General features: G+C 46.1%; 2 protein-coding genes and 1 pseudogene across 2 annotated transcripts; 2 read left to right on the forward strand and 1 right to left on the reverse strand.

Moving 5' to 3' along the window:
* Positions 1 to 14,480: 14,480 nt before the first annotated feature.
* LOC123403214 (putative disease resistance protein RGA3) lies at positions 14,481 to 20,883 on the forward strand. Its single transcript, XM_045097167.1, has 4 exons — positions 14,481 to 15,015; positions 15,049 to 15,413; positions 18,259 to 20,672; positions 20,754 to 20,883. Exons 1-4 carry the CDS (start codon positions 14,481 to 14,483, stop codon positions 20,848 to 20,850), a joined length of 3,411 nt encoding a protein of 1,136 aa, XP_044953102.1. The 3' UTR covers positions 20,851 to 20,883.
* A 7,542-nt stretch (positions 20,884 to 28,425) lies between these two features.
* On the reverse strand, positions 28,426 to 31,658 carry LOC123403225 (receptor-like protein EIX2). The gene has a single exon (XM_045097178.1). The coding sequence runs from the start codon at positions 31,454 to 31,456 to the stop codon at positions 28,445 to 28,447; it is 3,012 nt and encodes a 1,003-aa protein (XP_044953113.1). The 5' UTR covers positions 31,457 to 31,658; the 3' UTR covers positions 28,426 to 28,444.
* A 5,850-nt stretch (positions 31,659 to 37,508) lies between these two features.
* On the forward strand, positions 37,509 to 42,131 carry LOC123403236 (annotated as a pseudogene).
* The last annotated feature ends 29,958 nt before the right edge of the window (positions 42,132 to 72,089 follow it).

The following is a 72,089-nucleotide window of genomic DNA, read 5'->3' on the forward strand; positions in this document are numbered from 1 at the left end:
GCGACGGGATGTGGAGGGGGCGAGATGGGGTGGATCGGGGCTCTCGTGGGGAGGGAGCCACGGGAGGTGGGGATCTGGCGTGGAGGGGGGCCGAGAGTCACGGGAGGGAGGGAGTCACGGGACGTGGGGGAGTGGGGCCCGGTTGGTGGGGGGCTGGCGGCGCCCAGGGGGGGGGAGGGAGTAGCGAGGGGGGAGGGAGATGGGGCGGCTCCCTCGCCAGGAGGGCGGCGCTAGGGTTTTGGAGGGTGGGGGTGGTGGCCGGCTGGGCCACTTGGCCCAGTTGGGCCGGTTGGGGTTGTTCTTTTTTTTTTGATTTGTTTTCTTTTTTTATTATTACTTATTCTAATCCCCTTTTCTTTATTCTATTCTTATTTACTTTCTTTCATCATTTATTATTTATACTTTTAGTCCTTTCTTTTGTTTATTTATCTTCATTTACTATATCTCTTTACTTACTTTGTTAAAGCCCCTTTCTTAATATATCGGGATCATCAATGATTCCAAAAGTACCCAACTTGATATTATAATTTGTTAGGGAATCTTTATAACTCCCCGACGTTGTTATCTCAACAACATAAAAATCTTTTCACGTTTGACTTAATCCCGAAGCTTCGAATTATGATTCGGTTTCAACCATCACGAGAACATTGATAAAGTTAACGGTGACGTGGCATCATTAGCGCAGGATCACTGTAGCTTAATTACAATCACTACTGTAGCAAAAGTCGAGGATGTCACAATGCAATACCGTACCAAATCCCTGTTTTTTACTAGTGGTTGGTAGGGATGCATGTACATAAATGTTCATTTTTGTACCATGTTTCTTAATAAAAAAAAAGAATACATCGATATTGTTTTGTTTTCAACAAATATATTTTTCTCTATATGACATCAGTGGATAACAACATTTTTTTATTCTAGACAAAGTAATCACTAGTGGGGACAGGGCCTATAGCCCCGGCCCGTAAGGGGCTTTAGTCCCGGTTCACCAACCGGGACTAAAGGGGCGGGACTAAAGGCCTAACCTTTTCGTCCCGGTCCTCTTACACACCGGGACTAAAGGTGCTCCACGTGGGCGCCTCGTAGCGCCCCAGGGGCAAACTCTTTAGTCCCGGTTCGTTACACGGTCCGGGACTAAAGATTTTCAGATTTTGCTGGTTTTGGGTTTTTTTTTTGAATGAAAATTATTTTTGGGTTTTAGGGTTTTAGGGTTTAGGTGTTCGGGAGATTAACGTGATGCCTCGTTTGGTGTTCGGGAATTAGTTTTCATATAATTTAAATAGAAATAATTATGCGTATATATATAATATTAACTTATCTTACAAGCGAGCATATATATACAATTATATGCAGATCTGAATTATCGGGACTAGAGCCCGTCTATTCGATTACATGGACGAACATCAGTAATGGCCCCTATTTACACTAAATCGTTCTTTGTCATCTATAGCTTCCTTTCTCAAAAATCCCGCAAGCTCCTCTGCAATAGCAATCGCGCGTTGCTCTCGTAGGACCTTCGTCCTCATGGCCGTGTGCTATATAAGAAGAGGAGATGAATATGAATATCAATCATGATAACAAAGAATGACGGGTAAAACTAGAGGTGTGAATGTTCATTGCTTACGTCGAATCTGTGCTCCTTGAGCTTAGAGGTAAGCGTGCGAATGGTCTCGCAAACATAGTATCCGCATAGATGCGTTCCCCGTGGCTGCTGGTCGCACTTTACGAGAATAGAATATATATAATCAAAATAATAATCTAGCATCATAAATGTATTGAAAATTAATAGAAGTATATCATACTACTACTTACCTGAGCCGCTCTAAAGGTCAGCTTCTCAGGAAATTTACCGGGAGTCACGTACTTGAACCGCTTCCAAACCCTGCCCGACAAGGATAATGATTTGCTAAGTTTTTCATTAATTGATATATCAGAAAATCATCGAAAGAGACCGATAGAGCGCAAGAATGATTAAAATTACCCTTGGAGCATGTCCTGCAGGCTTCGGAACTGTTCCTAGGGTCTCGATAATGGGTCGAAGGCATCAACTCTTCCCTTATCAATTTGAATGTCCAACAGAATCCAATGGAAGCTGCACATGTATATCTATATATATATATATATGTCAGTAACTTATCAATTACACTTATAAGTGAATGGACACAACAGAGTAAAGACCCTCACTTGAAGTTGTATGGAAACAGTATGTGGTCACAGAAATTTTGATCTGTTAGAAACCTTAGAAGGTTTTCCTCCGTCTCCTTGGGATAATTAGTTAGCGTCGCTATATGTATTTTATCTGGGTCAATAAACCCAATATTTATGATGCTCTTACTTTTATAATCCAGAATCTTCATTCTACATAATAGAGTACAAGTTATATATAGACAATGAATTGAAATAACTAAACAAGTTATATGTAGACAACGAATTGAAAAACTTACAGACAATAGCAACTCATAAGCGATTTGTCGAGGGCGTCGCCATTGTACATCTGGAAGAGTTCATCAAAGTCGATATGGATTTCTTCGGGGCGGCCGTAGTACTCCCGTGGCACACTCAGCACGATCATCGTTCTCCCCTTCTTTGATTCACTTAAGTACCATGTATGCAAGTAACGCAGATTTGTTGGGAGATCATCTTTGCTGACCAAAGGCTCACCCATGACAAACTTTGGCTTAGGGGCTACCACAGCCTTGGGTATCTTGTCGTCTTGGGAAGACAGCAATTCTTCAACCGAGATACCACATTGAGCCGCCAACTCCTTTGCTCTTTGTAAAGCTACCCCCTGCACCGGAGGGGGAACATTCTCGGTTAACACCTTGAGGGGTGGGATCGACTGTTTGGCCTGTTGTCCAAGCTGAGGAACGTCTGATTTTTTCTTGCTTGTAGTTGAACTGCTCTTTTTCACTTCCTTCTGCAATGTGCGTGTATAGTCATCAGGCTTATGGTGTAAGTCATAAGGTCTGATAGGAAGATTAGCAGACGTACCTTTGGGAGGGGCGACCGTTTGCGCTTTGGGGTGCTCTGTGGCTTAGGAATCGTTGGCGGAGCGTTCTTCGTGGCACGCTCCCGCTTAGTATCCGGAGCGGGCGACGGCGGAGACGGACGTCCCAAGTCCGGCGGCGGTGATCGAGATCTTCTCTTTTTCACTTCCTTCTGCAATGTGCGTGTATAGTCATCAGGCTTATGGTATAAGTCATACTGTGATGGAAGGGTCGTGAAGTATTTTGCAAATGCTATTTGCTTCTAGGTGTATTCCGGGCGGGGCTCGGGTTCCTTCTTTTTCATCTGCGCATCATGATGTTCCTTTGCTATCCTGGCGTTTTCCTCGGGGGTACGATCATAAGGTCCGATAGGAAGATTAGCATGACGTACCTTTGGGAGGGGCGACCGTTTGCGCTTTGGGGTGCTCTGTGGCTTAGGAATCGTCGGCGGAGCGTTCTTGGTGGCACGCTCCCGCTTTGTATCCGTGGCAGGCTCAGGCTTTGTATCCGGAGCGGGCGGCGGCGTTGCATTCTTGGTGGCACGCTCCCGCTTTGTATCCGTGGCAGGCTCAGGCTTTGTATCCGGAGCGGGCGGCGGCGGAGCGTTCTTGGTGGCACGCTCCCGCTTTGTATCCGTGGCAGGCTCAGGCTTTGTATCCAGAGCGGGCGGTGGCGTTGCGTTCTTGGTGGCACGCTCCCGCTTTGTATCCGTGGCAGGCTCAGGCTTTGTATCCGGAGCGGGCGGCGGCGGATCGTTCTTGGTGGCACGCTACCGCTTTGTATCCGTGGCAGGCTCAGGGTTTGTATCCGGAGCGGGCGGCGGCGGAGCGTTATTGGTGGCACGCTCCCGCTTTGTATCCGTGGCAGGCTCAGTGTTTGTATCCGGAGCGGGCAGGGGCGGAGCGTTCTTGGTGGCACGCTCCCGCTTTGTATCCGTGGCAGGCTCAGGGTTTGTATCCGGAGCGGGCAGCGGTGGAGACGGATGACCCAAATCCGGCGGCGGTGATCGAGATGGACTCGTGTTGTGCTGGCCGACGTCATGTGGAGGGCTTGGAGGTAATGGAGGTGTAGGTGACCTGCGACGACTCGGAGGCGGTGTTGTCCTTGGGGCCGAGCCTGGAAGCTTGATGTAGTTCTTGTCCCATAGGATGACTCCACCCAGTACTTCTCCGAGTGTCCTCTCATCTTCGGGTCCAGCTATGTCAAGCTCCATATCATTAAACCCCGTCATGATTTCATCCACCCCGACTTTAGCAAAGCCAGCTGGAATCTCACGGCCATGCCAGCGTGCATTAGGGCCAGAAGGTAAACCTTGTCCGACGGCCACCTTCATGGATATGTTCTTGAATTTCTGATGAAGTTCACATGATGTTGAATCCTTGATTCCATCCACGGGGTAGCCGGGACTGCCCTCTATCATTCTTCGTTCATCGGCGGGCGGGGCCTCAGATTCAGCCACGCTGCTTTTCCGCTTAGATGGGGCGCCGGTAATATCAAGTGCAGGATCTTCCTGGTGCGGTACTCCTCTAAGCTCATCAATCTGCTTCTGTTGCTCGTTAATCCTGGCAAGCAACTGGTTGAACTTGTCATTCTCCTCATCCTGCTGCCGCTTCTTTGCTCTCTCTCTCGGCTTCTGTAAGTGTCTTGGTCTCTGGCAAACCCAAGCCACCACGGGTAAGATGGACCGAAGCCTCGCGTTCGTCCTCCATGTTCGTCATTGCCGAGGACCAGTGTGAGCAAATCTTTATCTCTATCTGCAGTGAACTTTCTTTGTCCCTCCTTAATTTCTTTCACTACCCTTTTCCAATTCTCCCTGGGTATCCTAAGATTGTCATTGCAGATGAGGTCCCCTGTTTTTTCGTCGTACGACCCACCATGCGCAAGGAACCAATTTCTTGCTCTCAATTCCCACTCATCACGGAGTGGTTCAGGTACGATGCCTTTATCTATCAGATCTTGCTCTTTCTTTTCCCACTTTGGGATGGCAGTCTCATAGCCCCCTGGCCCCAGCTTGTGGTGATATTTCTTCTTGTCGGCATTTATCTTGTTCTTTTCTGATAATACCTGGGCATCTTCTGACTCCTTGTACTCTTGAAATTCCTTCCAGTGATTCGCCTGCTTGGCTAGATACCCCTCGAATACTGACACTTTCTTTGTCTTCAGATAGTTTTTCCATAGCTTCTTCTTCCAGCTACGGAACAGTTCGGCCATCTTCTTTAGAGTCCACTGCTTGACTTTGGCCCTCAGTTTGTCTGCGGCGTCTTCATTCTCACATTCTGGCAGGTTGAAATGTGACATGAGATCATTCCAAAGATTATCTTTGTACCTTTCCGCGATATAATCACTATCGGCTGCCCCTTTGCGCTTGTTCCGGAAGCTTGGGTTCGCCCGTAGGCATTATCACCTCAAAGGTGTAATGCGTCCGTGCATCCAACTTTCTAGTCGGGCTCGTTTCGTAGATTTGCTCGATGTGGAGGCCTAAGAGGGAGAAACATTCGTCAAATGAATGTATATGTATACAATATAGAGCTATCTCCAATATTTTTCACATATTACAAGTGATTGTCGAACTTCATATGTATACCTCGCCGGACTTTATTATTTCTTCACCGGCTTCTCCACCGGCTTCTCCATCAGTGGAGCTATCACCTTCTCTGTCATTGGACCTATCTCCTACCCCATCGGCGGCTTCATCTTCGTGTCGCTCGACCTCCATTCCATATCCGGAGGGGTTTAGATATGACGACGGAGATTCGGCTGGTTCAACGTCGGGGCCGTCTTTGATTATATCTTCGAGAAGTTCTTCCTCTTCGAGGTTCCTGATATGTGGATCCATAGTCCTGCAAAAAACGGACATTTGATTAACTAATAAACTAACAAACTATATATGAGGGGTTGGAAACTTCGAAGGCACGTTTTATATAGGAGGACCTTTAGTTCCGGGTCTTGGCTAGAACCTAAACTCTAAAATACCAGGCAGGCGGAGCCCAGTCCCGGACACTTAAGCATATACAATAGCAAAATTAAACTAGTTATATTAATTTTCTTGCTAAAAATAAACTATTAACACTTAAGCATATACAATATAAAAATTAAACTATTAATACTTAAGCATATACAATAGCAAAACTAAGCAATAATCTAAGAAACACTATTAACACTTAAGCATATACACTATACAATAGCAAAATTAAATGACAAAAAAAATAGTTCTTCTTCTACTTCTTCTTCTACTTCTTCTTCTCCTCTTCTTCTATTTTTCCTCTTCTTCTAGTTCTCCTCTTCTTCTACTTCTTCTTCTACTTCTACTTCTCCTCTTCTTCTATTTTTCCTCTTCTTCTCCTCTCCTCCTCTTCTTATTCTCCTTTTTCTTCTTTTCTTCTCCTCCTCTTCTTCTTCTCCTTTTTCTTCCTTTCTTCTCCTTTTTCTTCCTTTCTTCTCCTTTTTCTTCCTTTCTTCTGTTTTTCTTCCTTTCTTCTCCTTTTTCTTCCTTTCTTCTCCTTTTTCTTCTTTTCTTCTCCTTTTTCTTACTTTCTTCTCCTTTTTCTTCCTTTCTTCTCCTTTTTCTTCTTTTCTTCTCTTTTTTCTTCCTTTCTTCTCCTTTTTCTACCTTTCTTCTCCTTTTTCTTCTTTGCTTGTGCTGGCCGGAGTGTTGGGGAGGAGGGGGCGTGGGGCTTACCGGCCGAAGGTGTCGACGGCGCGCGGCGAGGAGGACGGAGGCGCGTGGCGAGGAGGGCGGCGCGCGGCGAGGAGGACGGCGGCGCGCAGCGAGGAGGGAGGCGCGGCGAGGAGGACGGCGGCGGCGAGCAGGACGACAGCGACGGCGAGGAGGACGGCAGGCGGCGGTGAGCAGGACGGCGGGCAGCCTGACGGCGTCGTCGAGTTCGTCGCTTGCCGCGCCGGGCAGGAGAACGAGAGGAAGAAGAAGAGAAAATGGACGATTTGGGTTCGAAATTTTCTAACTCCCGCTTATACAGGTGAATCTTTAGTCCCGGGTCGTGGCTCGTTCCGGGACTAAAGCCCCTTTAGTCCCGGGTGGAGCCACGACCCCGGACTAAAGACCCTTTTTCGGCTGACCAGAAGGCGGGAAGCAGGGACCTTTAGTCCCGGGGCGTGGCTCGATCCGGGACTAAAGACCCCCTTTAGTCCCGGGTGGAGCCACGACCCGGGACTAAAGGCCCTTTTTCGGCTGACCAGAAGGCGGGAAGCAGGGGCCTTTAGTCCCGGGGCGTGGAAAGAACCGGGACTAAAGTTTTGCCTATATAAACCCTCGCCCCTGCCCACCATATCCCCTGTTTTTTGGTTGTTGAAGTGTGACCATGCCATGCTCTTGCCACTCTAGTTCATGCACATGACGTGTTCGATGAAATGCCCGAGCCACTCTACTTAAGCTTTCTCCTCTCCAATCTCGACCTCCAAGCTCCATTTTCCTTAATATTTGTCTAGGTTTAGCCGTGCACCAACTGCGAGCACCACCGTGGTGAGCCTCTTGTTCTTATCTTCTTTTTAAAATCAAAAAATCTTACTTGTATGATTTAGATACATACTTGTATAAATTACTCGCTTTCATTATTTTTTGTTATTATATAGTGCGATGGTTTTGGTATCCGCCTCCGTGGGCCCTCGTCGTGTCTATGATTCGGATGTGGTATATATTATCTTTTATAACTATTTATTTTATTTAGTGTTTATGACAATTATGACGACCAATGTGACATATATTTTTTTTAATCTAGGAGGTATGTGAACCAGAAATTCCAACCAACATAAAAATTCTTGTCGAGAAGTTAAATTTGGTTGAAAAAGAAAACAAATACTTGAAAAAAATTTGAAAATAATTGAGGATAAGAATATGGAACTGGAGTTGCATGTCGCCGATGTCATCGATGATCGCAAGATGAAGATCGATGCAATGCGGTTGAAGATGGATGCAATGCGCTTGAAGATGGATGAAATGCGCTTGAAGATTAGGAATATTAGAAAATATGCCATTGATAAAGAGGCTTGGTATCATCATGCTGTTGGGTCAATTGTTACCTTAGTTGCGATTTTGATCGCGTTTGTTATTGCATTTAAATGTTTTACATAGTTGCAAGTTGTTTTATGAGAGAACTTTATGTATTTATTTTTTGCAATAATAACATTTGATCACTACTGTTCTTTGGCTTTAATGTGATGATGAACTTGTATTAATTTGGTCATATGTTCTCCAATGGTTTTTTGATATATTTGATTTCATAATAGAGATGAATCGCCAATGATAATATTTAATTTCATAATATGGTTTTTTGAACTCCATACTTTTTGACTTCATTTGGTATATTTCATGGATTTACTTTTTTTTTGAGCTAGTTGACCCTGAAATCAAAAAGCACTACAAATGAACTCTGAAAATGTTGAAAGTTGGCATGCTATCATCATTTCACCCACATAGGATGTGTTAAAAAGTTGAGAGGGCTACGACAAAAACTGGATGCACTTCGTGTACAAAACGGACAATCTCTCTCGAAGTATCAGGGTTTCGAACGAGAACTCATCTCTTACAAAGGGATTTCATTTTTCTGAACTTATTTGAACTCCATACTTTTTGTGTGTTCAAAATGCACCATTCAAAGGCACATCACAAAATTTCAACAATTTCTGACTTCATTTGGTATATTTCGTGGATTTACTTATTTTTTTGAGCTAGTTAACCCTGAAATCGAAAAGCACTACAAATGAACTCTGAAAATGTTGAAAGTTGGCATGCTATCATCATTTCACCCACATAGTATGTGTTAAAAAGTTGAGAGGGCTACGACGAAAACTGGATGCACTTCGTGTACAAAACGGACAATCTCTCTCGAAGTATCAGGGTTTCGAACAGAACTCATCTCTTACAAAGGGATTTCATTTTTGTGAACTTATTTGAACTCCATACTTTTTGTGTGTTCAAAATGCACCATTCAAAGGCATATCACAAAATTTCAACAATTTCTGACTTCATTTGGTATATTTCGTGGATTTACTTATTTTTTTTGAGCTAGTTGACACTGAAATTGAAAAGCACTACAAATGAACTCTGAAAATGTTGAAAGTTGGCATGCTATCATCATTTCACCCACATAGCATGTGTTAAAAAGTTGAGAGGGCTACGACAAAAACTGGATGCACTTCGTGTATAAAACGGACAATCTCTCTCGAAGTATAAGGGTTTCGAACGAGAACTCATCTCTTACAAAGGGATTTCATTTTTGTGAACTTATTTGAACTCCATACTTTTTGTGTGTTCAAAATGCACCATTCAAAGGCACATCACAAAATTTCAACAATTTCTGACTTCATTTGGCATATTTCGTGGATTTACTTATTTTTTTGAGCTAGTTGACCCTGAAATTGAAAAGCACTACAAATGAACTCTGAAAATGTTGAAAGTTGGCATGCTATCATCATTGCACCCACATAGCATGTGTTAAAAAGTTGAGAGGGCTACGACAAAAACTGGATGCACTTCGTGTACAAAACGGACAATCTCTCTCGAAGTATGAGGGTTTCGAACGATAACTCATCTCTTACATGGATAATATGAAAATGAAAAGTGTTTGAAATTTAGTACGTTCCATACGTGCATTACATAAAAGGTTTAATACATTATTACATTATTGCACCAATATTCCTATCTATTATTTTTGTTTTCTTCTCGGTCGTACCCATGGAGAATCTTCATCATTCAGTAGGATGCTTGGGTCAGTTTTCACTTTGAAGGGCGGAATTTCATGAAACTTATTATAATCTTCTGACATGTCTGTCTTGTCATCTACTCCCACGATGTTTCTTTTCCCTGAAAGAACTATGTGGCATTTTGGCTCATCGGATGCTATTTTCTTTTGCTGATTTCTTTTTCTCGTTGATGTAGACATGTCCTTCACATAGAAAACCTGAGCAACATCATTGGCTAGGACAAATGGTTCGTCCATGTACGCAAGATTGTTAAGATCCACTGTTGTCATGCCGTACTTTCGGTCTACAACTACCCCGCCTCCTGTCAGCTTCACCCATTTGCACCGAAATAAAGGGATCATAAAAGTAGGTCCATAGTCAAGTTCCCATATCTTCTCTATGTATCTGTAATATGTTTCCAGACAGTGCCCATTCTCGTCTGTTGCATCAAAGCGGACACCACTATTTTGGTTGGTGCTCTTTTTATCTTGGGCAACCGTGTAAAATGTGTTCCCATTTATCTCATACCCTTGGAAAGTACATATAGTCGAAGATGGTGGCCTGGCCAAACAGTACAACTCATCTCCAACGGTGTCGTCATTCCTGAGATGTGTCTGCAACCAACTGCCGAAAGTCTTCTCGTGTTCCCCTTTAATCCAAGAGTCAGCCTTCCCCGGGTTTTCGGAGCGTAGAATATTCTTGTGTCTCACGATATACGGAGCCACCACGGTGGAATTGTGTAGAACTGTGTAGTGTGCTTGAGAGAAAGAATGCCCGTCCATACATACTTTTGCTTTCCTTCCTAGTGTGCCTTTTCCTGTCAGCCTACCCTCATACCGAGATTCAGGAACACCAATCGGCTTAAGGTCAGGAAGAAAGTCCACACAAAACTCAATGACCTCCTCTGTTCCATAGCCCTTGGAGATGCTTCCTTCTGGCCTAGCACGGTTACGAACATATTTCTTTAAGACTCCCATGAACCTCTCGAAGGGGAACATATTGTGTAGAAACACAGGACCGAGAATTCTAATCTCTTCGACTAGGTGAACTAGGAGGTGTGTCATTATATTGAAGAAGGATGGCGGGAACAACAACTCAAAGCTAACCAGACATTGGACCACATCAATCTGTAACCCTGATAGACTTTCTCGATCGATTACCTTTACCTTCACAATTGCCAGGCGAACATTTTCTGGTAGAATTCCCCTCAATGGAACCGGAAGCAATTGCGTCATAAGCACGTGGCAGTTATGAGACTTTAGGTTTTGGAATTTTTTGTCTTTCATATTTACGATTCCCTTTATATTCGACGAGAAGCCAGTCAGGACCTTGATACTGAAAAGGACTTCAAAGAAGATTTCCTTCTCTTCCTTAGTAAGAGCGTAGCTGACACGCCCTCGAAACTGCCCTGGATGCATGCCATCTCTTCCTTTATGATGTTCCTGGTCCTCCCGTGCTTCTGGTGTATCTTTTGACTTCCCATACAAGCCCAGGAAGCCTAGAATATTCACGCAGAGATTCTTCGTCAGGTGCATCACGTCGATTGCCGAGCAGACCTCATGGACTTCCCAGTAGGGTAGCTCCCAAAATATAGATTTCTTCTTCCACATGGGTACGCGCTTATCAGGGCCGTTAGGAACAGGTTGGCTGCCAGGACCCTTTCCAAAGATTACTTTTAAATCTTTGACCATATCAAATACTTCAGGACCAGTACGGATGACAGGCTTCCCCCGGGGTTTTGCCTTGCCATTGAAATGCTTGCCATTTTTCTTTAAGGGATGCTTGGGCGGAAGAAAACAACGATTGTACGGATACACATTCTTCCTACAGTTGTCGAGATATATACTTTCTGTCTGATCCAAACAGTGCGTGCATGCATTGTATCCCTTGTTTGATTGTCGTGAAATGTTACTAAGAGCAGGCCAATCATTGATGGTTACGAAAAGCAACGCTCGAAGGTCAAATTCCTCTTGTTTGTGCTCGTCCCACACACGTACACCTGGTTCGGCCCACAGCTGTAAAAGTTCATCAACTAATGGCCTTAGGTACACATCAATATCGTTGCCGGGTTGCTTTGGACCTTGGATAAGCACTGGCATCATAATGAACTTCCGCTTCATGCACAACCAAGGAGGAAGGTTGTAGATACATAGAGTAACGGGCCAGGTGCTGTGACTGCAACTCTGCTCCCCAAAAGGATTCATGCCATCTGTACTCAGACCTAACCATAAGTTCCTTGCGTCAGCTGCAAATCTCAGGAACCCTCTCTCGATTTTTCTCCACTGCCGACCATCAGCGGTGTGCCTCAACTTATCGTCTTTCATACGATCTTCCATGTGCCATCGCAACAACTTCGCATGATCTTTATTTCTGAACAGACGTTTCAACCGTGGTATTATAGGAGCATACCACATCACCTTGGCAGGAACCCTCTTCCTGGGTGGCTCGCCCTTAATATCACCAGGGTCATCTTTTCTGATCTTATACCGCAATGCAGTGCATACCGGGCATTTATCCATATTCTCGTACTTCTCACCGCGGTAGAGGATGCAGTCATTAGGGCATGCATGTATCTTCTGCACGTCTAATCCTAGAGGGCAGACAAGCTTTTTGCTTCGTACGTGCTGGCGGGCAATTCGTTCTTTCTTGGAAGCATCTTCTTCATCAGTACCAGCAACTTTTCAAATGACGAGTCAGTCACACCGGTCTCTGCCTTCCACTTCAGCAATTCCAGTGTGCTACCCAGCTTCTTCTGGCCATCTTCACAAGTTGGATACAACAATTTGTTGTGGTCCTGTAACATCTGCTCGAACTGCAACCTCTCCTTTTCTATGTCGCAACCTCGCCGTGCATCAGAAATGACCCGGCCAAGATCATCAGCGGGCTCATCTGGTTCCCGTTCTTCATCCTGATCTTCTTCTTCATTGTCTTCCATTGCGGTATCAGCATACTCAGGGAACATAGATCGGTAGTTGTCATCATCGTTCTCTTCTTCTTCATCGTCGTCTTCCATCATAACCCCTCTTTCTCCGTGCTTGGTCCAAACATTATAGCCCGACATAAAACCGGACCGAAGCAGGTGGCTCTGAATGACTCTTGAGGAAGTGTAATCCTTCTCATTCCGACATTCAACACATGGACAAAACATATAGCCACCACCATGCTTGTTTGCATCGGCTGCATCTCGAAAAGAATGCACGCCTTCTCTGTAAGCGGCTGTGCATCGATCACCGTACATCCATGGATGGCTCATCTGTGTTATACGACAGTATATATCAAATACAATCACGATCCTAAAAATTAGTACCGCACGGTCTAAACGAGGAAATATACTTGCTAACCTTTTAGAATAAGTAGAAATAAAGAGGAAGAGGTTTAAGCGTGGCTCAGACATCTCATATCGTAGTTGTGTTCGGTGAACTGAAGCGGCATCGCTCTAACACACATTTCAACAAACACCTCTAGTGCATAAAAAAAAGTGGAGAGCAAGCACCCAGCCACAATCCTCCATCCAAGAAAAATGCAAGAAAGAGGGGAGAGGGGGGCTGTGCTATATATAGGCAGAGGACTTTAGTCCCGGTTTGAGACGGAAACCGGGACTAAAGGTGGCGCACATGCGGGCTGCCAACCGCGTAGCCCTTTAGTCCCGGTTTGGGACACGAACCGGGACTAAAGGTTCCTTACGGGCCGGGACTAAAGCCTCGAGGGAGGCATTGGGAATTGGGGCGGCGTGGCCGGGCCTTTAGTCCCGGCCCAGAGGCAGGCCGGGACTAAAGGGTCCAGGCCAAAGGCCCGTTTTCCACTAGTGAATGGTACGAAAGAGTGTGGATGTACAGCTGTGTCATAGAAATCGCAGCAGCAATCATGCATTAGAGGTCCCTCTAGATCACTTTTCATGACCGATGAGTGACCGGACGGCCAGCCTGGGCGTTTGAGGAGAATATATTAGGGATCCGAATGTAGATGTTTTTAGTCTAACGGAGCTGCATGTAGGGGTAAAGATATGTCGATGCAGTCTATCGAAGTCGTTGGTAGGGATGCATGTACGTGAACGTTCATATATGTACCATGTTTCTTAATAAAATTTTAAAAGAAGACATCGATGTTGTTATGTTTTCAACAAATATTTTTTTCTACATGGCGTAGGTGGATAACAACTTTCTATTATTATAGACAAAGTAATGATAAATGTAAAGCTAATGCATGTGTGCAAAGCTGCCGGTCCTGTTGCTAGGCAGTAACGCATGTGAGCCGTGTCGTTGGTGGATGCTTGCTAGATCTATAATAATCAATCCAGAACCAAAAGCACCCTCTACTCCCTCCCGAGGACCTAACTAAACCCCCAGCCGCCGGCGAGCCTCACACTTCCACGGCGACGGCCGGCAACACGGGTGCCATCTTCCTCGTCGGCGATGTAGGTAAGCACCACTTCCCCTCCGCAGCTTCATTGATGCGGCAAAGAAGAAGAAAAACCCACGTTTTTTCACTTTGCTTCGATCTCGTTTGATTCCCCAGCAGCAAGATCCATCCCCAAGCATTTCCTAATGGCACACGAGTAATCGCAGCAGGCTCCGGTTCGGATCCCAGCTGCTAGCCCCCACACGCGCCACCAAGAGAACCCCCCGTCGCCGACCCATCACCGCGGCAGGCCGGACGGTGATATCGCATCTGCATCGGCTTTCTTCCTGCGTCGACGACAAGGTAACCTCCTCGCTTCCCGCCGGTATAAAAGAATTCCCCATTTCACACTGTTCATGCTCTTTGGCAGAATAAGGTTAAGGTCTTGCAAATTCAATGTATCCGATAATGATAACGACTGTGGTGGGCTGGTTCTTGTCGCCCATCATCACCTTGCTCCTGCCCAAGATCCTTGTCTTCCTGGGCTTCGACGCGTCCAACAAACTGCAAGATCTGGACATCCACATCATCCCGGAGCTGAAGAAGACGATGCAGACCGTCGATCAAGAGAGGATGATGCAGAGAGGAAAGAGAGTGAAAACCGATTTGGATGCGCTGGACAAGATGGCCGCCATGCTGAGGCACGCTCTGGAGGATGCCGAAGACAGCTTCGACGATGCTCAGCAGAAGATCGTCCTCAGATGTTGCCACCGAGTCTATGGTGCTTTCACCGCTTACACTGCCCTCTGCAAATGCTGCTACGTCTGGATTGCACGCGTCGTCCGGACAAAATCAGCTCGGCTACTGCAGTGGGTGCGAGACAGCTCCTTGTTTTTGTGTAGGTCAGAGGAATCTGTTGGGGCGAATGTCAGTGCCGCGGTGGTCTCACATAAACCCGTTCAACTGATTATAGATATTCAGGCCTCTGGCGGCGAGCCGGATCCTATAATCACCAATGCTGAAGCTTCTAGTAATGAGATCGTTCCGGTAACTACCCGTGTTGCGGCCTTCCACGAGCCTGATCTGGTGACTGCCAGTACAAGTGTTGTGGCCTCCAGCGATGAGACCGTTCCGGTGACACCCGGGGCTGCGGCCTCCGACGAGCCTGTTCCGGTGACAACCAATGCTGAGGCCTCCGACGACAAGCCCGATCCGGTGACTAGAGCCTCAAATTCCTTGCCGGGGCGGTGGCTCTCTTGCTTGTGCAGCTCGTTGGACATCTTCAAGAACTGTTGTACATCATTATACAGCAGGTTAGGTCATGTGTTTGAGGCTGCCTGCTTTTACAGAGATTGGTCATATCAAGTGGTTGGCATCAAAAAATGCCAGGTACACCCAATTTCATCACGCACACCATATGCTCTTCATTTCAGCTGAATTTTATGTCAGTCCTTGTTCAAATTATATCATACTAGTCGTCCACCATGCACGGGCTAGTTATTACATACAACTTCAGCACTATGCGTGAGATATCATTAAATGAATTATTTCATTTTCCACTCCTACTGATAAAACATAAGAAATTGTAGTATTGGTAAACCATGTACACATAAGTTATTTTATGTAATAAAAATATATGAAAATGACTACTCTATGTTAACTATTTTCGTAATTGTTACCAAATATATATCATGGAGATAATAATTTAATGAATCAATGAAATCTATATCACATACATAATTATTTGCTATTTCAAGAATAATTTGGTAAGTTTGCACATCTTTGCATTTAATTAAAGTGGAACTTCAACAATTGACCAAATTAAAGACCTTCATTACGAAGTTAGAAATAATATACAATGCTAATACTAAGTTAGTTAATGATCCATTAATTAAAAAGACAACACATCCAAATTTATGCATCTAAAGTGCACTTATAAGCCTTTCATGTATAACTTTTGATTTGATTGTGTCAACAGTAACACCCCATTGATAGATGGATCATTGTTATTCAAAACTAACGACGAAGGCTGACACCAAGTTATCAAAGCATTATGTATGTCAAATAAACAAACAATATAACTGTCCGTCTGTTCCATTCGATTTTGTTTAGAAACAAAACCATTTTGTTTAGTAATAATTTATCATATCAGTTGAAGTGATGCAAAGTCTAACATGTCTATCTCCAACAGTGTATTAGCATTTGGTACAAACAAACAAACAGTAGCACCATGTATATAGAAAATATAGCACCATTAGTTCTTGTAAGATGCAGATATGCAATTCTGGGTGATCATAAAACTAATCGATCAACGTGATGAAAATCACACAGTTTCGGCGTGTTACAAAACAGAGAGTAGTCTTAACAAAACGTACTGTGCTCAAAACTGACTAATCCAGATTCAAACGAAATTAGAAGAGCTGTTCCAGTTCACACTGTCCAAGTATATATGTCACACCTTTGTGAATTGGATAACCCAATTGGATTGTAGAGCACTTTCAAATTCTACCGGCCCATCTAACTAATGCATATTTTTTCTTTCCCGGAAATACATATATAGATATATAAGGTCAGGAACTAAGGAACGATCATAATAAAAATCCCACTAAACGATACCCTAGTCTATACTTGCTCATTAGAGACCAAATATCAAATTGCAGGACCCAAACATAAAAACTCCCAAAGCGAAAAACATAATCTGTTTATGTTCCTTGTAGACCGGGAGGCACGACATGGGATGTTAACAGTCGCAACGTTACAACGGGTGGGGATGTGGGGTTGTGTTTGATGCCGGATAGATCTACCGTGAACATATCGTGGAGAGGAGATTATATCTTTATAGCAATGTAGTTTATGAACCTCCTCGCTACTGTTAAAGTCGCCGACGAAGATACAGAAATCCGACCACCTGCCAGACATGTGTATCATTGATGTAGTAAGCCATATTCCTAATGCTATGCATATCCATCTTCTCTACTGCCTCCATGCCTCGCGATGGATGAGGGCATCAGGATTGGACGTGCGTGGAGGAGCATGTGTGCTGATGCTTTGGTTCGAGAGCCCCACATGATTCCAAAATCTGTTTATGATTTTCGATATTGTCCTACCTCTTTTTCTATTGTTAGACAATGTTTTTGACCCATGACAAGTTTGATTAGTGATTTCTATGACTACGTATGAAAATATGACTGTAATTAGGCAACGCATGGAACTAATAACATGTACGACCTGAAAAAAAATGTATGACCTGAGCTATCTTCTAGGTCTCCATAGAATACAAGACTCTTTTTTTTACGTGAGAAAATGGGACTCCTTGATCGGGAGAAAGAATATAGAAGAAGGAACGGTACAAATCTACCATAGAGGATTATGTGTGTGGATAACCTGAATAAAATGAACATGCACGCCCAAAGCTACGTATTAACTCTCCGTATGAAAATAGGAGTCCTTGATCGGGCCTTTTTTTGTCTAATTCATTAAAAATTTATTCTACTGATCAGATGTACATTAAATCTGGCCGTCATAACTCGGTCCCATTAGATTAATGGCTGTAGTTTTTTTAATAACATGGTAATTTCTTTGAGTCTCTAATTAGTAAGCTGATTAATTATATATTAAATCTGGCCGTTATAACTCGGTCCCACCAGATTAACGGCTTTAATTTTTTGATTAACGTGGTAATTTCTTGGGAGTCTCTAATTAGTATAAGTATAGAAGTATAGATATAGATGTCTATGACGTATGTGGGAACAAACATGTCATCTCATATGTATGCGTGTTCAAATAGCACTATAGTTTTCGTCTAAATTGATAAGATAACAATCAGTGTAATACTATTTCCCTCATTTCACACCATCGATCAGTGGTCAGCAAAGATAATAAAACACACCATGCTACTGCAGACTTGTATTTTAACAAAAGGGAGTAATGTGATAGATGAACATGCACATTCTACAAATTATTGATTGATTCTATTTCCGCGGTTGGTGTACATTCTACAAGGAAATGTCTCATGTGACATAAGTCACAAAATTGTTGATTTGCGCATTAATACTAGTTGTGCCTGTTAATGTTTTCCACATGGTCAGTTTTGTTCTTAATGTTCATCTGCCAGTTTTTATCCCACCATGCTATACTATGTTATGTCATTTCTTCTGCATACTCTCCTATCTCTAATTGATAAAATAAATAGGCATGTGACTGACATGCTCATCTGAAATTTTTCTTCTTCCAGGAGAATGCCTCCTTATTCGATATGTTAGATATATTTCTTAATGCTATCTCAAGAGTGAAATTGAAGAACAGAATACAGAAGATAGAGAACATCGTGAGTGAAGTGAAGAAGTCACCACTCTTGGGTGTGGCGAGCAACAACACACCAGATGATATTGTCAACAAAAACAGGAGAAAACTTGGAGCAGCTAGCAAGCGGGTGGTATTTGGTCGAGAGATGCTGCGTGATCATCTCATGGCAAGGCTGCGCGAGACACCACATGGTGATGAACCAAGCTCTAGTCCATGTTACTCTGTGATTGGCATATATGGTATTGCAGGGTCGGGGAAGACTACGTTTGCAGGATACATTCAAGATTACATAAATGAGGAATGCAAGGAGGATAAACTTTTTGACACCATCATCTGCATTCATGTGTCTGAGACTTTTACTGTGGAGGTTATATTTCAAGAAATGTTGAAGGATATTACCGCAAATAGTCACTCCAATATTTCAGATCATGGGGTTCTAAACAATAAGTTGAAGGAAGCATTGCGCGGCAAACGTTTCTTCTTGATATTGGATGATCTCTGGGTGAAAAATAAGAATGACCAACAACTGGAGGAACTAATCTCTCCACTCAATGTTGGGTTGAAAGGAAGCAAAATCCTGGTGACGGCTCGAACAAGAGAAGCAGCCGGAGCTCTGTGTCCAGATGAACTTATTGCAATGCCTGATTTGGCTGAGGATCAATACATAAAGATGTTTATGCATTATGCTCTGGGAGGTAAAGGTGTTCCCGCTAAAGAATTTGAACAAGTTGGGATAGAGATTGCCAAAAAGCTACACCGATCACCTATTGCAGCAGTAACAGTTGCAGGACGGCTTGGGGCAAACCCAAATATCAGTTTTTGGAAAAATGTTGCAAAGCTTGATATGTCGAATGACACCATGGATGCTCTTTGGTGGAGCTATCAACAGCTTAATCCCGACATCAGGCGATGCTTTGAATTCTGCAATATTTTCCCCAGAAGATTCAAATTGAAAAAAGACAAGTTAGTCCACCTCTGGATAGCACAAGGGTTTGTAAATATCAGTTCTGCAACAGAGGAGATGGAAGATGTAGCTGCGGGCTACATTCAAGAGTTAGTGTCAAGCTCATTTCTGCAACGAGAAGAAACAAGTTTTAATAATTATTACTTTACAATTCATGATCTGCTGCATGATTTAATAAACAAGATCGTTGGAACTGATTGCTTCAGAATCGAGAATGAAAGGGGCCATAGAAGAGAAGGCAGGACAGGAAATGTCCCTCGAGATGTCCGTCATCTTTTCGTTGAGAAATATAATGCAGAATTGATTACCAAGAAGATCCTTGGACTGGAAAATTTACGCACTCTCATTATTAATGGTGTTGAAAGGGATACACCAGTTGAAGAAAATGTCATTGAGGGTATATGCATGAGGCTGCCGAAGTTGCGGGTACTGGCCATTGGTTTCGACCAGAGATTGTCATTCAGCACTCCCGATGAGAAGTTCTTGGTCCCAGAGTCCATCATTCAGTTAAAACACCTCCGCTATCTAGCATTCCTGAAAAGTTCCAGATGCAAGGTTATTTTGCCAAGCGCGCTAGGTAAACTACTCCATATCGAGCTGCTAGATACTGGTGAGGACAACAATATAGAATTTAACTCTGCTGACCTTATCAACTTGCGGCACATATTGTGCCGGCACGTGAGCTGTCCTCACATAGGCAGGTTGAGCTCACTTCAAACAATACCAGCTCGCTTCAAAGTAAAGAATGACGAGGGTTATGAGATAAAGCAGCTTAGGGACCTAAACAAGCTTCGTGGCGAGCTACAGATCTCTGGCCTTGAAAATGTTAAAAGCAAGGAGGAAACTCTTGAAGCCAATCTAGCTGCCAAGAAAAGGCTCACGAAACTGACACTGCTCTTTTCTGGTCACTTATCAGGCTGCACTGCAGAAGTTGCAGCAGAGGTACTTGAGGGGTTGTGCCCTCCCGTGGGTCTTGAAAAACTGTCTATGGGGTACTACAGCGGGTCAAGGTACCCTGATTGGATGGTGGGTAGGCTGAACGGTGGCCCAAAGGACCTGCAAGCACTTAGTTTCTATCGCTGCGGCCAACCCTCAGCTGGGACGCCTTCGCTTGAGGCTTTCCCTCATCTTCGTATCCTCAGGCTTTGGCAGTGCAGCTGGGACGCCTTACCAGGCAACATGGAGCACCTCACTTCGCTCCATACACTGAAGATCCACGGATGCACGAATATCCGGTCGCTTCCAACACTGCCCCAGTCTCTCAAGGAGTTCGAACTTTTTGTCTGCGATGATGAGCTGATGAGGGGTTGCCAAAAAGAAGGAGACCCAAACTGGCATAAGATAAAGCATATCCCCGAGAAGGATTTTGACCCACGCTTGTAAAGCCTGTAACCCTCCTCTTTGCTGCCTTGTAAAGCCTGTAACCCTCCTCTTTGCTAACTCTGCTTATTTTTGTGCAGTGACGATTTAATCTCTGAAGAAGGCTCTTGTGATGACTCTGAAGAAGGCCCTTGTGACGACTCTGAAGAAGGCCCTTCTCACGCGTCTGAAGCCTAGCTACAATGTGATTGTTGATCCAAAACCGGAATGAAAGAAGGGGAGGTGGGTTAGGTTTGAGAGAACGGCGAAGCCGTGAAGGAAAAGGGTAGCCAGCAGGAAGGTGGGTTCCAATTTGGAAGAGCCAGGCCAGGCCGCCGGGTGTGTGAGATTCGTGCGTGTTCTTCATATTCGTGTTTGCCTTTGCACTGTGATTTTCAGCGTGAAACCAGACATATAAGGCTGTGCTGCTGCATAATCTGACCGTGGGCAGTATTACTAGCAGTAGTATTATTCAGCGCAACGAAATTCAGTAAAACTTGTAGTAGTTATGATCGGTAATAATATGGTCCATCATCAGAAGGCTCTTCGCATGTCTGTGAAAGGCTTTAGGCCTGGACAAGACCATGAAGGGAATGTGCATCGACCACAAATGGCAACATTGAATGAGCCTGCTGGTGTTTTCCGGAGAATCTGAATTCTGAAACCTTGCACTAATGTGGCTTCTCTTGGTGGACAAGAGAACTCTAATTTTGTTTCAGGAAGCTAAACCGCGCGCAAGGATCTTGTTCGGCGGCTACCCTCTGTTTTCAGGATTGGTTTCTGAAGCTTCTTTTAGTGGTATGTATGAACGCTTCCAATCATAGTCCCCTTCACTTGAGTCTATCACCCATTTTGTGAGCAAAATCAGGCCACAAGTTATCCGAAGGCCTGCACAAATGTCTTATTTAGATTGATGAAATCTGGTCCGGTGTGACAGTGTTCTACAAGATGTCCCGCCCTGGGGGCCGTCCGCATAGGAAAAGCCGTCGGTGTCCGCAGTTATTCCGGTAGTGCACGGATCCCGTGAGTTGCATAGGAAAAGCCGTCGGTGGTGTCGTTGGCCTGAGAAGAAGGTCGCATAGGAAAAGCCGTCGGTGGTGTCGTTGGCCTGAGAAGAAGGTCGACACTTATAGTGTGCATGCTTCTTCAGATGGCGGCCTTTTGGGGTGGTTGTTCTGCTCATGTGCATCACCCTGCATATATAGTTGACAATTGGACCAGACTCCACAAGAAATTACCTATTGTTGTCAGCTGGCATATAGCATGTATCCTCCACAAGAAACGAAATGCAAAATGGACCAGAACTCTAGCGTTAGCCGCTAATGTAAATGTAGTTACCGAACTGAATGTCTGAACCATGGTTTCAGACATTTTGTGGAGCCGTGGGATAGTAAATCCAATCCAAGCCAATCTAAGCTGACGCTGACATCTCTAGTCGTTACTCTGACCACGACAATCGCTTGACCGACCCCTTCTGCCTCGACCATGTGGCTGCTCATCGTTGTTTTTACTGTTACCAGAGCATTGGCGGATAATATAGCGTTTGTACCAGGGGTTGAAGCCAAGTAACTAAATTTTCTACCAGGGAACTGAAGCATGTAACCCTCCTCTTTGCTGCCTTGTTTTTCCGTAATAGTCTATTGCTAACAGTGCTTATGCTTGTTCAGTCCCATGTGTGAAGAGCTTTAGGCCTGGAAAGGACCATGAAGGGAATGTGCAGCCAGCCAGCAAGAAGGTGCATCGTTTACAAGTTTGAGATTAGTTCTGTACGTCTGCGTGATTTGAGAGTGGTTGCGACGTATACGGCAGTAAGTAGCAGTTGTGCAGCAGTATTGTCCCAACAGTAAAAAACCTTGAACTGTTTCCGAGGTGTCTACTGTCTATCAAATTATCCTGTTGTCTATCAAGTTTTTGGTACAACGGTTTCTGAATTTATATGCCTCGTCCTCTCTCCCTCTCTGGTGGGAAACCTAGATCTTCAGTCTACGCTGATGGATGGATGGATGGACGGACGGTCTGTCCCCTCGCATCGCACTGGCTTTTGGCCTGTCGACGGAGATGCAGCCACCGGGGCCGTGTAACTCCAAGTTCTTTGAGAACTTGCCCCTAAATTATCACACCATAGAATAGGGGTGCGTTTGCCGTGTAACTCCAAGTTCTTTGAGAACTGAGTCTATTCAAATGGCTTCTGCCGCTCCATTAGCCAATGCCTTATACTCTGCCTCAGTGCTGGACCTTGAGACTGTAGGCTGCTTCTTTGAACTCCAGGATATAAGATTTGGTCCAACAAGTATAGCAAAGCCACCTATGGAGCGTCTGTCATCAACACAGCCTGCCCAGTCTGCATCAGTGAAAATACTGACTCCAGTAAACCGTGACTTGCGAATTTGAAGCCCTGTGTCTAGCGTACCCTTTACATACCTCAGAATGCACTTAACAGCTTCCCAATGCACCTATGTAAGCTCAGATGGAAACTGGCACACCTTGTTCACAGCGAAGGATATTTCGGGACGGGTGAGTGTTAAATACTGAAGTGCTCCGACCACACTCCGAAGCCTGAAGGAATCACTAGTACCCAGAAGTGAAGAGTTGGTCGACGTAGTAAGTGGGTTGGTCACTGACGCGGTGGCCAACTTGATTCTGGCAATTTTCCATCGGTCGAAGAGCAATCCAAATGCACGGCCGGAGGACTTTCCAATTTCCAGCTTTGTCGGGAGCAACTCGGCGAACACCACAACACCAACACCTGCCCAAGCTACCGCAAAAGGTCCCGTTCCTGTTCATAGCAGCCCCACCTCCGTCTCTGGCATGCTCGGCGGGCCTTCCTGATGGCTGAGCTTGACGCCCTCACGGTAATTAATTACGCGTCATACCCTTTTCACCAGCATGTCTGTAGTCTTCCGTTTCGGTTGCCTTTCTGATGTTTGATGTCGCAGACATGTCTCCTTCGTAGGCCGACGACACCCCCATGCACCCTACTCTATGACATCAAGGGCCAGAAGGTGGTTGTGGAAAGGCAACCATCATGAAGCCGAAGGACCGCATGTTCCACAACCGATAGATGCCCGATGGCGTCTTCATGGTTAACGTGGCCAGTGTCTTAGCGGGCTTCGAGCATTGCCTCCTTCTATACCAGTCGGTGACGACGAGACCCCTAAGACGATTGGCGCATGCAAGAACTGGTTCTTGACTTGACCAAAGTCTCTTCTTCGTCTCGAGGAGCCCAGTATCACGCAAACGCCAACTTCTCAAGAAGGTGTGAACACCACCCCACCTACCAAATTACCTGCACCTGTCATGGCAGATGATGGTAGCGTACGACGCGAGGGAGAGCCTCCATTAGTGCTAGATCATGTCGCCCCCACTGTCGAAGAAGCAAATGTTGATGATGACATGGAGGACGATGATGAGGACCCGAACCAGTATTTCAATACCTATGATGGATTGATGGCTCAGGACGCCGAAGACTCAGGGTATGACCGTGGAGATGATGACTTGATGTTGCCTAATTTGCCAGAGCCAGAACGTTCTAAGGAGGAATGCAAAAAGTCTCTCTTCAAGCCATCCTCGCAGGAGACGCCTCCAGATGTCGCCTCTACCCAGCAACCCCCCAGGCCCGTCCACTGTTTAGACCGAGGACAGTGGGGGTGGTGGTTAGGGAAGGTATGGTGGGCTCACTACCGCTACTCCCAAGAAGCAAAGGAAGAGACCGGCCATGAAAGGCCCTAAAGTCGCCATAGGTGCTTCAAGCAGCCATCCGCCTCTGAAACCCCTCGTGGTAGACAGAATACATGTCGATGGTAAGCAGCGTTTCCACATCGCCGGCGAGCCGATCCTACCTGCCAAAGCGCTAGATCACATACTGAACAATGATCTAAAGAGACTCCATGAAGATGTGCTGGATAGAGAGAAAAGCCTTCTGGTCACGAAACATCCAGGATACCCGCTTTACGCGGCTCATGTGCTGGGTGGGAAGTTGTACGTCGATACCTGGCCCACGAATCAGTTCCTCCTGCGATTTGACTACATCTACAACATGTTCCACATGACCAAGCTGGATTTCCAGTTCATCCGCATGTATGCACTGTATCTCAACTCCATCATCAATATGGAGATCATCAAATATATCTGCGTCGCGGACCCATACTATATGCACGAGGGCTTCTTGGAAGTTTGCAAAGAGCATCGTGACTATGCGAGCAAGTACCTCGGCGAATTCATGATCGCTATGGTCAATCGTAGAGAGCTACTTGGAAGCAACATTGTGCGTAGGCCAAGAATTGGAGACGAGATGATCTCCATTCTTCATAATGGAGAGTCAGGGGCCTATCTTGTTTTATGATATTCTACCTAAGAGAGGGTAGAGTAGGTCTTATGAGAGAGGAGTAGGTCCTAGGTACAATGTGTTATTATGTGCTACAATGTGTTATAGTTGATGATGATGATGAGGAGGAGTTGTTATTATGACTAGTGACCAACTTTTGTTATATGATGTCTCTTACTAATTCAACTTTTGATCACTTTTGATCACTTTTGATTCATTTGGACGAATAAAATCCATGTTTCTTCCTCACAATGATATAATAATTCATCATGAACATAACGATATAACAACCTCTTAATTGGTACTATATCAAAATTTGTATCACGACGTATAAATACATTAAAAATTAAAAATAATGAAAAACCGATTACTAATAGCGCGGGTTTGCAAGAACGCTACTAATAGTTGTCTTATCAGTAGCGCTGGTATGATACATGCTACAGTTATATGTCTTAGCAATAGCGCGCCTTACACGCGCTGCTGGTAAGTAATAGTTGTAGCGCGGTAACCCGCGCTACTAGTAGGCACTAAACCCGTGCTACTACTAGGCTTTTCTCTAGTAGTGGACACTTTTGTCTATTAGATAGCTAACATAATATGAAACCACTAAATTAACCCTCCAAAAACCCCCCAACCCCCGTTCAAAAGAAAACCAACTCCGGCCAGATGCGGACGCGTGGATGCCATTTGGTCCCGGTTGGTGTGACCAACCGGGACTAAAGGCCCTCCTCCCTGGGCTCCCCGCAACGGCCACGTGGAGACCCTTTGGGTCCAGTTCGTAAGCCAACCGAGACTAAAGGTTTGGGCCTTTTGTCCCGACCCTTTAGTCCCGGTTCCAGAACCGGGGTTAATGGGCCTCTAGAACCGGGACAAATGGGCCTTTTTTCAACTAGTGGTTGTGTATGTCCATGCCCAAAGTTTGACGGCTCCCAAATATGGATATCACTCTAAATACTGGGAAAGAACAGTTGCTCCATGCTCTTGCTCACATGGATGATATTGAGTGTTGCATGATGCTCATGACCTTATGGAGGTGTTTGCATGTTCGTAATAAGTTAGTACATCACAAACTAGCTCCTCTCTTGGACGTCTCCTGCATATTTCGTCAGAGTTACCTTGACTCTTTGGTTGGCATTAAGCTAAACTATAACACTCACCCTTGCAAAGGGAAGATGATCCTATCATATGATATAGCTGACAACCTCTTGCAGGATTCCATCTTCAAAAGTTGCACCTGACTGGTATGCACCTAAGTATGGTTGTGTAAAGCTCAATTTGTATGGCCCCTATGTCACAGGTGGACAGACCGGTGCTGGTATGATACCGCGGATCGAAGTAGGGGCCATTGTTTTCTTGGCATGTAGGAAGTTGTACTCATGTCAATGCACTAGAGGCAGAATTGTGTGCTTGTATTAAAGGACTCTCCTTTGCTATCCAAAGGAGTGACCTTCCTTCAACATTGAGATGGATTCGATTACTATGTTTGCTATGATACATAGCCATGAGGTAGAGATGTGAGTCTATGCGTCCATTGTTAAGGCAATCAAGTACTTGGGCGGACTCCGTGATTTTTGTATTACTCATGTAACTCGTGCCAAAAATGAGGCCAGCCATCGTGTGGCTAGTTTTGCTAGAATAGAGAATAGGACTATGACTTGGATCGGTTCGGGTCCTTCTGAAGTTTTAGAGCTTGCCCTTAGTGAGTGTAAAAATATTCTGATTGAGTAATACAAGTTTCACCCTTATAGTAAAAGAAGAAGCAAAAAGGCTGAAACTGAGAATTTTCCGATGTATACAAGGCCCGTTTCACAAAAGTATAAGGAGGAGTGACTCACCGCTGATAAAACATATTTATTTTAAATTTCTGTTCTCATATTATTAACCTAAATATCCTTGTTCCATACAACCAAATCAAATTTAATTATACCACAATCAATTCTCACCGCTTTGGGTATGATCTAGCTATAGCTATAGCTCGTTGCATACAAATTCGAACGGCGAAATACCGCTGCGCCTCCTCAACAGTAACAATGGCAGAAGTGCAGCCCGGCAGGCATTACACACTCGCCACCACGGCAGTCCGACTGGCACCACGTGTTGCACTCGACGTTCTGCTCCGGCAGCCTGCAACCCTTGTTCTTCAACCCATTGCCCCAGTCATGATGGTCTGTGCAGCAATGCAGTTCCTCCGACGACACTGGAGCAAAATTAATCATGCACATCATCTAGAGTTAGTCACTAGTCAAATATTAAAGATCATGCATATCATCTACTCATGCACAAAAAAGATAGAACTTACTCGCTGAGGCAACCAGCGAAACTAGGATGAGAAGGGCCATTGGTGCAGCGACACGAGCCATGATCTCAAAGTGTGCTTCTCTCTCGGTGTGGGTCGTCTAACACTCGTGTTGTCGTGCTATTTATATTCTCCGGATTCATGCCCTCGTCAATTCTGATTTCGCTATAATAAATGAACGGATTTGCTAAATATTGCACTTATACCATTGAATTTACGTGAAGATTTGTTGAGGTATTTTTTCTTTCCCTTTTTCTTTTCTTTTTATGTTGATTGAGTCACTTAGATGTGCAATTCTTAAGGCATATCTAGACAAACCCATGAATGAAATCTATTTAGTAGTATCATTACTTTTTGGCGAGATCAACCTTTACATGCATGATTTGCTATGATATGCTTGGGCAACCTTTACATTGGAGATATACTGCAGTATACTTATAAATCTGCTGGATTTCGTTTACATTGGAGAGAATCTGCCGGATTTCGTTTACCAATCACGCACCAACCTTTACATGCATGATTGGTAAACGAAATCCTGCAGATTATCCATTGGAGATATACTACAATATTTTGTCGCCTTCAGTGATGTTGTTAGCAACGTCGTGATGAGCTTGGTGTGCGTGACGTCGAACGCTGCATGTCCGCCGAAGTTGTATACTCCCCCATGGGTCCACTAAGCGCTGAGAACGCCGCCGTCCAGGATGAGCAAACCGCCTTTTGGCGCGGCGAAACTGTACGCAAGGTCGTCTATGAACAAGCGATGGCGAGGAATAGGAGGACGGCCACCGTAGCCCACGGTCGTCATTTGGTAAAGCGTTGTAACCTCTGGGGAGAGGCCGCGTGGAATTTATTGAAGGGGACCCATAACTCTGGTCAGGAGATTTACATTGTTACAACCGACTCAAATCTCTAGATTAAGTTGGTTACTAAACTTAATAAACACCCAATCTAGATACGTGTAGGTTTATAAAACACCGTACACAAGTTACATGACTCTGGTTGGTACCATAACATCTAACAAGCACAACAAGCAAACTTTAACATTCAACCAGTAAAGAGATACATTGACTTCACCTTATAGTGATGGTATTCTCAATGAGAAAGCAGGACACAGAAAATTAATATGTATACTATTAAGTTCTGCATCCTCCTTATTTGTGTCGCTAAGTAGCTTAATTTTCCGCAACGTTTCTGGACCATTTGTGCCAAGTAACAACAGAGATGACATAGACCTTGTCACATAACTTATCAAGTAACCTGAAATAAGTGTACCTCCATTTCTTCATGAACACAAGGCCACAAAATACCATCCAGAGTCCTACCACAAACCCCACAATGAGGCTAAACAAAATATCCATTTGAGATTGACCATATTTATCCCATCTTACTGAATCTCCTTGAGTTGGTTCATCTCCAAGACATTGCTTTGGAAGGGGACGTCCACAAAGACCAGGGTTGCCAAGGTACATAGAAGCTGGATCATCTGTTTTAAGGGTATCTAGTTGACGCCCCAATGGTATTCTACCTGATAGACCATTATATGACAAGTTCATATAGCTCAATGATGCCAGATTTGATAAGCCCAAAGGAATTTCACCAGAAAGCTGGTTCTTTGAGAGATCAAGAGACTCGAGTGCTTGCAGATTTCCAATCTTGTATGGGATATTTCCGCTCAAGAAGTTTGATGACAAATTCAGGTTTATGAGTCCAACAAGAGAGCTAATATCTTCTGGGATTTCTCCAGTTAAACTGTTGCAGGATAAATCAATACTCATCAAATATACACTATTCTCCCTGTAGGCAAGCACTTGGCCTTTTATGACAACTGATAAACTATCATCAGTCAGCCCCATATTGTCGTACGACGTCGCTCCAATATATTCTTCTGTGAAAGGATTGTTATCTGGATCTACAGCTTCATTAATGGCAGTCAAAGCTTTGAAGTTCACTAAACTTTGTGGAATATCCCCATAAAAGGTGTTATTAGCTAGGTCAAGGATGCGAAGAGCAAGAAGTCCGGTTATTTCAATTGGAATGTGACCTGAGAAGTTGTTCGATCTTAAGCGTAGCATGATCAAAGCTGCCATTCGATCAACAATCCATGCAGGTAGGTCTCCACTCAATTTATTTTGAGATAGGTCGAGGAAAAGAAGATTGCGACACCGTCGTAGGAGTGAAGGGAATCCACCTGAAAGACTATTGTTGCTTAGAAGGAGAGTACGGACTTCCAAACCGAAATGGCTTGTGATTCTGACCCTTGAAGTGTTGTTGCTTGTGTTATGCCATTGTCTCGGTTCTTTTCTGCCACAGTCAGGAAGTTGCCCTACAAGCTGATTGTTTGAAAGATCTAAGAGCCGCAGATTTGACCACTGACAAAATGACCTTGGAATAGCCCCAGTTATACAGTTGGAAAAGAGAACGACGGTCTCTAAAGATGGAGCTTGTGAATTTGATGGCACAAACCCACTTAAACAATTTCTGGAGATGTCGAAGAATACAATTGTTCTTGGTAATCGTGGTACCAAACCAGTTAGATGATTTGACTGGAGAAAAAGTATTTCCATTGACATGAAGTCCAAATTAGGTGGCAGCTCACCACTAATTTGGTTAAATGAGACACTTAAAAACTGTGCATCCGAAAAGGTAGTCCAGAACCAATATGGGATCCTATCTATGATACTTGTGTTTGAAATATCAAGAAGTACAGTGCCTTTTTGCGATCGCAGCCATTTAGGGAACTGGGGGCCCAAATGACAAGATGCAAAACTTGCCAATTCCAAGTTGAAGGGAGGTTCCCAATCCGAATCCACGATGACTGCCAAACCATTATTATCAGACAATTCAATTCGTTTTAAATTCGCCAGACCAGCAAAATGATCCTCGGATATCACACCAGTAAGTTTGTTAAACTTAAGGGACAAGTTGGTCAAATTTGTAAGTGTCCCAATCTCCACGGGCACGGAACCTCTCAAGTTGTTGAAACTAAGTTCAAGCGTGTTTAAGCTGGATAGGTTTACAGGTGATTGTAATGTTGTCCCTGTGATGTTGGTCTCCCCCAAATAAGTCTGGACTTGCCGATTCTTAGAAGAACAATTCGGTAGCCTTTGAATTAGTTCTGATATGTCCCCATCGATGTTGTTCACTGCAAGGTCTAGATATCTCAAATTACACACTTTTTTCAGAGTCGCCGGTATCATCCCTTTGATGTGGTTGTATGACAGGTCAAGGGTCTCTAATAATGTAAAGTTTCCCAACTCGTGAGGAAAAGTTTCCCCTAATTGAGCACCGTATATGATTAGCCTTTTGAGGCTTGTTAAACCCCAAAGCCAATTCTTTACAGATGGACTGTTTAAATGGTTGTTTGAGAGATCAAGTTGCTCAAGAACCGTGAGGTTATGGAGTAGGAGAGACGTACTACTATAATCATTAAGGCCACAATAATTGAGTTCCAACACAACCAGGTTCGGAAGCTTGTTTAGTGTCTGAACCCAGTCTACCGCTGCGCTAAGGTTCACACCGCCCATGTCGAGATGCTTCAGCGAGGGGAGACGGGCTAACCAAGAAATATCCATTGAGTATGTCATCATATCAGAGGTCCTACCACAGTTTATGTCAAGATATAGGAGCTTGGATAGGTTGCCTAGGTGAGGAGGCACTCTACCACTAAAATTCAAGGAAGATAGGTCAAGGTGTGTCAATCTCCCGAGGGAACCCATGAACTCTGGTATAGGCCTTCCTTCTCCGAGAACCATATTCCCGCTAAGGTTCAGATGCTTGAGATGGGGCAGAGCGAGCAGCGAAGAACTTATCTGGCCATGCAGCGAATGGTTACCAGGGAACCAAAAAGAACCGTAATCTTCTTCGATGAATTCGTTGTGGAGGTCGAGCTTGACGACGTGGCCTGTCCGGCTGTGGCACCTCACGCCGCCCCATTGGCAGCAGTCGTGGCCATGCCATGAGCCGAGGAGGTTCGCCGGGTCGCTTGTGATGGCGGCCTTGAAGGCGAGCAGCGCCGCGCTCTCTGCCGGGATGCAGCTCCCGTTTCCACTTCCAGCACCGACGGCAGAGGCTGCTAGTGCTAGTGCTAGTGCTAGTGCTAGGATGATGAGCAGGTAGCTCGTGGAAGATGGTGGAGTTTTGGCCATTGCGATGTATGTTTCGCCCTCAGCATCACCGGCGCGCATGATTTTAAGAAGGCGTTGTCGCCAGGTCGGACAAAAAATGAGGCACAGAAATTAAAGGGATGTTTCCATTGGGGAGTACGTAGTGACTGCAGCTGTGGATCGCGGTTTTCGTTGCATGTCAGCGTCAACCCGTCGGTCGGTCGTCGCATGCTCAGCATCTGCCGTGTTAACAGTCAAGGACAGTGTAAACAAATTTCAATCAACGAGACTAAATTTAATCAACGAGACCACGACTTGTGGGTTGTCCCTAGTAGTCGTTAGGAAATAGAGTATGGATATGCATGGACGGCAAAAGGAGAGCCTCTGTTGTCTGTTCTTGGCGTTTTTTATGGTTATACTATTTTAGTTTTTGCTGTTTGATCTGTGTGTTTTTCTTTTGATGAACTGGTGTTCAGGCTTTGATCAAGGAAATTTTTGCTTGTGCTGTTTGATCTTTACTGGGACATGTACAAGTAACTCTGGATGTACGATGATCTGGATGATTACACTCTCGGTGAGGCCGCTGGATGTTTATGCTCCTTCTGTTCGAGCGTCTGGAGAGTGGTATCGTACCTGAACACAATGGCGGCGTTCGACGCCACGCTCACGATGCCGCAGGGGTACAGGCTCGCTGGCGACGACGACATATTTGTATATATAATCAGCTGGCTTATATAAAATAAAATGTAGTAAAGTACATATTTGTATGTATACTTATCAACGAAGAAGATGATACTAATTAATTAGCTAGGACCATTCCGTGTGAAGAAAGGAAGGGTGGGAATCATATGATTCGATGGATTCAACAGTTATATCTGACATTCATAAAGTGAAAGAGGCAGGCTCACCTAATATTGTCTTCGAAGGGAGCTAGGTCGCCGTGACTTAACCAACCATGCTATCTAATTGGCCGCCCGATTGGCCTATTCTGCATAATTAGCTTATTTGGATCATATGCATATGATATTAATTCTTGAGAGGACACAAGCACCTTAGGGACAAAGCTATGATGGCTCACAAGCAAGGTGATCGATTGACTGACTCATAGCACAATGTACTTAAAGTCATTAACTAATTTCTCCAAGTAGTTAGTTCGGCCGTGTGGTGTCAAAATATAGCGGAAAACAAGGAGAGTAGTTGCAGTGGTGCCGGTTTTTCCTCACCCTCTTTTGGCCTATTCTGCATAATTAGCTGATTTGGGATCATATCCATATGATATTAATACCTGAGACTGAGAGGTCACAAACACCTTCCTGGATATTAGTTAATAAAGTCATTAACTAATTTCTCCAACTAGCTACTCCGGTCGTGTGGTGTCAAAATATAGCGAAAAAGGACGAGAGTAGGTGCAGTGGTGCCAATTTTTCCTCGCCCTCTTCTCGCAACTTGTTTCTATCTCCTTGCATCGTCATGCACCTGGTTCATTGACGGCAACAAGTACCTAGTCGTTATGACAGATCGTTCGGTCACTCTTCCATTGATAAACAAGAAGATGTTGTTCCTCTCCGAGTTCCACACTGTCCACCACACCTTCGTCGCTCCCGCATATTTGAGAACCGCTACTTTCGCCAAGCGGGCTCAGTCCCCTTCTACAATTGGCGATCATTGTCTTCAACATTAGCCAATGATGATAATAGTCAGCACTGTTATATTGCTTAATGCGAAATTGCGAGTAATAAGGTTAAACAATCACATAGGTCTCGTGAAAAAGGTTCAGCCAGCGTGCATGTTTACCGGTCATCTAGACCTGGCTCGTGGTGGGCTAGGGTTGTTGTTGGGCCTGTGCTTGGGAGATGCTAACACACGTATGACTTGTGTTGCTTCCATATATGGAGCTTATGACGTATAATAGAATTGCTTCCAAGTGTTTACTAGAGGCCCCCGCGCTCGGGTTCCTCCCTTCGCCGCTGGCTACCAACGCAGCAGTTGCCGCGGCCGGAGCCCGCTGTCGCCGCCAGCCCCAGCGCAGCCCAGCCGAGGCCGCAGCCCGCCATCGCCTCCAGCCCCCACCCTTCCCTCCCCCACCCGTCCCTCTCCCCTCCATGTGCCCCACCTCCCCCGCGTCGTCCCGAGCCACCAGCTTCCTTCCTCGCCGCCCCTCCCTGCTGCCGTGGGTGAGAGCCGCCGGGCAAGGCTCGAGCGGTGTCGGCGGGACCATCCTTCCCCGTGTGTCCTGGCCTCCCGCTCGGGGATGCGTCTGGATGGCGGTGCGCCTGGGTGGCAAGCGGTCTTGCGATATACAGGTGGCTTGTCTGTGGCGGAGCTTCCCCTTGGTGGCGTGGTAGGGCCGTCGGTGTGCTGGTCCGGTGCTTCGACCATGCCCAGATCTAAGCCTTTGGGCCCATATGAGTTTTAGGCGGGCCGGTTTGGTCCTCTTGAAGTGCTTCTTTCGTTCGGATGGATATGTGCTCCTGATGGGACGTGGATCGATGGAGCCATGACGCGCCTGCTGCATCGCGACAATAGTGGCTTCACGGGCCCCTTCGGGGCCTGGCTGGACCCACGGGCCTGCGGGACTGATGTGCCTTTGCTGCTGCATCCGGTCGGCTACTAGCTCGGTGATGGTGGAGGTCGATCCCTCCCGCGTGTCTACGGTACTGCTGCTCCTTGTTTCCGACATGTGTGCGTCTCTTTCCTTCAGGACTCTGGTATTTACTTCGGGGAGACCGCGTGGGAAGCTTCTAGATCGTGTTGGCGCGCAATGGTGGTCGGTATGGTGGCGGGCTCCGGCGCACCTGAGGTGAAGGTTGGGATCGGGAGAAATCCCTGTTGGCCCGACCGACACCGACGCGGTGGCGCCTGACGGTACCGGCGGACCTTTCTAGAGGGCGTCGGGGCTATCCTTTCTTTCTCCACGCCGAGTATCGGGGGAAACCATTGACAACAGGTTCGTCATCGTCGTGTCCCTTCTTGGAGGTATTGATTGGTACCAGTGATTCGGAGTCTAGGAGCTTGGTGGGAGATCTTTAGTGGGTGCAGCGGTCGCGAGGTTTCTTGGTTTTTTTGTTGACCCGACGTTGTCGGCATTTGTTCCTTTTGTATTCCCTCCTTAGTTTCTTTTGGGTGACTATGTTGTTTCCATCCCAGCACCTATCGTCGGTTGTTCGGTGTCTGTTGCTTTGGAATACAAAGCGGGGAAAATCCTTTTTCATCATATATGGAGCTTATAGACTATGCAAAATGATTTATGTTGTCAGGGACTATGCAAACAGATTTATGTTTTCAATGTTCTCGTGGATCAAAGGACGATTTCTAAGCTTGGGTTCTCAATCAAAACTAATGAAGGACTGCTTGGTATTCCTGGATCGAAACCTCGTTTTGCTGAATTTCCTTAAGCTTCATGACAGGTCATCAGCTGCCTACGGCATGGCGGAAGAGCTGATGCTGGAAGGCCTTGAGATCCTTGAGAAGCTCGCCAAAGAGGAGAACTTGTGCAGTAAGAGACACAGTGCAATTATTCTTTTTGTTTCGGCCATGTCACCTCACCACCATGGCGTCGATGTTGGCACATGCTCCAACATAGTACAGGAAGTGTCCATGAGGGTGGCTGTCCAGCACTCCAGCTCCTCGAGGCATCGAACTGTGTGGGCACATCTCACGCAAATACAAGTTGAAGACCAGCATGGAAAGGATCCGAGATTGTGATACATGTGATGCCAAGATGCGAGCCTTAGCAGAGAAGATCCTCTCACAGCTATCATGAAATCCGAACTAGTCAGATGAAGCAGTACCAGTTGGTTCGATCAGTTATTTATGTTTTATTAGTTTATCTATCTATCTCCTGCTGCTAGATCGTGTGTGTTTCTCTTGGTTGTATATATATCTACCATGAAATGATGCCTTGTTCATTTCTTTTAATCCGTGCATCGATCGGGTATGGATGTGAATCCCCGGCATGTTGTTCTTTTCTTGAATCGATCTTATCACTACCGCTTAATACAATGGTTTAATTTGTACTTATTTTCAACCCATGTACGGATATTCATATTATTTTTTTTAGAAAAGGAGGTCAAACCCCCGGCCTCTGCATCAATCGATGCATGCGGCCATCTTATTAATTATTCCACAAAGATCTAACAAGATTATACATCAATCCATCCAAAACCACCACTCACACCTACAAACTCGATAATATGGAGTGCTCTCACTCCACATATCTAAGACCGGTGTTGTTTCCAATCCATCCACATAACGTATCGGGAAACAGCCGGTGCAACACACCTAAAACGCACACCTCACGCACACGTTTTACCAGTCGCCATCATCCTCGAACCACTGACCCATCTTCAGGAAAGAGATCCGCATCATCCTTGCCACTCCAATCATCCGTCGACGCCACCACGGCGCCCAACGGCGCCACCGCCCTGCGCTCATCCGTCCAGCTGTGTAGACTCCAGGAGATCTGCCGTGCGTAGCACCTGCCAACCAGGCATGACTCAGCGTAGCACCTGTCGGCCAGACATGACTTGACAGCTCCACCGAAATTCCGTGCAAGACGAAGCCGCACCACCTCCTGCCTCAGTCTGCTAGCGCTACTCCACAAACGATGCTCCCAAGAGAGAAACGGCACCGCAGTACCGCCATCGTTCAATCTGGAAGACCAGATCCTAGGGTTTCTCCCGAAGCAGTGCCCACCACCAGCAACCGTTCAGGACCCACACAGTGCCCACCACCACTCAGCCCTCAAGGCGACGCCTTCAGGAAGGTCACGACGTCAAGGACTCCGCCGCCGCCCACCGAAGTTAGGGTTTTCACCCGAGAGGCAAGGAAGGGGAGCAGAGGAGCAGATGTATACCGACGTCTCCAAAAAGAATAGCGACGCCCTTGAGCGTCGTCGGCGGCATGGCGGGCCTAGGCCAACCGAGGGGTTTCCCCCAATCCGAATCTCCTCCACCGGCTTCACCCGCAGGAAGGGCCCCGGCAACCACGTCGGCACCGTCAATCCGCAGGAGAGAGGCCCACAAATCAGGACCTGGGGGGCGCACGTTGCGGTGCGGGCAGCGGCCGACGAAGGGGAACAGCACACTTCTACAACGACGCTTCCAAGAAAGATAGCGGCACCCGCGGGCGTCGCCATCGCGACTCCGATGAAGACCGGAGCAAGGATTTCTCCCGGAGCTGCGCTGGATATCCACCGTCACCGACCGCTGAGCATGGCCGCCACGCACCATCACAACCCCAGCCAAGGCCACTGCACCGCGCGGCCTGGACATTGCTCGTGCCCAACCGACCAACGCAGTCGCGCCCGGCTGCCGCTCCCTACCACCAGGGCCGAGTGCCCCGCCAGATCCGGCCATGGAGCCCCGGATCCGCCCATCTGCCGCCACCGATTGGCGAGATCACACCGGATCCCGCAACCGTCGACGCGGGGCGCCGCCGTCAGAGCCCGAGGGCCGACGCGAGGGGCCCTGCCGCCGCCATCCCCGGGGCGCGCGCGGCTTCGCCGGCGTCCCCTCCGGCAGCGGCGAAGCGGGAGTGGGGGCGGAGAGGGGGTCCGCTGACGGCGCGGTGCGTATAGCCTGTACCTATAGCCTGGCCGGATTCATCTTCCCGGATACATGAAGCAAGTGGTGAAGCGATCGAGCTCGACCGATGAGCATTGAGCAAGATATATATATATGCCAACTTGCGATAGAGCAACGAATGGTCATCCATGCATTTGCTGAGGTCTTTGTATTTTTTCTCTGGCACGAGCGAAGACGTCCAGCGCCAACGACATAGCCAACAATCGCTGCCGTACAATAATACATCCTTCTCGATAGTGAAGTCTAACCAACTTCTGGCTTGTTCAACGAAAGGCCACACGTAGTACACGACTCATGCTGAGGTCAACCGCCCCCTACACCTACACGGCGGCTCCGCTACATAGGAACGCTCTCTTCTTCCACGTCCACCATTTAGCTTCCTCCTCAATCTCTTCTTCCTCGTCGACCGCCGCCCAAGTCGTCACCACCGGCGATCGCCCTTCCGTCGTCTTCTTCTTCCTCATCAACCATATAGGTACAATCACTTCTTTCCCCAAAACAGACCTCTGTCTCTCTCTCTCTCCCTCCCTCTGCCTGCTTGTCCGTCGAAAGAAAAATAAAATCCCCATTTTCCACCTTGTTTCCATCCTATTATTGGATTCCCAGCAACAAGATCTTATGGCGCTCCACCATCTTGTAGGCCAGGAGTAAAATTGCAGCAACCTCCGGTCCCTGTTCGAGTATCAGCATTCACAGACCCCCACGCCACGCGAATTCAACAATTATCTCCCACGCCCCCATAACCGCAGCTCCGGGGGGAGCGGGACGGCGACTCCGGCTTTGTTCCTCCATCGTTGGTAAGGAAACCAAACATCATCTCTTTCCAAAGTTCCCATTTCACACTCTTCATTTTTTTAGTTTTTCTCTGTTTCTAGCTCCTCGCCTCCGGTAAGAGAATACCCCATTTCACATATTCTATTTTATTTTTCTTTTGCAGCAAAAACACCCTACCCAAACCATGTCTGTGATCATGGTAACTGTGCTGGGCTGGTTCTTGTCGCCCATCATCACCTTGGTGCTGCCAAAGATCCTTCTCTTCCTCGGCTTTGACGCGTCCGACAAGCTGCAGGATCTGGAGATCCACATCATCCCGGAGCTGAAGAAGACGATGCAGTCCGTCGATCAAGAGAGGATGATGCAGAGAGGAAAGAGAGTGAAAACCGATTTGGATGCGCTGGACAAGATGGCCGCCATGCTGAGGCACGCTCTCGAGGATGCCGAAGACATCTTTGACGATGCCCAGCACAAGATCGTCCTCAGATGCAGCAGCTGTGTCCAGATGGCATCAGCTTGGATAATGCAGTGGGTGCGGAAGATCATGTCCTGGTCTCAGCACAAGATCGTACTCAGATGTTGCGACCGCCTCTATGGTGTTTTCTCCGCTTGCATTGCCATCTGCAAATGCTGCTGCGTCTCCATTGCATGCGTCGTCCGGACAAAATCAGCTCGGCTATTGCAGTGGGTGCGGGACAGCTCCTTGTCTTTGTTCCTTCTGTGCAGGTCAGAGGAATCTGTTGGGGTGAATGTCAGTGCCGAGGTGGTCTCAGACAAGCCCATTCAAGTGATTATAGATATGAGTACCAACGCTGAAGCCTCTGGTAATAAGATCGTTCCGGTAACTACCGGTGTTCTGACCTTCGACGATCCTGATCCGGAGACTGCCAGTGATGCGGTCCCAAACAATGAGGCCGTTTCGGTGACTACCGGTGCTGCGGCCTCCCATGAGCCTGATCCGGTGACTGCGAGTACCAGTGTTGTGGCCTCCAGCGATGAGACCGTTCCGGTGACAGCCGGGGCTGCGGCCTCCGACGAGCCCGAGCCTGTGACTAGCAGTTTTGAGGCCTCGGCCAACCAGCCTGAACCTGTGACAACTAGTGTTGAGGCATCCGACGACGAGCCTGAACCTATGACAACCAGTGTTGAGGCATCCGACGACGAGCCCGATCCGGTGACTACGGCCTCAAATCCCTTGTCGGGGTGGTGGCTCTCTTGCTTGTGCAGTTCGTTGGACTTCTTCAAGAGCTGTTGTACATCACTATACAGCTGGTTAGGTCATGTGTTTGAGTTTGCCTGCTTTTACAGAAACTGGTCATATCAAGTGCTTGGCATCAAAATATGTCAGGTACACCCAATTTCATCACCCACTCCATATGCTCTTCGTTTCAGTTGATTTTGTTGTCAGTCCGTGTTCAAATTATATCATATGTTTATGGTGTATGTGGGAACAAACATGTCATCTCATATGTTTATGGCGTGTTCAAATAGCACTATAGTTTTCGTCTAAATTGATAAGATACTAATTCCCTCATTTCACACCATCGATCAGTGGTCAACAAAGAAAATAAAACACACCATGCTACTGCAGACTTGTATTTTAACAAAACGGAGTAATGTGATAGATGAACATGCACAGTCTACAAGTTATTCATTGATTCTACAAGGAAATGGCCAATGTGACATAAGTCACAAAATTATTGATTTGCGCATTAATACTATGTTGTGTGCCTATTAATGTTTTCCACATGCAGTTTTGTTCTGAATGTACATCTACCAGTTTTTATCCCACCACTGATATGTCATTTGTTCTGCATAGTCTCCTATGCCACCAGTTTTCCACATGCTCATCTGATATTTTGCTTCTTCCAGGAGAATGCCGCCTTATTCGATATATTAGATATATTCCTTACTGCTATCTCAAGAGGGAAATTGAAGAAAAGAATACTGAAGGTAAAAAAAATAGTCAGTGAAGTGAATAGGTCACAACTCTTGGGTGTGGAAAGCAACAGCGCACCAAGTGACATTGCCAACAAAAACAGGAGCAGAATTAGAGCTGCTAGCAAGCGGGAGATATTTGGTCAAGAGGTGTTGCGTGATGATATCATGGCAATGCTGCGTGAGACACCACAGGGTGATGCACCATGTTCTAGTCCATGTTACTTTGTGATTGGCATATATGGTGTTGCAGGGTCGGGGAAGACTACCTTTGCAGGATACATTCGAGATTACATAAATGAGGAATGTAAGGAGGATAAACTTTTTGACACCATCATGTGCATTCATGTGTCCGAGACTTTTAGCGTGGATGATGTATTTCATGAAATGCTAAAGGATATTACCAAAGATCGGCACTCTAATATTTCCGATCGTGAAGAGCTGGAAGAGAAGCTGAAGGAAGCGTTGTGTGGCAAACGTTTTTTCTTGATATTGGATGATCTCTGGGTGAAGAACAAGCACGACTCACAACTGGAGGAACTAATCTCTCCACTTATTGTTGGGGCGAAAGGAAGCAAAATACTAGTGACAGCTCGAACAAAAGAAGCAGCTGGAGCTCTGTGTTGCGATGAACTTATTGAAATGCCTGGTTTGGATGAGGATCAGTACTTGAAGATGTTTATGCATTATGCTTTGAGTGGTAAAAGTATTGTAGTTAAAGAATTTGAACAAGTTGGGAGAGAGATTGCCAAAAAGCTACACCGATCACCTATTGCAGCAGTAACAGTTGCAGGACGGCTTGTGGCAAACCCAAATATCAGTTTTTGGAAAAATGTTGCCAAGCTTGACATGTTGAATGACACCATGGATGCTCTTTGGTGGAGCTATAAGCAGCTTAATCCGGACATCAGGCGATGCTTTGAATTCTGCAATATTTTCCCCAGAAGATTCAAATTGGAAAAGGACAAGTTAGTCCACTTGTGGATAGCACAAGGGTTTGTAAATATCAGTTGTGCAACAGAGGAGATGGAAGATGTAGCTGAGGGCTACATTGAAGAGTTAGTGTCATGCTCATTTATGCAACCAGAAAGAATGATTTGGTCTGATGATGATTGCTTTACAATTCATGATCTGCTGCATGATTTAGTAAACAAGATAGCTGGAACTGATTGCTTCAAAATCGAGAATGAAAGGGGCCATAGAAGAGAAGGCTGGACAGAAGATGTCCCTCGAGATGTCCGCCATCTTTTCATTGAGAAATATAACGCAGAATTGATTACCAAGAAGATCCTTGGATTGGAAAATTTACGCACTCTCATTATCAATGTTGTCGAAAGGGATACACCAGTTGATGAAAAGGTCATTGAGGGTATATGCATGAGGCTGCCGAAGTTGAAGATACTGGCTATTGGTTTCGACCAGAGTTGTCAATTCAGCACTCCCCATGATAAGTTCTTGGTCCCAGAATCCATCATTCAGTTAAAGCACCTCCGCTATCTAGCTTGCAGGACAAATTGGAGCTGCAAGGTTATTTTACCAAGCGCGCTAGCTAAACTACTCCATATCCAGCTGCTAGATTTTGCTGTTGGCGATATTTCCGATTTTATCTTTGCTGACCTTATCAACTTACGACACATATTCTGCTCGTTCGGGAGCTTTCATCACATAGGCAGGTTGAGTTCACTTCAAAGAATACCAGCAGCTGGCTTCATAGTAAAGAATGAAGAGGGTTATGAGATAAAGCAGCTTAGGGACCTAAACAAGCTTCGTGGGGAGCTGGAGATCTCTGGCCTTGGAAATGTTAAAAGCAAGGAGGAAGCTCTTGAAGCCAATCTAGCTGCCAAGGAAAGGCTCACGGCATTGACACTGAGCTTTTCTGGTCACATTAAAGTTGAAGCAGAAGTTGAAGCAGAGGTGCTTGAGGGGTTGTGCCCTCCCGTGGGGGTTAAAGCACTGTCTATCGACTACTACAGCGGCTCAAGGTACCCAGATTGGATGGTGGGTAGGCTGAACGGTGGCCCAGAGGACCTGCAAGCACTTGAATTCTACGACTGCGGCCAAGTGGGGGGACCTGGTCCTGAACTTGAGGCTTTCCCTCATCTACGTATCCTCAAGCTTGGGACGCCTTACCAGGCAATATGGAGCACCTCACTTCGCTCGAGATACTGCAGATCGACGATTGCAAGAATATCCAGTCGCTTCCAACACTGCCCCAGTCTCTCAAGGGGTTTAATCTTATTGTCTGCGATGATGAGCTGATGAAGGGTTGTCAAACAGAAGGAGATCCAAACTGGCTTAAGATAAAGCACATCCCCAAGAAGTATTTTCGCCCACGCTTGTAAGCCTGTAACCCTCCTCTTTGCTGCCTTGTTTTTCCGTGATTACTACAGTCCGTTGCTAACTCTGCTTATTTTTGTGCATTGACGATTTAATCTCTGAAGAAGGCTCTTGTGATGACTCTGAAGAAGGCTCTTGTGACGACTCTCAAGAAGTGCAAAATGGACCAGAACTCTAGCGTTAGCCGCTATGTAAATGTAGTTACCGAACTGAATGTCTGAACCATGGCTTCAGACATTTTTAGAGCCGTGGGATACTAAATCCAATCCAAGACAATCTAAGCTGACGCTGACATCTAAAGCCTTCTGCCTCGACCATGTGGCTGCTCATCATTGTTTTTACTGTTACCAGAGCATTGGTGGATAATATCGCATTTGTACCAAGGGGGCTGAAGCCAAGTAACTAAATTTTCTATCACTACCAGGGAACTGAAGCGCGGTAGTAATTAATGGCGTGCAACCGTGGGTCGTCTCTATATTTTCTAGTAGACTTGCAGTTACTGTCATCATTAATTAGTCAGATTGAGAGCAAATTGGATGATACATATAGAACAAAAAAGTACTCCCTCCGTAACTAATATAAAAACGCTTAGATCACTAAAATAGTGATGTAAACATTCTTATATTAATTTACAGAGGGAGTATAGCCTAATAGTGTCCACTTAACAAAACCAAAATAAAACTTAGTTGGGACACGTTATTTACTAACAAGTATTACATGCTCCCCCGGAAAAGGGTTCCCTCTCTTTGTATTACAAAGCAACCAACCAATACAACCCACAATAGGTTCTGGGACACAATCAGCACAATTACACCCAAAATAAACGAAAGAGAAACAACAAGAGAAAAATGGCGACAACGGCGTAATCGACAGAAACGAAGAAGCTTCATGACTACTGCACCCACTGAAGATCTTCCACCAAGCTCCAAGGCTCCGAAGCACCAGTATCAATCAACACCTCCAAGAAGGACCGCGACGATGACAACGTTGCTGCCAAGGGTTTCCCCCGGTACGTGACGAGGGAAGATGAAGGGTCACCCCCGACGCCCTCCAGGAAGGTCCGGCGGCACCCACCGGCGTCGTCGCGACGGTGTCGGCCAGGCCGACAGGGGTTTCCCCCGACCCTAACCTTCACCTCGGATGCTCCAGAGCCTGCCACCAAACCGACCACCATCTTGCGTCATCGCGGTCATGAAGCCTCCATGCCTCTCACCACGGCACCATGAAGTGAGGCCTGCACAACGGAGAATAGGAGCCAGGATTAGGGGCCACAGCACCGTCGGCATGCGGGAGGGTACAACCTCCACCGTCAAATAAAGTAGTTTGCCTGGCGAGGATTGGAGTGGAGTGACTTGTGACTCTGAATTCTGTTGGTGTCGACAAGCATAAGAAGAGCATCAATTTAGCCCCTTGAAGGAATGAATGATGATTTAGTTGGGCTCATCTCACCCATAGAGACCATCTTCAGCACCCCAGTCCTTCACCCATAGAGCCAACCCGATAGCTTGCCGGAGACAACAGAGCGGTGGGCCGGTGGAATAGCGACCTGGCAGTACAGGTCGCTCGTCGCCGCAAGCTTCTCAGCGGGACCCGGTCGTCTCTATATTTTCTAGTAGACTTGCAGTTACTGTCATGATTGATTAGTCAGATTGGAAGCTTTGGTTGCGTTGTGCTCTGCTCCTCACTAGAAAAAGATACCATGCATTGAACACTAGGCTTTGTAGCATGCAGTATCCTGCTCTGGTGTGAGCTTAAACCTAATAATCCCCTTACAAGCAGAGGTGTTGGCGTATCGGGTGTTCGGATCTACCGGGGCTGGATCATCGCAGTCCGGGGAGCCTTCAAATCTCCCCTTACCCATCACTAGTCCGGTGGATATGAGTCCCATCAGACATGTGTGAACACCGTGGGAAGGAGAGTATAAGGGCGGCGGAGGCCCGCCTTGCTGCCTACACGACAGCGGCACGGGCAGATGCAGAGGAGAAAGCCATCGGCGTTGGCATTGTAAATAAGCGGCAACGGAGGAGCATGCGCACCCTTGCCTTAGAGCAGAATCGGATGGTCCGTGCCATGGCTGGACTGCCACCCAAGTAGGGGAAGGAGGACTTTGACAAATCCGGGTCGATCCCTACTGCGTCTTCTACTGATACTTCCGTGAGAAGGACAACAATGGCACCGGAAAGGGCAAGGGCAGCCGTGGATGATCTTCTCCATCATAGTCAAACATGTCAAATTTTGATAGTCCGATGGGATGGTGTGATGCAGTAGCCAGACAATGTGTGTAGGGCATCGTTTACATAGTTGCACGAGTTTATATGAATTTGAGGTATGTTAATTAAGGTGTCCTGTTGTGGAAAAGAAAATTAAAGGCTTGACTGGTCAGTGCCCGTGGACGCATCCGGGCGCGTCCGTGGGCATTTGAATGTTTGGGTTTACCAAGTCCGGCTCTAGATGCTCTTAAAGCATCTATAGCACCCCCATTAAAAGTGGCCAAACCCTTATAATTTCTGCGTTTAAAAGTTTTGATAAAAAAAGTGTTCAGAACATATATCGTATAAGTGGCCAAACCCGTAAGAGTTTTACGGGAATCCACACCCCGAGAGCCTTATATTTGAAGGCCGGAAGAACCGAGGGCGCCCCATATACTGGTCAAACCTCGTCGGAGCAAACACGCCATCGAGGAATTTGCTGGAATCTGCCCGAAACTAGCTGGAATTCATCACCGCACACTGAAAAAGACCGTTGGACACTAGAATCGATCGCCGCCGGTTCGAATTGGACGAGCTCGACCTCTTTGTGGCCTCCGTGACCTCAGCCTGCCGCTTGAATCCTCACGGGGTGGCGGACAAAAGCATCTATAGATGCTCTTAGATGCTCTTAAAGCATCTATAGCACCCCCATTAAAAGTGGCCAAACCCTTATAATATCTACAGTAAACATTAAACAGTAAATAACCTGCTAATAATCTCTAACTTTCCTTCTACATTTTACAATAGGTTAGCACTGTACAGGGTGACATCCCTTCTTAATGTTAGAGGATCCGGTTCCGTTCATACATGCTTGCCTTCATGGGGTGGGCAAGGTCAACGGGATCCAACTGATGGATACAAGAACACATCGGATTTTTCTTAAGACACTTAATTACACATGCTCTTGATCACTTACTTATATATAATTAAGGAGTAAGCAGTGACAACAGCTCTACAGGACACACGAGAGAGGGATCAATCAGTTGCCGGACGGACATCTCCCTGTCATATTCGTTTGTCCGAACATTTGAGATGGATATGAAGAATCCGTTTGAATCGCTTTTTCGTGACCGATCAGTTGTCGGACGGTCTGTCCGAACGTTTAAAAAGGATATAAGGGGTTCGGCTATAGATGTTCTTAGTCTAACGGAGCTGCATGTAGAAATAGAGACACGTCGAATCAGTCTATCCGAAGCGTTGGTAGGGATGCATGTATGCAAACATCCATTTTTTGTATCATGTTTTTTACTAAAATTTAAAAAGAAGACATCGATATTGTTATGTTTTCAATAAATATTTTTTCCTCTATATGACGTCGGTGGATAACAACATTTTTTTATTCTAGACAAAGTAATGATATGAAAGAGCGTAGATGTACACATGTGTCACATAATCGCATCAGCAATAATGCACGAGTGGTCCGTCTAGATCACTTTTTTATGATCAATCAGTGACCGGATAGCTTGCCCGGGACGGGCGCGAGGGCTTTGTAAGTGTGAAGTCGAACGCCGCATGTCCGCCGCGAGGGCCGCCGTCCACGGCAGCCGAAGCTGTGTACTACCCAGCAGCCATGCGTCCACTAAGCGCCCCCGTCCAGGATGAGCAAATCGCCTTTTGGCGCGGGGAAACTCTATGTGAGGGTCAATGCAACTGGACGGGAGGTCGTCTAGAACAAGCGACGGCGAGGAATAGGACATGCGGCGTTCAACGTCAGCCCAGCCACACCCCTAATTATGCTGCCGTGGCGCTAGCGTGACATGACTGCGATCAAAGTGAACCCAAATCAATACTTCCTCCTTTTCAGTTTATAGGGCTTATTTAAAAAAATTCAGATTTTTATTATATTAGATTCATTTTGAGTTTAATTGAGTTAAAGTGCTTTGAGTCCCACGCCATATTTAATTCACAAAGATTAGAGAAAAGAAATTAGTTACATCAATCATGCAAGTCCAATGAAAAGAAGGATGCTACATTTATTGCCTCAGAAATTGAATATGTGAGAAATATTTCATTGGCTAGTTAAAACTAGTGTCATCCACTGTGACGCCCTCGGCTTAATCGTACGCTAAACATACACGCAAATGCGTACGATCAAACCCAAGGACTCACGGGAAGATATCACAACACAACTCTAGACACAAAAAAATAACATCAGCTTCATATTACAAGCCAGGGGCCTCGAGGGCTAGAATACGAAAGCTCGATAAACACAGGAGTCAGCGGAAGCAACAAATATCTGAGTACAGACATAAAACATGGGGTGCCTTAGAGAAGGCTAGCACAAAAGATACAACGATCGAACGAGGCGAGGCCTCCTGCCTGGGAACCTCCTAACTACTCCTGATCATCAGCGCCTCCACGTAGTAGTAGGCACCGTCGGGGTAGCAGTCGTCGGTGGCGGGGACCTCCATCTCCTGGGCTCCATCATCTGGTCACAGCAAACGGATCAAGGGGACAAGGGGGGAGCAAAGCAGCGGTGAGTACTCATCCAAAGTACTCGCAAGTCTTACATCAGAACTATTCTAATTATGCATCAGTATCAAAGAAGGGGGTTATATGTGGACTGACTGCAGCAATGCGAGAATAGAGAGAGAAGGCCTAGTCCTATCGAAGACTAGCATCTTCAGGGTCTTGCAGCAATAGACGAGAGTAGAACAGGGGGTAACACATTAATAGTCATATTGTTGCAGCAAAATTAAAGTGAGGTCACGCCTAAAGATCCTCCCTCGACTCCCTGCGAGGAAGCAATCCCGAGGCAAACTAATTCCAGTTAAGTAACAATTGTAGTTGTATAAGATCGGGGCACAACTCCAAGTCGTCCTGTAACCGTGGACACGGCTATCCGAATAGTTAATTTTCATCCCTGCAGGGGTGCACCACATGTCCCGTCACGCTCGATAACACTCTGGCCGGACATACTTTTCTGGGTCCTGCCCGGCCTCGGATTATCGACACGTCGCAGCCCCACCTAAGACTAATCAGAGAGGCCAGCCCGCCGGTCTAAATCCTAAGCACAAAGGGTTCATGGGCCAAGTTCCCCTTCATGCTCCTGCACGTGGCGTGGGCGGCCGACGTCAGTCCTAGCATCCCTTAATCACAAGCGCGATGCATCTCGGGACCACTCGGGCGCGCGCCGCTACATTGCTGGCATCTAAAAAGCTTCGGCTGATACCGTGACGCCGAGTACCCATAATTCTTCCCGCATAGCCGGTTAGTGCGAAAAGGTCTCCGACCAACCCAGATCAAATACCCAAATCCATTAGCATTTTAATTAGGCCAGCAACACAGTCTCACGGGAATCCACCCGTCTTACAACTAATCACCAATGATCCCAGTAACATGGTCGAGTAACTGTGTGGTTGTAACATCGGGGGAATCCGAGGTATCACCCTCGTTGGATTCCGAACGATGTACCCGTCAAGGTGGGCTTAGAGGAATCACCCTCGGGGGTCCCACACTCGCGGGGTGGCATGACAGAGACGTCATCGGGAATGGTGAAAGAGGAATCACCCTCGATAACCACGACCGACTAGCTATACTACAGAGATATCATCAGGAGTACTTAGTGAGGTGTCACCCTCGGTACCCGATAGTATCTCTGTAGCGTCGTACAACAAAGGGGGTGAATGTGCTGTGTCGGGTCTGGCTCGTCGATCAGAGATCGAGATTTGAAAATAAGCGGGGCAACTGATCTACGGGGTCAGAGGGGATGACTGCTCCACCTATACTAAGCATATTTAAAGTACATGACTGAAAGTAGCAGTTCATCAAAAACAGGCTATGCATCAGATATAGGAGCTAACTACAACAGTAGCACAATACTAATGCAAGCAGTAGGAAGAAAGACATAGGTGATATAGGAATGATCAAGGGGGGGTTTGCTTGCCTTGCTGCTCTGCGGCAAAGGACTGATCGGCAGGGTCGTAGATGAACCTGGCAGCAGCGTCAGTCTCGGGGCCTACCGGTAAGAAGAGGGGGAAGAAACAATAAATAATAGCACCGATGCAACACAAAGCATGACATGGCAAGATGCAGGCTAGACATGAACTAACACAGCAACATCCGTCATAGACGGGTCGGAAGAATATCTGACGATATTTTCCGGGTCTCGGGCTACTACCGGTTATACTGGAAACGATGGAAAAGTTCCATGTTTGCTATGCTAGGGACGCGTGACAGACGAACGGGCCGTGTATCAGGGTTCGTCTCGTTCTGCTAATCAATTTTCATGTTGAAAATATTTTGATCTGACTTACGGATTATTTAATATTAATTTTCAAAGTTTTATTAATTATTTAGGAATTAAAAACAGATTTAGCTATTTTAATAAAATCCCATTATGACATCATCGCGATGTCATGCTGACATCAACATATGACCGGTCAACTGACCTGCGGGTCCCGAACGTCATAGGCACAAGTTTTTATTAAGATTAATTATTTATTAATCAGATTAATTCAACGAGGGGCCCACGTGTCATACTTTAATTATGTTAATTATTTATTTTAACTAATATATCTATTTATTTAATAAAAACATTATTTTTTTATTATTTATATTAACTACTGCGTGGGGCCTCCCTGTCATAGACAGCGGGTGCATTGGCCCCACCGGTAAGTGACCTAAGGCTATATTCTCATCTCTTTATTATTAGATACCTAACCGTGCAAATACCGTATCCCTCTAAATATCCATATACGCAAATACATACATCACATCTCATACATACATACATACATACGCATTTAATACATCATTTATGCTTTTTATTTTTTTTCTCTCAAAACTCTCATCTCCCTCTCTGCTAACACAGAGACAGAGAACTCTGTGTGCGAACTCCACCTAGAAGAACCGAAAGTTCAAATCCTCCTACCGGAGGCTACCGTCGCCGGATCGAGGTCCCGTTTGCCGGAACGGAACCGGGACGGCGAGGAGATCGACATGGTGGGAGGAGCCCGAGGAGGGGCTCACCGACGGTGTCGAGACGGGCCGGTGAAGCCGGAGTTCGCGGGAAGAGGCGGAGGAGACGGCGTGGAGGCGGACGAAGCGATGACGGTGACGGTGACGGCGCGGTTCCGGCAAGGAGGAGCCCGAGGTGGCCGGGACGCCGTGGCCGTGGTGGTGGTGGTTACCGGAGTTGGTGAAGGGGGGGCCGGCCGATGGTGGAGGGCCAAGGCAGCCGGGGCCCCCTGCCGGCGGGGTGGAGGCCGAGGGGCTCGCCGGTCGGGAGAGGGGCCGACGGGGGAGAGGCCGCCGGCGGTTGGAGGAGGGAGCCGACGGGAGAGAGGCCGCCGGCGGTTGGAGGAGGGAGCCGACGGGAGGGGAACCGAGGGAGAGGGCAGGGGAGATCGGGCGGTGGAGAGGAGGGCCGGTGGAGGGAGGCCGTGGGGGGGGGCTGCTCGCCGGCGGGGGGAGGCGCGCCGGCCAGGGAGGGGCGCCGGCCGAGATGGGCGAGGTGGAGAGGAGGGGGGCGACGGGATGTGGAGGGGGATCTGGCGTGGGGGTGGGGGGTTACGGGAGAGAGTGAGAGAGCGTGGGTGGTTGGGGGCTCTCGTGGGGGTGGGGGCTGGGACGAGGGAGTGGCGGCGCTCGGTGGGAGGAGGGAGTAGCGAGGGAGGGGTGGCCTGCCGCCAGGGGCTCTAGGGTTTAGCGGGAGGGGGCGCGGGGGGGCCTGGCCGGTTGGGCCTCTTGGCCCAGCCAGGCCAGGGGGGGGCTTTCTTTCTTTCCTTTTTTTTGTTTCTTTTGTTTTGTTTTAGTTTGTTTTCCCTTTTTCCTTTTTTTTATTATTTCTTTCTTTCAATTTTCTTTTCTTTCTTTTATCATTTTTTTAATACTTTCTTTTTTACATATATGTTCTTTCGATACTTAACATGAATTTATAAAATACTTTCTGTTTGTTTTCAAATTTTGAATCCGGACCAAACTCGAATCAACGCGGGTCTGAGATGGGAATTCGATGACGTGGCATCATTAGCGGTTGATCACTGTAGCTTAATCACAATAATTACTGTTGCAAAAGTCGAGGATGTCACAATTCTCCCCTACTAACAAGAATTCTCGTTCCGAGAATTAAGAGGTAGAGGGAAAGAGCCCGGGGTATTCATCACGAAGATGATCCTCGCGTTCCCAAGTGGCTTCATCTTCAGAGTGATTTGACCACTGCACCTTAAGGAACTTGGTGACCTTGCGACAAGTTTTACGTTCAGCTTGATCGAGAATGCGGACCGGATGCTCTTTATAAGAGAGGTCTTGTTGTAGCTCAAGCATATCGTGATCCACTGCTCGAATAGGGTCCTTGAAGCAGCGACGGAGCTGAGAAACATGGAAGACATCGTGAACCTGAGAAAGGCTCGCCGGCAGTTCCAATTGATAAGCCACTCTTCCACGCCTTTCGAGAACAGTGAAAGGACCAATATAACGAGGAGCTAACTTGCCCTTGATTCCGAAACGGTGTGCACCTCTCATTGGTGTGACACGAAGATAAGCCTTTTCGCCAGGTTGATAGACCATATCTTGATGATGACGGTCATACTGACTCTTCTGACGAGACTGAGCAGCCTTCAGATTCTCATGAATAATGCGGACTTGATCTTCAGCATGTTGAATAATATCCGGACCGAAGAGTGACCGTTCCCCAGTTTCTGACCAATTTAGAGGAGTTCGACACCTTCGCCCATACAATACTTCGAAAGGGGCCATCTTCAGACTAGCTTGATAGCTATTGTTGTAAGAGAACTCGGCATACGAGAGAGATTCCTCCCATTTCTTACCGAAAGAAATGACACAAGCTGGAAGCATGTCCTCGAGAATTTGGTTGACTCGTTCAACTTGTCCCTGGGATTGAGGATGAAATGCAGTGCTGAAGGACAGATGAGTCCCCATAGCCTTCTGAAAACTTTCCCAGAATTTTGAAGTGAACAAGGTGCCACGGTCCGAACTGATTACCAACGGAATACCGTGAAGTGAAACAACTCTTGACATATAAAGATCTGCCAGCTGACTAGCATTAATCGTTTCTTTGACGGCTAGGAAATGTGCAACTTTGGACAGTCGATCAATGACGACAAGAATAGCATCATTACCCTTCTAAGATCCGGGAAAACTAGTGACGAAGTCCATTTCAACGTGGTCCCATTTCCACTCGGGAATAGAGATAGGTTGCAGAGTTCCCGCAGGCTTTTGGTGTTCTGCTTTGATACGCCGGCATATATCACATTCTGCCACATAGCGTGCAATGTCTTGTTTCATATTGGGCCACCAGAATCTTTGCCGGATGTCTTGGGACATCTTGGTACTACCCGGGTGAATAGACAATGGTGTGTCATGAGCTTCTTCCATCACCTTCCCAGTCATCCTGAGATTTTCCTTCTTATTTGGGACGAATAGGCGACCCTTGAAATACAAGGCGCCACCGTCATCAACAGTGAAAAAGGAGGGTTTTCCCTTCGCAATATAGCTCTTAATCCTGTCGACATCATCGTCAAAGTCTTGTATATTCTTTATGGAGCTCACAAGATCTGGTTCAACCACTAGGTTACTGAGGGAACCCTGATTAACAACACGAAGGTTCATCTTTTGATACTCTTGAGGAGGGGGAACAAGGTAACCCTGAGGAACAATGTGGAGGTTCAGCTTACGGAATTCCTCTTGCAAACGATCGTGAACCTGATGAACCTGGAGGTGGTTGCAGTATGACTTGCGACTTAAGGCATCAGCCATTACATTAGCCTTGCCAGGGGTATATGATATAGTACAGTCAAAATCTGCTATACGCTCCATCCATCTTTGTTGACGCAGGTTCAGCTCCGATTGAGTGAACAAGTACTTCAGACTTTGATGGTCGGTGTCGATTTCACAGCGATTACCGACAAGGTATTGTCGCCATTCCTTCAATGCATGAATGACTGCGACAAGCTCGAGATCATGAACTGGGTAGTTCTCTTCATGAGCACGCAGTTGACGTGAAGCATAAGCGATCACCTTGCGATCCTGCATTAGGACACAACCTATTCCTTGACGAGAAGCATCACAGTATATGACGAAATCCATTTTCGTATCTGGAGGAGCAAGTACTGGAGCGGACGTCAGTTTGTCCTTGAGCGCCTGGAAACTTTCCTGAAATTTATCAGTCCATTCATACTTAACACCTTTGTGAAGCAGGTTGGTTAAGGGCTTCGCAATCTTGGAGAAGTTCTCGACGAATCGACGGCAATAGCTGGCGAGTCCGAGAAAACTTCTGACTTGCTTGACATTCTTCGGGGGAGTCCAGTCAAGAATAGCTTGAATTCGTTCGGGGTTGACCGCAATACGATCCTTAGAAATCACATGACCAAGGTAAGTCACTTCGTCTAGCCAGAACTCACATTTGGAATACTTCGCATAGAGTTTATGCTCCCGAAGCTTATCCAGTACAAGACGAAGATGTTCAGCATGCTCTTCTTTGTTCTTCGAAAACACCAGAATATCATCCAGATATACCACGACAAATTTGTCGAGGTAGTCCATGAATATATAATTCATCAATCAAGAGAAGGTTGCCGGTGCATTGGTTAAGCCGAAGGACATGACGGTGTACTCGTATGATCCATATCGAGTAACAAAGGCGGTCTTTGGAATATCCTCCTTGCGAACACGGATCTGGTGGTATCCCAATCTCAGGTCGAGCTTAGAGAAAACGGTGGAACCAGCAAGTTGATCATACAAATCATTTATCCGCGGGAGAGGATATTTGTTCTGAATAGTGGCCTGGTTGATAGGACGATAGTCTTGAACCAATCGATTTGTCCCATCCTTCTTGTTAACAAAGAGAGAAGGTGCTCCCCAAGCAGAGGAACTCGGACGGATGAAACCCAGACGGAGCGAGTTGTCAATTTCTTGCTTAAGTTCAAGGAGTTCATGGGGTGGCATTTTATAAGGACGCTTGGCAATAGGAGTGGTACCGGGTACCAAGTCAATGACAAACTCGACAGCTCGAGCAGGGGGAATCCCCGGAAGTTCTTCTGGAAAGACATCTTGGAATTCTCGGACCACTGGAATGTTTTCAATCCCTTCCAGAGGCGACGCATTTAATGCATTCAAAGCATACAGCCGTGCCTCAGCATTACGGACGAGATGAGCATGGTAGCTTACTAGTTCATCTGAAGGGTGTAGGAGGTGGACGGTTTTGGTGGCACAAACGATCGATGCCGTATGAGCTTTCAACCAGTCCATCCCCAATATGAGATCAATGTTGGATGACTTTAGTAGGATTGGGTTGGCAAGGAATTCTAATCCTTCAATTTCAACTGGAACATGGGGGCAAACCACAGAGGTTCGGCATTCGCCCCTAGGGGTGTTTACCACTATCGGGATGTTCATCTCTTCGCTCCTAATGTCATGCATGTATGCAAAATTTTCCGACATAAAGGAATGCGATGCTCCTGTATCAAACAATACAAAAGCAGGTACCGAGTTAACGAGGAGTGTACCCATTACGGTAGCAGGCTGGTCTTGAGCTTGACCCATATCAATGTTGTTGGCCTGACCACGAACATAAGCAGGCTTAGTGTTGAAGTTGCGGTTCCGGTTGTTGCCACTGCCAGTTGTGGGAAGTGCCAGCTGATTCGGATTCTGCCTGCAGTCTCTAGCACGGTGACCTGGACGGCCACACTTGAAGCACAGCCCGTCCTCAGGACGGGAAGGAGGAACTCGAGGCGGTGGAGCTGGAAGCCTCGGCTGCCTAGGTGGTGGAGGAGGCAGGCGAGGTGCAGCAGAGGACGGCCTCGGAGTAGGAGCAGGTGCATGATACATGTTGTTGGGGATCCAGATCTTCCGCTTCTGTGCAGATGAGCCCGAAGATGAGCCCATGTCACGGTTGCGCTTGCTGCTATCTTTGTATTCCTGCAGACCAGTCTCAACCTGAATAGCCTTGTTCACGAGGGTGGCGAAATCAGCATAGTCCTGAACGAGGAGTGTCAGCTTGATATCAGGGTGGAGGCCTTCACGGAACTTCTCCTGCCTGCGTGCATCAGTCGCAATGTCTTCTTCAGCATAGCGAGATAATTCCAGAAATTCCCGCTGATAAGCATCCACAGTCTTGTTGCCCTAGACCAAGTTGCGGAACTCACGCTTCTTCCGGTCCATGATTCCCTGGGGAATGTATCGAGCACGGAAAGCAGCCTTGAACTCTGCCCAAGTGATGATAGTTCCATCGGGCTGAGAGCGCCTGTGGCTGTCCCACCATTGAGCAGCGGGACCCTTCAGAAAGTATGCGGCAAAGTTGACATAGCTCGCCAGGGGCACATTGGCAGACTCTAGCTCATAAGAAATGTCACGGAGCCAGTCATCAGCATCAAGAGGCTGAGTTGAGCTGCGGTAGATCGCAGGGTTGAGACGGCAGAAGTCTTGCAGTGTCACGCCTTGTGGTTGGTTCATGTTCGGCCTTTGGAACTGATCCATGAGCCCTTGCATAAACTGGCGGTTCAGCTCAAACTGTTGGATCATCCCCGCCATATACTCAGGAGGCAGGGGTGGTGCATCGTTGGCACGGCCACGCGGGCGGCCAGCTGGTCTAACCATCCTGTTAAATATTTAGCAGGGGTAGTTTAGCTTAAAGTAATCGAAAGGCATCGCACGCATTCATGAAGTAATCAAGCATAATGAAAGGGAAATGCGATAGATACTCCATAGTAGTTGAGTTCGACATACAGACCCATACATAAGTTCGATTACAGACTAACGATTAAAAACTCGAAATTTGACGATAGCCCGGACGCATTTGACGATACCCTGGACTCACTAGGCGGCGCGCAGGCACGCGGTGGAAGAGTACCACAACGAGATGTAGCGATAAGGCTACATCAACGTCGGAGAGGACGATCGAATCCTGGTAGCTGGCGGTGATAGAAGGTAGGGACAGGACCCTGTGTCCCGTTGTGATTCTGCTGACGGTACCGCATCCAGTCGAGGAGCTGAGGTCCAAGTGCAGGGGTTCTACCCCCGACATCTGTCCACTCGAGAGCTGATGGTAGCTCTGTCCTGCTCGGCTCGCGGATGCGCAAAGGGGGAACCCTCGGACAGTGTGATGGCTGCAGCTCTGTCAACGCGTCGTAAAGACGAGCGCGCGTAGCATACAACTCCACAGTCAGAGCTCGGAAAGCACGATCCATTGCCTCAGTGTACTGCACCAGAATCCGCGCGTCGTAGCGACGCGTCACGTGGGGGGCACAGACAGCGACGTAGGAACGGTCGCTGCGCTCCCGAACGTCAGAAGCGTAGGCAGTGAGATCAGACCCAGTCTCATCCCCAGCAGGAGCATGCGGGATGTATCTGAAAGGGCTCTCCTCCAGGTGAGGGTACGCTCCACGGAGTCGGGTGATGGCGATGTAGGCCGCATCGTGGACGGCCATCTCGACCGACACTCCAATACCACAGAACACGTGGCGCTCGAGGGTCTCGCCGCCCCTCTGGTCGAAGATGCGAACCTCAGCCTGGTACTGGTACTGGTTGTACTCGCGGAAATCCTCGAACACAGTGTACTCGGGGTACCAGCGATATCCCAGCCTGGTCAGGAGATCGACCAAAATGGCCGGGAACCCAGTCGTCTCGGTGGCCTGTGTCAGGCGCACGTGCTGTCTTGCGGGACGCATCTGAAAATAAGATTGACGAATGTCAATGACAGTGTGTGTAATACATATTCAGGAGAAAAAGAGTAGATAGTCCAGCGCTCCGGATCGATGTGATTCGAGAACCTAATGTTAGAGTTAGTAAAATCTTTGACCCGAAAGAGAAGAAAAGTAGAGCCCAGAGTATAGAAAAGGAGTAAAAGATACTAATACCACCCAATTGAGATGTGGGCCCGTAAGCCACAACATCAGTGTTAGTAAAGTTTTTCAAACACTAGACTCAACTTCGGCCAAGGAGTTGGAAAGGGGGCTACCTACAGGCAGTTGGCTCTGATACCAACTTGTGACGCCCTCGGCTTAATCGTACGCTAATCATACACGCAAATGCGTACGATCAAACCCAAGGACTCACGGGGAGATATCACAACACAACTCTAGACACAAAAAAATAACATCAGCTTCATATTACAAGCCAGGGGCCTCGAGGGCTAGAATACGAAAGCTCGATAAACACACGAGTCAGCGGAAGCAACAAATATCTGAGTACAGACATAAAACATGGGGTGCCTTAGAGAAGGCTAGCACAAAAGATACAACGATCGAACGAGGCGAGGCCTCCTGCCTGGGAACCTCCTAACTACTCCTGATCATCAGCGGCCTCCACGTAGTAGTAGGCACCGTCGGGGTAGCAGTCGTCGGCGGCGGGAACCTCCATCTCCTAGGCTTCATCATCTGGTCGCAGCAAACGGATCAAGGGGACAAGGGGGGAGCAAAGCAGCGGTGAGTACTCATCCAAAGTACTCGCAAGTCTTACATCAGAACTATTCTAATTATGCATCAGTATCAAAGAAGGGGGTTATATGTGGACTGACTGCAGCAATGCGAGAATAGAGAGAGAAGGCCTAGTCCTATCGAAGACTAGCATCTTCAGGGTCTTGCAGCAATAGACGAGAGTAGAACAGGGGGTAACACATTAATAGTCATATTGTTGCAGCAAAATTAAAGTGAGGTCACGCCTAAAGATCCTCCCTCGACTCCCTGCGAGGAAGCAATCCCGAGGCAAACTAATTCCAGTTAAGTAACAATTGTAGTTGTATAAGATCGGGGCACAACTCCAAGTCGTCCTGTAACCGTGGACACGGCTATCCGAATAGTTAATTTTCATCCCTGCAGGGGTGCACCACATGTCCCGTCACGCTCGATAACACTCTGGCCGGACATACTTTTCTGGGTCCTGCCCGGCCTCGGAATATAGACACGTTGCAGCCTCACCTAAGACTAATCAGAGAGGCCAGCCCGCCGGTCTAAATCCTAAGCACAAAGGGTTCATGGGCCCAGTTCCCCTTCACGCTCCTGCACGTGGCGTGGGCGGCCGACGTCAGTCCTAGCATCCCTTAATCACAAGCGCGATGCATCTCGGGACCACTCGGGCGCGCGCCGCTACATTGCTGGCATCTGAAAAGCTTCGGCTGATACCGCGACGCCGAGTACCCATAATTCTTCCCGCGTAGCCGGTTAGTGCGAAAAGGTCTCCGACCAACCCAGATCAAATACCCAAATCCATTAGCATTTTAATTAGGCCAGCAACACAGTCTCACGGGAATCCACCCGTCTTACAACTAATCACCAATGATCCCAGTAACATGGTCGAGTAACTGTGTGGTTGTAACATCGGGGGAATCCGAGGTATCACCCTCGTTGGATTCCGAACGATGTACCCGTCAAGGTGGGCTTAGAGGAATCACCCTCGGGGGTCCCACACTCGTGGGGTGGCACGACAGAGACGTCATCGGGAATGGTGAAAGAGGAATCACCCTCGATAACCACGACCGACTAGCTATACTACAGAGATATCATCAGGAGTACTTAGTGAGGTGTCACCCTCGGTACCCGATAGTATCTCTGTAGCGTCGTACAACAAAGGGGGTGAATGTGCTGTGTCGGGTCTGGCTCGTCGATCAGAGATCGAGATTTGAAACAAGCGGGGCAACTGATCTATGGGGTCAGAGGGGATGACTGCTCCACCTATACTAAGCATATTTAAAGTACAAGACTAAAAGTAGCAGTTCAACAAAAACAGGCTATGCATCAGATATAGGAGCTAACTACAACAGTAGCACAATACTAATGCAAGCAGTAGGAAGAAAGACATAGGCGATATAGGAATGATCAAGGGTGGGTTTGCTTGCCTTGCTGCTCTGCGGCAAAGGACTGATCGACAGGGTCGTAGATGTACCCGGCAGCAGCGTCAGTCTCGGGGTCTACCGGTAAGAAGAGGGGGAAGAAACAATAAATAATAGCACCGATGCAACACAAAGCATGACATGGAAATATGCAGGCTAGACATGAGCTAACGCAGCAACATCCGTCATAGACGGGTCGGAAGAATATCTGACGATATTTTCCCGGGTCTCGGGCTACTACCGGTTATACTGGAAACGATGGAAAAGTTCCATGTTTGCTATGCTAGGGACGCGTGACAGACGAACGGGCCGTGTATCCGGGTTCGTCTCGCTTTGCTGATCAACTTTCATGTTGAAAATATTTCGATCTGACTTACGGATTATTTTATATTAATTTTCAAAGTCTTATTAATTATTTAGGAATTAAAAAACAGATTTAAAAGATTTAATAAAATCCTATTATGACATCATCGCGATGTCAGGCTCACATCAACGTTTGACCGGTCAACTGACCAGCGGGTCCCGAACGTCATAGGCACAAGTTTTATTTAAGGTTAAATATTTATTAATCAGATTAATTCAACGAGGGACCCACGTGTCATACTCTAATCATGTTAATTAATTATTTTAACTAATATATCTATTTATTTATTTATTTAATAAAACATTATTTTTATCATTTATTTTAACTCTCGCGTGGGGCCTCCCTGCCATAGACAGCGGGTGTATTGGCCCCACCGTAAGTGACCTAGGGTTATTTACCCATCTATTTTTATTAGATACCTAACCGTGCAAATACCGTATTCCTCTAAATATCCAAATACACAAATACATACATAATACGGGTATCGAATACATACATACATACATACATACGGCATCTAATACATCTCTTATTTTTATTTCTTTTCTCTCAAAAACTCTCAACACTCATCTCTTTGTTAACAGAGACAGAGAAGTTCTTTTGCTACTCCACCTAGAAGAACACAAACTTCGAATCCTTCTACCGGAGTCCACCGTCGACGGATCGAGGCCCCGTTTGCCGGAACGGAACCGGGACGTCGAGGAGAACGACACGGTGGGAGGAGCCCGAGGAGGGGCTCACCGACGGTGATGTGACGGCCCGGTGAAGCCGGAGTTCGCACGTAGTTGACGGTGGAGACGGACGTGGAGGCGGTGACGGTGACGGTGACGATGGTGGTGACGGGTGTGTCGGCGAGGAGGAGCCGGTGAGGAGGCCCCCCCGGAGATGGAGCCGCCGATGGTGAGGGGCTCGGCCGGCGGGGCTCCCGGGGTCGGCCGACGGGATGGGGAGGGCCCCGGCCGCCGGGCCTGGAGGGGGGGCCGAGGTGGCCGGCGCCCCTGCCGGCGTGGTGGAGACCGAGAGGGGGCTCGCCGCGGAGAGAGGGGAGGAGCCGCCGGGGGGGTGAGGGGGATGAGGGAGGCGGCCGTGGGGAGGGGAGGCCGCCGGCGGGAGGGAGGAGGCCGAGGGGCTTCGGCTCGCCGGCGGGGGAGGGAGGAGCCGGCCAGGGAGGGGCGAGGTGGAGAGGAGGGAGGCGACGGGGTGTGGAGGGGCTCGGTCGTGGGATGGGGACGGGGCGAGAGTCACGGGGGAGATGGGGGTCCCCTCGTGGGCGTGGGGGGGAGAGGACCGAGCGTGGGGGGAAGAGCGTCGGTGGGTGGGGTGGGGCCCCCCCACGAGGGGGGGGCTGGCGGCGGCGGCGCATAGGGGAGGGGAGGGAGCAGCGATGGGAGGGTGGCGCCCAGGAGGGCGTTAGGGTTTGGGGGGGGGGGGCCGGCTGGGCCACTTGGCCCAGTTTGGGCCGGCTGGGGGGGGCTTTCTTCCTGTTTTTTTTTGTTTGTTTTGTTTTGTTTTTATTTTGTTTTACCTTTTCCCTTTTCTTTTTATTAATCCTTTCTTTCAGTTTTCTTTTCTTTCTTTTATTATTATTTCTTTAATACTTTCCCCTTACATATATATCCCTTTAACACTTGTAATGAACCGATAAAGTGCTTCCCTTTGCTTTCAAATCATCGATCCGGACAGACGCGAATCCACGCGGGTCTGAGATGGGAATTCGATGACGTGGCATCATTAGCGGTTGATCACTGTAGCTTAATTACAATCACTACTGTAGCAAAAGTCGAGGATGTCACATTCATTATGATGCCAGTTCTCATCCAAGGCCCTAAGCAACCCGGCAACGACATTGATGTGTACCTAAGGCCATTTGTTGAAGAACATTTACAGTTGTGGAATGGAAACGGTGTACGTGAGTGGGATGAGCACAAACAGGAGGAATTTAACCTGCACGCGTTGCTGTTTCTAACCATCAATGATTGACCCGCTCTCAGTAACATTTCAGGAAAGACAAACAAGGGATACCACGCATGCACGCACTGTTTAGCTGACACCAAAAGTATATACCTGGGAAGCTGCAGGAAGAATGTGTACCTTGACCATCGTCGATTTCTTCCGACCAACCATCAGTGTCGAAAGAAAGGCAAGCATTTCAAAGGCGAGGCAGATCACCGGAAGAAGCCCGCCATGCGTACCGGTGATCACGTACTTGCTATGGTCAATGATTTACACGTAATCTTTGGAAAGGGTCCTGGCGGACTAGCTGTTTCGAGTGACGCTGGGGGACACGCACCAATGTGGAAGAAGAAATCAGGACTCTACCTTGGTGACCCTTTATGTCGATGAACACAAGAACAGTTTGCGCTCCAAACACCCGGAGCAGTGCGACGACTTTCAGCAGTTGGATGGAAACACGTCTCAGAGATGAAAACACTGTTTGTGATGAGCTGTAGTCGTTGTCCAGGAGACCATCTTCGACTGTTACGATTTTGAAAATATATGAGATAAATAGGAATACATTTTACACCATCGCCCAAGATCAAATGAGCACCAACCAAAACAGCGGTGTCCGCTTTGATGCATCCACTGAGAGGGGAAAGGACACATATTATGGTTACATAGTGGACATATGGGAACTTGACTACAGAGTAGATTTTAAGGTCCCTTTGTTTTAAGTGCAAATGGGTCAATCTTGTTGGAAATATGCCCTAGAGGCAATAATAAATTAGTTATTATTATATTTCTTAGTTCATGATAATCGTTTATTATCCATGCTATAATTGTATTGATTGGAAACACAATACTTGTGTGGATACATAGACAAAACACTGTCCCTAGTAAGCCTCTAGTTGACTAGCTCGTTGATCAAAGATGGTCAAGGTTTCCTGGCCATAGGCAAGTGTTGTCACTTGATAACGGGATCACATCATTAGGAGAATCATGTGATGGACTAGACCCAAACTAATAGACGTAGCATATTGATCGTGTCATTTTGTTGCTACTGTTTTCTGCGTGTCAAGTATTTGTTGCTATGACCATGAGATCATATAACTCACGGACACCGGAGGAATGCTTTGTGTGTATCAAACGTCGCAACGTAACTGGGTGACTATAAAGATGCTCTACAGGTATCTCCGAAGGTGTTCGTTGAGTTAGTATGGATCAAGACTGGGATTTGTCACTCCGTGTGACGGAGAGGTATCTCGGGGCCCACTCGGTAATACAACATCACACACAAGCCTTGCAAGCAATGTGACTTAGTGTAAGTTACGGGATCTTGTATTAAGGAACGAGTAAAGAGACTTGCCGGTAAACGAGATTGAAATAGGTATGCGGATACTGACGATCGAATCTCGGGCAAGTAACATACCGAAGGACAAAGGGAATGACGTACGGGATTATATGAATCCTTGGCACTGAGGTTCAAACGATAAGATCTTCGTAGAATATGTAGGATCCAATATGGGCATCCAGGTCCCGCTATTGGATATTGACCGATCGAGGAGTCTCTCGGGTCATGTCTACATAGTTCTCGAACCCGCAGGGTCTGCACACTTAAGGTTCGACGTTGTTTTATGCGTATTTGAGTTATATGGTTGGTCACCGAATGTTGTTCGGAATCCCGGATGAGATCACGACGTCACGAGGGTTTCCGGAATGGTCCGGAAACGAAGATTGATATATAGGATGACCTCATTTGATTACCGGAAGGTTTTCGGAGTTACCGGGAATGTACCGGGAATGACGAATGGGTTCCGGGTGTTCACCGGAGGGGGCCAACCCACCCCGGGGAAGCCCATAGGCCTTGGGGGTGGCGCACCAGCCCTTAGTGGGCTGGTGAGACAGCCCAAGAGAGGCCTATGCGCATAGGAAAGAAAATCAAAGAGGAAAGGAAAAAAAAAGGAGGTGGGAAAGGGAAGAAGGACTCCACCTTCCAAACCAAGTAGGTTTCGGTTTGGGAGGGGGAGGCCTTCCCCCTTGGCTCGGCCGACTCCCTTGGGGGTCCTTGGACCCCAAGGCAAGTCTCCCCCCTCCTCCTCCTATATATAGTGGGGTTTTAGGGCTGATTTGAGACAACTTTTGCCACGGCAGCCCGACCACATATCTTCACGGTTTTACCTCTAGATCGCGTTTCTGCGGAGCTCAGGCGGAGCCCTGCTGAGGCAAGATCATCACCAACCTCCGGAGTGTCGTCACGCTGCCCGAGAACTCTTCTACCTCTCCGTCTCTCTTGCTGGATCAAGAAGGCCAAGATCATCGTCGAGCTGTACGTGTGCTGAACGTGGAGGTGCCGTCCGTTCGACACTAGATCGTGGGACTGATCGCGGGATTGTTCGCGGGGCGGATCGAGGGACGTGAGAACGTTCCACTACATCAACCGCGTTCACTAACGCTTCTGCTGTACGATCTACGAGGGTACGTAGATCACTCATCCCCTCTCGTAGATGGACATCACCATGATAGGTCTTCGTGGGCGTAGGAAAATTTTTGTTTCCCATGCGACGTTCCCAATAGTGGCATCATGAGCTAGGTTCATGCGTAGATGTCTTCTCGAGTAGAACACAAAAGTTTTTGTGGGCGGTGATGTGCGTTTTGCTGCCCTCCTTAGTCTCGAAGCGGCTCGGACCGACATTACTCGTACGCTTACGAGAGACCGGTTTCATCGCTACGAGTAACTCCGTTGCTCAAAGATGACTGGCGGGTGTCGGTTTCTCCAACTTTAGTTGAATCGGAATTGACCGAGGAGGTCCTTGGATGAGGTTAAATAGCAATTCATATATCTCCGTTGTGGTGTTTGCGTAAGTAAGATGCGATCCTACTAGATACCCATGGTCACCACATAAAACATGCAACAACAAAAATAGAGGACGTCTAACTTGTTTTTGCAGGGTATGCTTGTGATGTGATATGGCAAACGATGTGATGTGATATATTGGATGTATGAGATGATCATGTTGTAATAGATAATATCGACTTGCACGTCGATGGTACGGCAACCGGCAGGAGCCATAGGGTTGTCTTTATACTAACGTTTGTGCTTGCAGATGCATGTGGTATCTCGGTTGAAGAATTGCTGTCTTCCGAAGACGACAATATACCCAAGGCTGTGGTAGCCCCTAAGCCAAAGTTTTTCATGGGTGAGCCTTTGGTCAGCAAAGATGATCTCCCAACAAATATGCGTTACTTGCATAAATGGTACTTAAGTGAATCAAAGAATGGGAGAACGATGATCGTGCTGAGTGTCCCACAGGAGTACTACGGCCGCCCCGAAGAAATCCATATCGACTTTGATGAACTCTTCCAGATGTACAATGGCGACGCCCTCGACAAATCGCTTATGAGTTGCTATTGTCTGTAAGTTTTTCAATTCGTTGTCTATATATAACTTGTTTAGTTATTTCAATTCATTGTCTATATATAACTTGTACTCTATTATGCAGAATGAAGATTCTGGAGTGTAAAAGTAACAGCATCATAAATATTGGGTTTATTGACCCAGATAAAATACATATAGCGACGCTAACTAGTTATCCCAAGGAGACGGAGGAAAACCTTCTAAGGTTTTTAACAGATCAAAATTTCTATGACCACATACTGTTTCCATACAACTTCTGGTGAGGGTCTTTACTCTGTTGTGTCCATTCACTTATAAGTGTAATTGATAAGTTACTGACACACATATATATATATATACATGTGCAGCTTTCATTGGATTCTGTTGGACATTCAAATTGATATGGGAAGAATTGATGCCTTCGACCCATTATCGAGACCCTTGGAACAGTTCCAAAGCCTGCAGGACATGCTCCAAGGGTAATTTTAATCATTCTTGCGCTCTATCGGTCTCTTTCGATGATTTTCTGATATATCAATTAATGAAAAACGTAGCAAATCATTATCCTTATCGGGCAGGGTTTGGAAGCGGTTCAAGTGCGTGACTCCCGGTAAATTTCCTGAGAAGCTGACCTTTAGAGCGGCTCAGGTAAGTAATAGTATGATATACTTCTATTAATTTTTAATACATTTATGATGCTAGATTATTATTTTGATTATATATATTCTATTCTCGTAAAGTGCGACCAGCAGCCACGGGGAACGCATCTATGCGGATACTATGTTTGCGAGACCATTCGCACGTTTACCTCTGAGCTCAAGGATCACAGATTCGACGTAAGCAATGAACATTCACACCTCTATTTTTACCCGTCATTCTTTGTTATCATGATTGATATTCATATTCATCTCCTCTTCTTATATAGCACACGGCCATGAGGACGAAGGTCCTACCAGAGCAACGCGCGATTGCTGTTGTAGAGGAGCTTGCGAGATTTCTGAGGACGGAAGCTATAGATGACAAAGGACGATTTAGTGTAAATAGGGGCCATTACTAATGTTCGTCCATGTAATCGAATAGACGGGCTCTAGTCCCGATAATTCAGATCTCCATATAATTGTATATATATGCTCGCTTGTAAGATAAGTTAATCTTATATATATACGGATAATTATTTCTATTTAAATTATATGAAAACTAATTCTCGAACACCAAACGAGGCATCATGTTAATCTCTCGAACACCTAAACCCTAAAACCCCTAAAACCCAAAAATAATTTCATTCAAAAAAAAACCCAAAAACCAGCAAAATCTGAAAATCTTTAGTCCCGGTCCGTGTAACGAACCGGGACTAAAGGTCCTGCCCGTGGGGCGCTACGAGGCGCCCACGTGGAGCACCTTTAGTCCCGGCATGTAACAGGTCTGGGTCTAAAGGTTAGGCCTTTAATCCCGCCCCTTTAGTCCCGGTTGGTGAACCGGGACTAAAGCCCCTTACGGGCCGGGGCTATAGGCCCTGTCCCCACTAGTGCACTATGGTGATAACTTCAAGCCTGCTGAAGTAAAACGTGGCCTCTACACTTGTCTTGAAAAGATGGTTCCAGATTTAGATGAAAGAGTCAAGATAGATCTGCAGATTGATTCATTTAGGAATGTCGATGCCCTATTTGGAATGCAATCAGCTATTATGACAAGAACTAAAAAAACCAGCTGATTGGTGGGATTCGTATGGAGATGATTGCCCTTAGTTGCAGAAGTTTGCAATTAGAGTATTGAGCTTAACTTGCAGTTTGTCGGGTTGTGAGCGGAACTGGAGTGCATTTGAGCAAGTAAGAATCAATGTCATTGTCATGCATTCTCTAGTCTGGGATATTATATAATACATGTACTAATGCTAACTTCTCAAACCTGTGTAGGTTCATTCAAAGAGAAAAAATCGTCTGCACCAAGATAAGATGAATGTTTTTGTTTTTGTCATGTACAATTCGAAACTGATGAGCAGACAATGCAGAAGGCAAAGACAAGTTGTGGAATATGACATTGATGATGTTTCTTCTGATGATGAAAGGATGACTGAAAAAGAAGAACCCATCCTTCCTCCACAAAAGGAATGGATCCGTTCTCTCGATAGGATTGCTCGTAATGATGCTGTTGTGGACAAAGAAAATGAAAGTAACATTGAAAATGATGTAGAAAATATTGTTAACAACCTCGCTGAAGCATGTACGAGAAGTTCTTTTGATGAAGCAAAGTTGATTCTCTTCCATGTTCATTTTACCACGTTTAACTTGGAACTCAATTACTGAATTAATTGAAGATGGTTAAGAACCTTCACGTTTATTTCCCATTATTGGATTTCTTGCACTTTCGTACTAACAGCCAACAAGAATTCCATCTAGTGAAGATTGAAGTTGCGGCATTGGACAAATCCCACAGTCAACATCCATCAATGGAATCCAAAAAAGGTGTAAAAATGTACCCTTTAATATACATCCGGAACTCAAGTACAAGCAATCCATTTGCTGAGCTGCACTCACCATCTGATGAAATCGGTGCGGCCGGTGCCGTCGTCAAGTGTGAAGGTGTAGAAGTTAATCATGTTGTTTCTTTAGGATTAGGAAACAAAGCCAAACCGAGTCCTAGTAGTATTAGGATTCCTAGCCCTAGTCTATTTTCATAGTCCCTTGTGGACGTGTATAAAAGACACCCTAGGGGTGTTGATTGTAACACCAAGAAAAACGAAAAGCAATACAAAGCAAAGGCTCGAGACGGGCCTTTAGCTATCAAATTCATCGATCAGTTTTATTCGTGTTGCTTGAGCCTTCGCCACCGTCACGCCTTCCTTTGCTACTTGGGGCCTCCCAATCTGTGTGCGAGTACATGAGTTGGTCACTACCTCCTCCTTTGCCTTTCCGACAGCTACGAGTATTCTCTTCCCATGTCCGCAATCGTCCGATCGCCTCAGTTATGGTCATGTCGTCGATGGTGCCGGATTCCGTGAACATGAAGATTATTCTCCGAACCCTTCGAGTGTGGCAGGCAATCACGGACGACGACATCGATGACGAGTCCGACGAAGGTGCCATGGCCGCCATAGCCCAGTCCGTGCCGGATTCCGTGCTAATGACATTGGCGGAGTTCGAGACGGCAAGAGAGGTGTGGAACGCACTCAAGGAGATGAGGATCGGAGAAGATCGCGTCGCCAAGGCTCGGGCACAAGTGCTGAAGCGCCAATTTCACAAGTTGCAGATGGAGGAAACTGAATCGGTGAATGGCTACGACATGCGTCTTACTACTTTGGTGGGAGAGATCCACGCGCTTGGTGCAAAGCTCGATGAGACCGAGATCGTGGAGAAGTTTTTCAGCTCAGTCACTGATAAATTCACATACATCATATGTAGCCAGTAGCGTCGGATAGATACACGAGAACTCGTTGTTCGACCAATCTCTCACACATGGAGAGGTGGTCGATATCACTTCTCTTTGTATGCATCTGTTCATGACGATCTTCTGTTTCCTTCATTTGCTTAACTAGCTAGCATGTCTAGTCCTCTATACGTATAGTACGTAGCGTCGACCAAGCACGGAGATAAGAAAGGACACTTCGCTCTATTAATTAGCATGCTAACACAATATATGAAACACCTAAATTAACCTCCCAAAACCCCCAAACCCTTCCCCCCCCCTTTAAAAAAAACAAAAACCCCAGCACCTGAGATGCTGACGCGTGGATGCCTATTGGTACCGGTTGGTGCCACCAACCGGGACCAAAGGTCCTCCTGCCTGGGCGCGCCGCACCGGCCACGTGAAGGCCCATCTGTCCCGGCTTATGCAAGAACCGGGACTAAAGGTTTAGGGCATTAGTACCGACACTTTAGTCCCGGTTCAAAAACCGGGACAAATGACCCTCACGAACCGGGACAATAGGTCCTTTTTCTACTAGTGCCAAAAACAACAACTCATTTGCCCAACTCAGTTCTATATCACTACTTTTAATACTAAAATTTTGTATTGCGCTTATCCACATTAATATTGCAATACTGATTTTTGTACTGAAAAATAACACCATGATTACACGATTTAGTTCTATACTAGTAGTTTGGGCACTAAAAATTAGTATAGTGACTATCCACCCTATTATTTCAATACTGATTTAATTACTGAAAAGCAACTCCACGATCACATGACTCGGTTCTATATCACTACTTTTGGTACTAAAATTCAGTATTAAGATTATCCATGTTAATATATCAATACTGATTTCAGTACAAAAAATGTTACCAAGATGAGTCGACTTAATTCTATATCACTAGTTTTCGTACTAAAATTGGGTACCCTGACTATCCACATTGATATTCCAATACTTATTTCAGCACTAAAAACAACCCCACGATCAACGGTCTCACTTATATACTTCAGTATTGATTTGAGAACAACAATTCTCTGACTCAATTCTATATCACTAATTTCAGTACTAAAATTTTGCATTGCCATTATCCACGTTAATATTTCAGTAATGATTTCAATACTGACAAAAACACCATAATCACCCGACTCACTTCTACATCACTAATTTCGGTACTAAAACTGCATTGCGGTTATCCATGTTAATACTTAAATACTGATTTCAGTACTAAAAAATAGCACCACGATCACCCGAGTCAATTTTATATCAATAGTTTTGGTACTAAATTCAGTATAGTCCACGTTAATATTTCAATACTCAAAAAACACGAGATAACCCGACTCAGTTCTATCTCACTACTTTGAGTACTAAAATTCAGTATTGTGATTATCGATGTTAATATTTCAATACTGATTTCAGTACTAAAAAATAGTACCACAGTCACTCTACTCGGTTCTATATCATTATTTTCTTTACTACAATTCCGTATTGCCATTATCCATGTTAATATTCTAATACTAATTTTAGTACTGAAAAATAACACCACGATCACCCGATTCAGTTCTATACTGTGACGCCCTCGGCTTAATCGTACGCTAATCATACACACAAATGCGTACGATCAAACCCAAGGACTCACGGGAAGATATCACAACACAACACTAGACACAAATAAAACAACATCAGCTTCATATTACAAGCCAGGGGCCTCGAGGGCTAGAATACGAAAGCTCGATAAACTCACGAGTCAGCGGAAGCAACAAATATCTGAGTACAGACATAAAACATGGGGTGCCTTAGAGAAGGCTAGCACAAAAGATACAACGATCGAACGAGGCGAGGCCTCCTGCCTAGGAACCTCCTAACTACTCCTGATCATCAGCGGCCTCCACGTAGTAGTAGGCACCGTCGGGGTAGCAGTCGTCGAATTCAAGACAAAGAGGTGGGGGAACGAAGGGGGTCGAGGGGGGGATGGTAGAGGGCGATTTAGGGTTTTCGGGGGACGTATTTGTAGGTCCAAGGGGGCTACGTGGTGGCCATCGAGCCGTGGTGGCCGTGGATGGCCTCCACGCCATGGCCTCTACCTCCTCTGTACGAGAGGTAGGGGAAAGGCCAGGGTGGGCTGGGCCAAATGCACTGTGCTCACTTATGGCCGAGTAGCACACTAGATCTTATATATTTTTCTTTTCTGTAATATTTTGCACCCCATTTCTATATTTAGGTTATGCAGCAAACGATTTTTGCTATAACTGAAACTTCGCACATAAATCAAGAACGATATTTTGGGATGGCAGAAAAAGATTCAAAGTATTTTTTTAACGTTTAAATATTTTTAAAATTTTTAAACGATCAATTTAATTGCTTCTGTCCCAGTGTTAAAATTCCCACGAGCATTTTGGTAGTTCACATGATGCTGTTTTCCCTAACATAATTACCTATGGAAAATTTACAACCAAACCAAGATTTTTCTTTTACGTTCTGAGGAAATAATTCATTTTAAATTATTATAAACTTAAAATTTGGATTTGATTTTATTAAGTGACAATCTAGCTTAGTTAAACATGATGACCTCGCATCATTAGGGTGTCATTACTGTAGCCTAACTACATTGCTTAGTGTAGCTTAATCCGGGGATGTCACATATACTTCAGTATGACGATCACCTGACTCAGTTCATCTATACTTATACTAATTTGTGGCTCTCTAAAATATCCCACGTTAATTAGATTTTATGAGCCGTTAATCTGATGGGACCGAATTATTACGGTGTAGATCGATTCTTGATCTGTTAGATAAAAAATGATTTAAATAATAATAGTACCATATAATTCCCGTGGTCGTCATATCTGTGTCATGCAGGAATGCAACGTCAACTGGATCATCCCACCGTCCCTTCTGTCCAAAAAGGCTTCTGCTCTGCCTAGGCAACGATCCTTCCGCACGGCAAACCGGCTATATTGTAGACTTAGATTGATTGGCCGGACACTAATTGCCAGGTGCAGAATAAGTTGGAGCTGCAAGCTTCTCCTCGAGTAGGTGCAGCCAAGTTACATGCTGATCGTGGTGCCGAAGGCCGTCACAAGTGCGACCCAGTTTTTTGACTCAGCCATGCCACGAATCCTGGTGAATCAATCTTCCTTTGCCGGCGAACCTGTTGCATATCTTCCGTCAGAAAAACGAGTTATGTGTCGATGCGTCGGAAAAGATGACACGAAGGGCCATGCACAACGAGTCTACATGGTCAGATTTATTTATATTTTTCATCCATCGAGTAGTGCTCTTTCTGCATCTACGTGAGTATCTGCATCTACTCATCATTAACACTGCATAGTGGTGTACCTGTTATTGCTCAAGTTCTTGACCATGGGTCAAATAAAGAAGGTGTCGACCATGTTTGCTTGCATCAGGAACAAATAGCTAACCCAAGGTTCAATGCTCGGATGCATATTTCTCAATAGTTGGCTAAAAATTAAAATATTTAATGGCGTGTATTAATTTTGTAATGCTTATTTTTCACTACCTATCTAAACAACCCTGACATGTTGAATTCGACTTTTGGTTTACTCAGTATTTCAGTTCTCAGTAAAGATGTGATAATTCATGAAGTTGGTATTTGGTATGACGCCTATCTCATTAAAAATTGTAATCTCAAGGATGACAAATGGGATACAGTGTGAACTCTATTGTTTGTCTTCGTGAATACTTCGACGACTTTCCACGAAAAAATATATAAGTATATATCTTTTCCTTCTCCACTTCACTCTTATGAATATTTGGTCGGCCAATAATATATTTACCAAATTTTTAGTATCATCAGTACCAGCTAACAGTTCTTAGTAATGATGTGATAATTCATGAAGTTGGTATTTGTATGACCTCTATATAATTTGAAATTGTAATATCAAGGATGACAAAAGGGATACAGTGTGAACTCTATTGTTTGTCTTCAGAATACTTCGACGAGTTTCCATGAAAAAATATATAATTATATGTATTTTCCTTCTCCACTTCACTCCTATAAATATTTGATCGGCCAATAATATATGTACCAAATTTTTAGTATTATCAGTAACAGGTAACAACTAACTCAATTAAGGGCGACAACATGTGCTATCGTTGACTTTGCTTATGTGGCCGTAGAATATTTTTTATAATTCATTTTCATGTGTGAAATGCAAGTTTTCTAGTGTTATATGCATTATTCTGTATAAGTTAATTTAGTTCACCCAGTGTGACCTACTAATTTGGGTATTGTTATTGTACTACTATCTATTGGTTCTCAATTTATAACCCTATTTGTGTGAGTTTAGAGGCTTTATTGGTTATAGTGATGCACAAAGTGACTTTGTATAAGCAGACACAAAAATTGAATTCATTGCGGGATCTACAAACAAATTTGTTGAGTTTCTCACTATTAATATTTGACATGAAAGGTTGTTACATGATGGAAATAAGTTTCTTACTATTAATATTTGACATGACAGGTTGTTACATGAACTCCTATCTTAGCAGCCGCATGGTGCAAATATAATAATAATAATTAGATCCTCGGACCAAATAAACTAAATGAAGGTAACTTAGATACGCGTGTTAATAGCGTAAGAACTATAATGTAGAAAAATAAATAGCATTTTCCTAATTTATAAAAGAGTCTTAATAGGACATGAAAATAATCGAGTAAAAATGTCCCAATGTTGTCGAACAGTTAGACTAATATGTGTAACTTCCATATTTATCGATCACACGTGCTTGCATGCATATATGAGCTGAAGGGTATTCTTACTACTCAAAGCATGTAGTTCCCGAATGTTTTTATATTATACACGTCTTTGTATTGACTTATCATTACAAACTCGGCGAGAAAACATTGTGAATGAACAGTATGAGAATATTGTTCGGTTGTAATTTTATACCAACCTCTAATTCATTCTTAACACCACGCAATA

This window comes from Hordeum vulgare, chromosome 1H, assembly GCF_904849725.1.
Source record: "Hordeum vulgare subsp. vulgare chromosome 1H, MorexV3_pseudomolecules_assembly, whole genome shotgun sequence".
Classification (NCBI taxonomy): domain Eukaryota; kingdom Viridiplantae; phylum Streptophyta; class Magnoliopsida; order Poales; family Poaceae; genus Hordeum; species Hordeum vulgare.

What these genes read in the sequence shown, in the direction of transcription:
- LOC123403225 (XM_045097178.1), bottom strand. Translation starts at nt 31,456, where the DNA reads ATGCGCGCCGGTGATGCTGAGGGCGAAACATACATCGCAATGGCCAAA.
- LOC123403214 (XM_045097167.1), top strand. Translation starts at nt 14,481, where the DNA reads ATGTATCCGATAATGATAACGACTGTGGTGGGCTGGTTCTTGTCGCCC. An exon ending in TTGGCATCAAAAAATGCCAG is followed by an intron (nt 15,414 to 18,258) that starts GTACACCCAATT and finishes TTCTTCTTCCAG; the next exon opens with GAGAATGCCTCCTTATTCGA. An exon ending in AAGGATTTTGACCCACGCTT is followed by an intron (nt 20,673 to 20,753) that starts GTAAAGCCTGTA and finishes ATTTTTGTGCAG; the next exon opens with TGACGATTTAATCTCTGAAG.